Source organism: Chiloscyllium plagiosum, unplaced genomic scaffold (assembly GCF_037043375.1).
Source record: "Chiloscyllium plagiosum isolate Xiang-an unplaced genomic scaffold, Cpla_swu_hap1 HiC_scaffold_24, whole genome shotgun sequence".
NCBI classification, from domain to species: domain Eukaryota; kingdom Metazoa; phylum Chordata; class Chondrichthyes; order Orectolobiformes; family Hemiscylliidae; genus Chiloscyllium; species Chiloscyllium plagiosum.
Window position 1 is genome coordinate 70940076 of NW_028270162.1, and position 72089 is coordinate 71012164.

Sequence of the window (72089 nt, forward strand, 5' to 3'; positions counted from 1 at the left end):
CAGCCAGAGAGCGGTGTATCTATGGAATTCACTGCCACAGAGGACTATCGAGTCCAGATCATTGATTATATTTAAGTGTGAGACAGATAGGTTCTTGACTGTAAAGGGAATCAAGGGTTACAGGTAGAAAGCGGGAGAATGGGGTCGAGAAGCTTAACAGCCATCATTGAATGGTGGAGCAGGCTCAATGGGCTGAAGGCCAAATTTCTGCCCCAATGTCTTCTTGTTGTATGGTTAATATTGGCTCTCCTCATTCCTCATTGGAGTTGTATCCTTGAATTTGATCTTCAAATGATTTACAAAGAGTAACGTTTCACTTCTGATGACTGGGAAATATAATGTTCCCTCACTCCAGTCTCAGCAGCCATGTCGCCAACATCATAATCACACTGCAATTGAAACACAATGGTACTTAATCACAGTTGATTGACATCGATAACATTAACAGCATGGCACTCACCTGCCCTCTCTGATTCTCGAATAACTATCTGAATTGTGCGTCACGTCATATTCTCTGTTAACATATCCATGTCATTTGTCCGTTATCACTAATGTTGTCGTAGGCACATTTTCCTGTCAGATTCTGGATGAGAAACGTTCTCTCACTGAAATCATAATGACTGATCAGTAGTTACAGACTGTTTGTTTCCATTTATAAACGGAAAAACTTGTTTATGTTCTGACAATCCTTTGTCATTCCTTCCATATCCAAGGCAGATTGAATGATTACACGCATTCAACCTACCATCTCCAATATTCCGTCCCTCAGTCACTCCCACATATCCCATGCCAAATGTATAAATTTTAAACGTTCTTTTGAATTTTAATAAAATCAATACTAAATTGAAAGGGGTTAACTGGAGCTATTTGTTCAGTGACTGTGATTAATGTCAATCTCCGTGGACCCTAGTTATCCCAGTGGAGATTTTCCATGATTGAATGATAAATGGGCTCTTTTCAGTGTGTTAGCCCATAGTATGAGTACGAGCATCGCTGACAGTACTAACAGGGATCATCAGCTCGAGAGAGAGAGGGGGAGTGGAGATCAGAATCTGAGAACATTAGACTGGAACGTTACAATAATGGTTCAGAATGTGAGGACCTTGGATGGAATGTTCTAACAGTGACTCAGAATCTAAGATCAGGAAACTGGAATGGTACAACAATGGATCAGAATCTGAGATCATGAGACTGGAATGGTTCAACAATCGATCAGAATCTGAGAGTATTAGACTGGAATATTACAATAACAGTCAGGAGATTATCCTGGGGTCTTTACTATCATTCTCAGCCTTGGATAGCATTAGCATCACGGATCCAGGATATCCTTTGGATTATTCAAGGTGGTTACTATCCTATACTCGCTATATTTGGTGCTCCTAGTAAGTTATTTTATTTGACTACTCAACTGGGTTGAACTGAATTTCTGCTCATGATATATAAAATTTGGAAAGGCAAGACAATGTCTTCAGTTACAAACAAAATCTCCTTTCCTTATATTAATCAGTATCAAACTTCTATTTCTAAATTACTCAGTCATGTGCAAGAAGGAACCAGACTGTTCTCAAATTCCATAATCCATTTTGTTCTTCACAGATTTACATCTCCATCTCGTCCCCACTCACCAGTCCTGTCCAAAACCAACGTCGTGATATCCCAGTCTCGTCTCAGTCTCATTGCAACTTCTGAATAAACCATAATTTGTGCCTTTGTTTAATCCGGATGCAACAGTTTCAAGTTCCTTCTAACCACATGTCCGTCACTAAAAAATTGCTCTTGAGGATGTTTAACTTGTTCTCTGTACAAACGGGACGACAGTTTATGTTGGTCAATACTCATACTCTAGAGCCACAGAATAATAGTCTGTTGATTGCTCTTGAGGGAAATTAAAAGCAACTATTTTCATTTGCCATAAAACCCATCTGCTTGCCCCAAGTCCTAAAGCGACGTCAATCTGTCATTCTTCCCTAGTCAGGTTTCAGTGTGACTTCTGTAATGAACATGTGGGTGTTCTGCACCTTTAACAGAATTAAAAGCCAGCAATAACTGCCTGACAGCACCAAGTCTTCTGAAAAATAGATTTCATGTAACATTTGGTTGAACGTCTCGATTAGCTTATTTTCTCAAGACAAAAACAAATTCAGCCAAACAGTTTAAATTATAACCCAAAATGCCCACCTCCAATCAAGTTTGAATTTATTGCATTGATAATCTTTAAAAGGGAATGATACAATCCAATGGTTGGGGAGTGGGGGGGGGGGGGGTACAAGACCGCGGGAAATTGACAGTTGAGAGGAGAACTGCCAGGTTACCAGCATGCAAAGACTGCCTGAAAAATAGCTCTCCTCTCAGTACTTTTATTGATTAGTAACTGGTAAAGCAGAATCCCCAAGAAGAAAAGAAGACAGGAATATGGAGAAGAACCGAACGCTTCTTGGTTTTGAGATAAGGAGTTTTGTTTTGTAAATCTCAATTAGGAGTCTAATCGGACTAGTATAGTTGGGGGGGGGGGGGCGGGGGGGAGATAAAATATAGCTTAGAGGAAGAAGCTGTAAATATTCGTTCGTCTATTATTCCCTGTTATACTTTAAGAAATAAAGTTGTTAATTTTTACTTCAAATACTTTTGGACTCTAGAATTATCATGGATTACTGCAGTGGATAAATCTTTTCCCTGTTGCTGTTTTTACATTAAGCAGGAGAATGTATCTTGTGTTGTAACACTACAATCCCACAGGAATGTGCTTTTCTCTTTACTGTCCTGTGGAACAGCTGAACCAAATACTCAGTTCAAGATCGGCATAACATGCTGCCCTGACCAGGGCTGCATACATCCTGTGAGAGAAGAACAGAAGTAATGATAGCTCCCTTCCTCTGCCTGTTTCCCGTATTCCTATAGCTCATTTCTATTCAGGTAGGTGATCATCCCCTATTTTCAATCTCATTGAAATTCTCCCCAAGAGTGATGCACATCTCCATAAGCATCTCTGGTGTTGGCTTTATTAATGCTGACGTACAGATGTAAGGAACTTATAAATTCCATGTCAGTCGTAATGCATAGAGAAGGAATGGCTTTTTGAGACACAGGAAAAAAAGGCGATGTCTAAGTGAGAGAAAAGGATTATTGCAATCATTCCTGAGAGTGTTATTGAGGCAGTATTTGGGGTACTGTGGATAGACTTTCTCTCAAGTTTCACCAGACTAATCCCTGGGATGATGGCACCATGAGCAGTGAGTGAATGTCTGTTAGAGAATAAGAGATGATTGTATTGAACCTTAAGGGGGATGGACAGTCACTCGTGATGTTCAAAACAGCCACTGATACGATGATAAATTCCATGGTTTTGATTAACTCGGGTTAAATGATTCTCAATAGGTTAACAGCCTCCGAGGACGTTCCCCTCAGCCCACCCCCACTCCATATGTTGATTGAGAGAGACAGGGGATCAGTCGTTGAATAAATTCTCCAACATTAATACAGTCCATTTAGTGTGTTATCCTGCATTAAACGTCATGCTATTCACAATCCCGATATCAGCCACAATACCTTCATTATAAAACAGTTAACTATCCCCACCAGCTTCTGACGTCCATTGAGGACATGGGTCTGTCTTCTCAGAGATGGATGATGCTTCTCGGAGGCTTAAGACAAAGCATCTGGCTACCTTCCTCACTGCCAGCAAACCACGTTAAAGTGTCATGTGTCCCACAGGTAATGGAGCCATGAAGAATATCGTGGATGTGTCTCTGAGTGCATTCTCTGCTCCATTGATTTGTCAGGTTGGAGCATCAATGACACCCTCCTGTTCCCGTATAAGTGTCTCGACGTGCTGAATGGCCACCCCCAGGTCCCATGGAACAGGTTCATGGGCCTGACTTGGCCCTGCCTGTTTCTGTTTAACAGCTTGATGTGATAATCAGACCCCTTCTCTTCCTGTGGAACAGGCAGGAGTATTGAATCGGCTACTCCTCTCTTTGTTCAGTACTTTCGATGGGCTGAATGGCTTCCACATATCCGTTTCAAATGTGCCTGAGATGCTGAATGAGCTCTTCATTTAACTGTGGAAATGTAGAGTGTCTGGCCTTGCTGTTACATGAATGTTACCGACATTCAACAGGACAAACCTGAATGCTGCCCAGGACGTACTGCACATGGACACAGACTAGTCAAGGAGCTGAGGTGCGACACATTGTTCTGAACATTGCGTGATCTTCAGTGACCATCCCCGTTTCTGATCCTATGATGAGGAAAGACAATGATGAACCAGCTGAAGATGTTTGTTTTGAGGGAGCTACCCTGAGGTTCTCCTGCAGAGATGTCCCAGGACTGAGAGGATTGTCGGTAACCGACCACAAACATATTCCTTTGTGCTGTAAAAGACCCCAATCAGTGGGGTGGGTACACTTGATTGCCATTAAGCTCAAATAAGTAGGTGGTCCTGATGCCATCCACAGTCAAATGCTACCTTGTTATCAAGGCCATTCACTCTTTCCTGAGCCACTGTGTTCACCTCTTGTTCATTTCAATAGATGATGGTGTATGTGTAGGGAGTGTTTTCCTCTCATAGAGGGTAATCAATGCCAGGAAGTATCTGGACTAGATAGTGAGGGGAGGTACATCACTGAAAGTATTCAAAGAGGTGGCACATGAATTTTTGGCCTGTCAGAGCTAAAGGGATGAATTGGACATTAAAGACCACTTATTGCTAACAGTAGGTCATTCATGATGGTATACAATGGGTTGATCGTCCGATCACCTAATCTTGCTTCTTATGTTCTCATATTCTGTAATTACAAAGTTAATAATTGTAATTTTCCTGAACGTTCTGTTATTGAATGTTGCAGTCACAGAGAATAAAGTATTTTGTGAGTCATCTCAGGGTGAGGTATGGGGGCTGTATTCATAGTGAATCTGAGTCTCCAACATGACCAACAAATGAAACACAAGTTGCAGAGAGGAGACACTCTGTAAAGAGACCAGATGTGTATTTCGAAACCAACCTGGTTTTCCAAATAACATTTTCCAACCCACACCAAACCGTGTGTGACCGTCTTGAGGGATTGAATGATATCCTGTGTTACAGTGGGCCAGGTATTTGGAGCAGGTGGCCTCCATCTGCTCATATCAGGAGCTGTGAGGAGCTGAATAGAACATGGGGACATAGGACTGAGCAGCAGGAGTGGGCTATTAGACACTTTGTCACCGCTACACCACTCACAAATTCCATGGGTGATGTGATTGTGGTCTCAGCAGCACTTTTCTGTCTGTATACGATTTTCCTAAATTTACTTGTCTGTCAAATGTCACCAAATATAATTTTGAATAAATGCAAGCATCCAGGCACCACAACCTTCTGGGAAAGGGAATTTCCTCTTGAACAGCCCTTTGAAAATTTCTCATTTGTGTTTCAACCAATGTTGGAAGGTTACTACGTCCTTTTACAGTCCCACTCCTCCACTGGTTACACCAATCTTTAATGCAACCAGTTTTTGATGTGACCAATGATCTAGGTCTCGGAATATGCCATTTTCTAGAAAGGTGTGAGAAACAGAAAGTTGAACTCATAACAAATGGTAAAATGATAGAGTGCCCCAAACGTTATTCTGTCTTTGAAGTTATTCTGCTCACACAAGCTACTGGTGGTGGGATTTCACTCTGGAACAGTTGAATTTGGTTGAAGTCCCTTTGTTTCAGGCAATGGAGAGATTCCAGTGAATTCTCACCAGAAATCCTTCACAAGTGGTAAAGATAACACAGGGATTTTCTGGTCTCACACTTTGCTATCGATGGAACAACATAAGAGAGAGAGATCAATAGGCTGCTCCTTCTCAGGCAGGGGACATTTTCCTCCCTCTCTGTGTTGAAACATATGATAATGTCAACTGAACACCAAACTGGACCATGTGTGCTCTTCTGGAACATTCTTTGGAAAACCCGATTATAGATTATACGCAAGTGCATTCGTTTCAATCCCCAAAAAATGTTCCCACTTTATAATTTGATGACATGCTTACATGTGTCTGTGTAGGTTGTAAATATTGGTAGGTGTCTTCATAGTATGTGTGTTAATATCAATACATCTTTTTCTTAAAATTTATTCTCTAGCTTTAGTCTCCCTGACAAGAGATAATTTGCATCCAGTTGGTAGACTCTTCAGAAAGTCATGGATAGTTCAATACTATTTCTCAGCTAAGATCGAAACTGATAATCCCCCATAACAAAAGGCCGGAATTCCAGGGATAAGTAAAGGGAAACCTCTTTGAAAATCTTTTCATTTTAATTTCGAGGATCAAAACTGCACAAAGTGCATCAGGTGTGGTCTCATGAATGCCCTGTACAGATGCAGTTAAACATTCCTGCAATTAAACCTGATACCTTTTGCCAAAAACAACATCATTCCATTTACCTTCTAAATCACTTGCTGCATCTGCAGACTGACTTCATATAATTCATGTCCCAGGAACATGGAAACCGTCTGTATCACAGAGTTCTGCAATCTCTCTGCATTTACATTGTTTATCATTGTTTTATTCTTCATGCCAAAATAGACAACCTACCTTATGTTATTTCTGCTGAAGGTTTGCTCACTAACCTTCCTTGCCTGTATCATATTGCAGACTCACTACCTTCATTTGATGACACATTAAATGATCATCTTGGTGTGCGCGCTAATTGAGCACCAAGCAATTCCCTCCCCTTCTTTTAGATCTTGGATACAAATTGTTGATCATTGATGACCCCACAGTGATCTCTGAGGCACTTCATCAGTTACAGCTTTGCAGCCTGAAAATAAACATTTGTCTCTACTCTCGATTTCCTATTAGCGACTGATCTTTGCTGGACAGTGAGTCAATGTTCCCTGCTCCTGGGTAGCCGTTCAGGCGGGTTGAATGGCCTGCTACTGGGCTGTGTAATATACTCAACGAGCTGAATTACTTCAATCTATATTGCTGTGCCAATCCTTAGAGGGATAGAATGGTATCCTCCTGTCTCATTGTATCGATCCTGTCGGATTGAATGGGGTGGTTCCCTACCATGTAATAGCCTCGATGGTGGATTGAGGAAACAATATACGGGGTAGGGGCAACAGTTGGTCATTTGGCTGCATCATTCAGAATGCTCATGTCTGATCCGAGTGTGTCTGTTCATCCGTCTCCTGTCTGTTCCCAATAAACCTTGACTCTCCAGTCCAACAAAGGTCAGTCAAGTGCAGATTTATACACTTAATGGCAAGGTCCTAGGGAGTGTAACTGAATAAAGAGACCTTGGAGTGTAGGTTCACAGCTCTTTGAAAGTTGAGTCGCAGGTAGATAGGATAGTGAAGAAGACGTTTGGTATGCTTTTCTTTATTGGTCAGAGTATTGAGTACAGGAGTTGGGAGGTCATGTTGCTGCTGTACAGGACATTGGTTAGGCCATTGTTGGAACATTGCGTACAATTCTGGTCTCGCTCCTATCGGAAAGATGTTGTGAGGCTTGAACGAGTTCAAAATAGATTTACAAAGATTTTACCAGGGTTAGAGGATTTGAGCAACAGGGAGAGGCTGAACAGGCTAGGACTGTTTTACCTGGAGCATCGGAGGCTGAGGGGTGACCTTATAGAGGTTTACAAAATTATGAGGGGCATGGATAGTGTAAATATGCAAAATCATTTCCCTGGTGCCGGGAGCCCAGAACTAGAGGGTGTAGGTTTAAGGTGAGAGGGCAAAGATACAAAAGAGATGTAAGGGACAATGTTTTTTACCCAGATGGTGTACTTGTATGGAATAAGCTGTCAGACGAAGTGGTGGAGGCTGGTACAATTGCAACATTTGAGCGGCATTCGGGATGGGTATATGAATTGGAAGGGTTTGGAGGTATATGGGCTAGTGGCCAGCGGGCGGGACTAGATTGGGTTGAGATATCTGGTCGGCATGGACGGGTTGGACTGAAAGGTCTGTTTCCATGCTGTACATCTCTATGACTTTATAAACGAGTCTTCACTGCTCCCTGCGGATGAGGACACCACAGGTAGTTCAACACTAAAGTGAAAGGTACGCCCTTATTTCTTTGTAGCACCTGTTATTTTAAAACTTTGTTAACTGAACATCAAATCACCACCTCTTTGTAGATATAAGGACAGAATAATTCGGAATAAACATAAACCATTCCGGACTCCGAACCTGTCCAACATTCCCACTGAACCTTTCCAATCGAATATGTAACAAACTCAGCCTCTGCTTCTGTCTCAGGAAGGGAATCCCTGTTAGCATAGCACTACATGAAAAAAGGAGTAGAATGAGGCCATTCGGCCCATCGAGTCTGATATGCCATTCAATAATTTCTTATATGTTCCTCAACCTCATTATCCTGCCTTCCCCCAAGAATCCTTGATCCCGTTATAAAACAAAAAAACAACTATCAATTTGTATCTATGTCTACTGTGCGAATGTTTGTCCATCTGCTTGTCATCTGTGTATTTGTGCATCTACGTTTGTCTTTCTGTGTATCAGCCTATGTGTTTCTATCTATGCTTGTGTCTATTTGTGTGTGACTCTATGTCTGCATGTGTATGCCTATTTCCTTATATGTATTGTGTTTGTTCGTATTTTGGGGTAGTTACCAATAATTCTGTGTATTTCTGTGTCTGCATCTCTGTGCAGTGAGGTAACTGTATTTGGGGGTTGGAGGTGGGGAGTTAAAGGAGTGTCGTTCGAAATGCTAGTGTGTTTACAGTGAGAATTGTCTTTCACTCAGCACTGCTCCTTAATCGGTCAGTGGGGCATGGATGTTTCAGAAATTTCACGCGAGGCTTCCCAGTCCTCTTCATCTTGTACTAGGTTCCTCCCCACATGGCTGGTGTAGGGAGGAAGGTGAAGGAATGGGTATTGGGCACTCCTCCACCCGGCTTGGCCATTTCTGTCCTATTCCAGACTGTTTATCTTGGAATAGGAGAAAGGGATGGAAGGAGTGAGGGCAGGAGTGGATGGCCTTGCTCTTAGTGCTGGGGGAGGTGGATCTGGGAGGAATTGTGAGGTATCCAGAATGAGGCAGTCGATAGTTCTGAATCCATGTAGTTTTATTAGTTGTGGCCGTATTGCGTAGGTGACAGAGAAAGTCTGGGAAGGAAGTTGCTGAATTCAATAGTGAGAGTGGTAGTGCCTGAGCCTTATTTGGAGTTAGAGCATGAGGATTTTCTGGGGGTAGGTGCTATAACAGATATGCAGAGAGGGTGAAGTAGCAGAGAGAATTCGGTGACCATTATCCTGACAGAGCGGGGAGGATATTGATCCTTTCCTGTATTGATGGAGATATCTTCAGATCATCTCAGCATCGAGGTGAGCCTCCCCAAATGTCCTGTCCATGGCTAGCACTAATAATGACACAGACCTGTCCCTCAGATTCTACAGAATCAGTTTATGTAGAACTTAGAAATAGCAAGGCGCAGCAAATATTGGTGTGTTATATATTGGTTGCAGAAAATCTGAGCATCATATGCTCTGGAAATTAGATACTGCAGTTTTATTGGATGTTCTCAAGTTGCATCTAAACTGCATTAACTAAGTGTCTGCTTATGCTGTGCAAAATAAATTGTGTACGTGTATGTGAGGTGGGTTGAAGAGTATGTTGTGAAGCAAACTAGAGAGCAATATATTTTGGGTTTGGTGTTGTGTGATCGGAAGGAAGAATTAATAACCTTGATCTGAATCAGCTTTTAAGGAATAGAGACATTAATACGGAGCACTTTACACGGTGTCGGTGTCTGCATGAATATAGAATGCTTGAACGTTCTGGTTAAACATCATGGTAGCCTGGAGGCTAGAGGGTCAAGTTCCCTCCAGTGAATTGGGAAAGTACAATATAACATTCAGTGGGAGGCAAGCAATGTTTGTTGGAGTCATAGAGTCAGACAACACGGAGACAGGCCCTTCAGCCCAAACACGTCCATTCCGACCAAAATGTCCATGCATGCTGACCCCATTTCCCTGGCATTGCACTGTATCTTTATAATCCTTTCCTGTCCATGTATTTGTACAAATGCCTTTTAAATGTTGCGAATGTTCCTGCCTCAACCTCTTCCGCTGGCACATCATTCCATATGCGTATCACCCCTGTGTGAAAAGCAGTTGGTCCTCAGGATCCCTTTTATTGTTTCCCCTCTGACCTTAAACTGATGCCCTCTTGTCCGTGATTACTTAAACCTGGAAAAAAAACTGAGTGCATTCACTCTGTCCGTCCTTCCCATGATCTTATACACTTCTCTCAGATTCCACCTCAGCCTCATACATCTAAAGTAAAAAGTCCTAACTTGTCCAACCTCTCCCAATAACTCAGACCATTGAGTCCTTTGCAACATTCTTGTGAATTTCTTCTGCACTCTTTCCAGTTTAATACCATCCTTCCCATAGCAATATGAATACAACTGAACATAACGCTCCCAGTCTGGCCTCACCAGCATCCTGTATAATTGTAACGTAACTCCCTAATTTACATACTCAGTGATATACACTGATGAAAGCCAGTGTGCCAAAAGCTTTCTTCACTGCCCTGTTTACCTCGGAAACAAATATCAGAGAAGCATGCACCTGAATTCCAAGGTCCCTCTGCTCCACTACACTCCTTAGGACCCAACCATTGACCGTGAAAACCCAACTTTGACTCGACTTTCTAAAATGCAAGAACTTACACTGATCTATATTAAAATCCATTTGCCATTTCTCAGCCACTCTCCAGGTGATCAAGGTGCTGCTGTATTTTCTGAAATTTCTGATAACCTTCCCCATTCTCCATGATGCTGCCTATTTGAGTGTTGTCTTCAAACTTACAAATCATGCCTATTCATTCTCATCTAAATTATAGATATATGTAATATGTAGTGGACCCAGCACTAACCTGTGAGGCTTTCCATTAATCACAGGCCTCCAGTCTGACAAGCATCCTTCCACTATTACCCTCTGCTTCCCACCATCAAGACAATTTTGTATTTAATTTGGCAGCTCCTCCTCAACTTCATGCGATCTAACCTTCCAGAGCAGAGTACTATATGGAACCTTATTGAAGGCCTTACTGGAATCCATAAAGACTACATACACCATCCTGCCCTCGTTAACATTGCTCGTCACTTAATCAAAGAATTCGAACAAATTTGTGAGCCATGATCTCCCATGCACAAAGCTGTGCCGAGTTTGATGATGGGCTTTTTCCCAAAACGTTGATTTTCCTGTTCCTCGGATGCTGCTTGACCTGCTGTGCTTTTCTAGCACCACCCTAATCTTGTTCCTAATCACACCCTGTCTTTCCAAATGCATATATATCTTATCTCTCAGAATCTGTTCAAGTAAGTTACCTACAACAGATTTTACTTTTACTGGTCTATAGTTCCCAGGTTTTTCTTTGTAGCCCTTCTTGATTAAGGACACATCATTCGCTGTCCTCCAGTCCTTCGTGATTTCGCCCGTTAGCCAGCGATGATGCAAAAATATCAGCTCGGGCTGCGGCAATTCCTTCTATGTCCTCCTGCAGTGCTCCTGAAAATATCTGGTCAGGACCAGGAAATTTATAGAAATATTGCAAAGTCTTTTTTTATTTCAGGTACAAACACCAAAGAAAAGCAAAGTGACACAATGGTGTTTAACATAACAAATTCGAAAATGTATTAATCCTAGAAAATGGCTTCAGAAGAATTTCAGTCATTGTGGAAACCTGAGAATTCTCAGAAATTCGCGATCCAGAAACAAGGGCCATGAAACTGATCAGGAAATCAAAAACAGAACATAAATGCTAACAAACAGGAAGAAAAACACTGCATAAATCTACATTGTGTATTTCAAAGGAAGCAGAGAAAAAAAACAAGGTCAAATATGGAAATTGCTAATTGGGAGAGGTGATTTTATTGTGAAGAACAGGGAAATGGCCAAGAAAATAATCAGTTGCTTTGCATCTGTCTTCATGAAGGAAGAACCATAAAATCACCCAGTAATACCAAGTGATCATGTAGCGCTTGTGTAAGTGAAGACAAAAAGTCAATTTATATCAGTAACAAGGTAATATTTGAAAGTGTAACTGGATTGAGCATTGCTAAGTCTGACAAACCTGACGTACTTCATACTAAAATGTCAGACATAAATCAGCAATAGAAGCATTAATTGCACTGCCGATGACAGTGTTTTATTTTCCTGTGTATTCTGCAGAGGCCGGAAGCCATTCCGGATAAATGGAAGTTAGAAAATGTGGTCCAAGGACTATAGATTAATGGAAGGGATCCAAACATCTATAAAAGGAAGAAGACATAGTTTGAAGAACTGCCGACCAATTAACTTGACATCTGCAGGGAAACTGTTGGAATCTATTATGCAGCATGTGATATTGGATATTTAGAAATTAATAGGATCAATGGAGGGAATTCACATGTATTTGTGGCAGATGTCTAACTCGATGTGCTATTAGTTGTTAGACCCCATCTACCACCCCCTGAGAAAAGGAACAGAAAGTGACTTCGCCACAGGAAATGACATCAACAACCCAAAGAAACCCTTAAAAAGAAAGCAGGAATGTGTAGCATCGCTTCGCCAGAGGTCCACTGAAGATATTACCTAGTAAGGTAAGGAAACGTCGGGAAATGAACCTGCCACCTCAGCGAGCAAACCTGCATCCATTGTGTACAGTGTTGGTGACCCAATCTGAGAAAGAATATACTGACCACAATGAAAGTGCAATGGACGTTCTCCAAAGTAATCCCACAGATGGCGAGATTGTCTGATGCGGAACCTCACCTAAGTTCTCTAGAATTTCAAAGAATGAGAGGTGGGTCACACTGAAATTTAAAAAATTTACAAAAAATATGACAAATTGGAAATTTCCCTGGTTGCCCAATCAAAATTCAAGGCAAATATTGGCAAGATAAGGGATTAGCCAATTAAGTCCGTAATTTTGAGAAAATACATCACTCGGTGAGAACTGCCAAAAACAGGGTCATAGAAACCTGCTAGCAGGGTAAGATTAAGGAAAATCTTCAGATTTTCTGCAAGTGTGTCAAGCAGAAATGAATAGCAAGGGAACAGTACGAGTCATTAATGACTTGCCAAGTTGCATCCAAATCAACTTAATATTAGGAGACAGAGGGTAGTGGTTGAAGGCTGTTATTCTGACTCGAGACCGATGTCCAATCGTGTATCACAGGGATCAGTGCTGTGATTCGGAGGTGCTGGTGTTGGACTCGGGCAGGAGCTTTTAACGCGCACAACCACCTAATGAAGAAACAGCGCTTCGAAGTTAGTGCCTCCGAATAAATCGGATGGAATGGTCAGATGGGCAGAGCAATGGCAGATGTATTGTTACCTTGATAAATATGATGTGATACACTTTGGATGAAGGAACTGGACAGGGACTACTCAATGAATGGCAGCACACGAGGAAGCTCATAGGGTGTTTCTCCACACTTCCCTGAATGTGACTAAATATGTTAATGCACAATTTTGAGAAAGCATAAGGGACTGTAAACATAATCTTTATTCATCAAGGCAAAGATTATAAGAGCAATGCGGAACTTTGGTTTTGCCAAGGTGGAATACTGTGTGTACTTCTGGGAACCACATTACAGGAAAGATCTGATTGTAGTGAAGGGGGCTCAGAGGAGATTCACCAGGATGTTCCCAGGGATGGAGCATATCAGCTATGGAGAAAGGCTGAATAAGCTCGGGTTGTTTAGTTTGGAGCAGGGAAGGCTGAGGGGGCCGTGATTCAGATGGATAGGATTCCGAGGGACATGGACAGGGTAGATAGACAACAGCTGTTCTTATTAGTCAAAGGGCCTTTAGAACAATGCAACACATTTTAAAGTGAAGAGTTTGACATTTGGAGGGAATTGAGGTTTGTTTTTCACCCAGAGGGTGTTGTGGTCAGAAATGCCCGTCCTGAAAGAGGGGTTGTCATGGTAATTTCAAAACCATTAGAAAATACACATCTGTGCACTTGAAATGCCATAAGGTTCACTGCTATGGGTCTTGTGTCGGAAAGCGGGACTAATGTAGACCGTGCTGTATTGTTGATGGGACAAAGTCTGTATTTCTGTGTTTGTATGGTTGTGGAAGGTCAATCATTGAGCAGCTGAAGATAGGAATTGTTAGGTTTCGGAAGAGTATATTAACAAGGGTTTTAAGATTGCACTTGTAATATCTTCTGAAAATATGTCAATGGCAAAATTAAGGGGAAAAAAGGTGCAGCTTTCTTACAGTCTGATACCAGAGAATTCAGGACAGGGTAAAAGAGCAAATACTTTAGTCATGTCTTCACAGATGAAAACAAAACAAAAAAGAAAACTTCCCAACAATACTAGTTAACATTAGTCTGTTGAGAAAAAGGGAATAGAATGAAATTATCAACCAAACAGTTTTAGAGGAAGTATTTGAACTGAAAGTAATAGGCACAGACAATTTCAACAGAGATTGATCAAATGGGAATCATATTTGAGAAAGTGACGTTTAGCATAATTATGGAGAAGCAATTACGCAAAATAAATGCATTTTCAGAAAGATTTTTGACAAAGCCCTAAGACTATTATGCAAATTGAAATCCTCTGGGACTGGGACTAATATGGTTTTAGAATGGGACAGCTGGCTGGAAGCAGTGAGTAGGGATAAAACAAAATGTTTTTTGAAAGGAAGGTTTGGAGGATATAGCAGGAATCGGGGTTTGGGCCCCAGCTATTCCCAATACACATCATATATTTGATTGAGTGGATCAAATTCAAAATCTCCAAGTTTGCTGATGGCACTGAACAATATCGGATTGTGAGTGGGTGAGCCGGATGTCAAAAGCTCCAATGTGATTGAGACAAGTGGAGTGTCTGGGAAAATACATGGCAGATGGAGAGCAATGGGGAGGGGAGGTGTGGGATATGTGATGTTCTGACCTTTGATGGGAAAAACAGAACGGGAGCCTATCATTTGAAAATGGAATTTTTTTGAAAAATGTTGATCTATAAATGAACTTAAGCGGCATTTTTGTTTCCTTCTGTGCAGCCCTCCGAGGTCAGTGTAGGGCAGTGAGATCTGAATCCAAAAGACAATACTGGGAATGGCATTGGGACGCTGACCATTGTACACAGATCCAACAAGTGGGGAGCTGTAACATTGAAAAGGATCTGGATCTCCCTGTGCACCGGTCACTAAAAGCAATTTTGCAGGAGCAGAAAACAGAAAAGCAGACAGATCGTGTATTCACCTCCATTTCAGGGGGATTTGAATCCAGGAGTAAGGGTGTTTTACTGCAGCTGAGCAGGGCCTTGGTGAGACCTCATCTCGAATATTGCGCAGTATTGTGTGTAGTTTTGGTCTCCTTAACTAATAAAGGAGAAACCTGACATTGAGGGATAGCAGTAAAGGATAACCAGACTAATCTCTGGGATGACAGGCTTGTTGTGGGAGCAGAGTTTGGGGCGGTTGTGCCTGTATTCCATGGGCTTTAGGAAAATGAGTGGAGATCTCAGTGAAATATATAAAACTCTGCTAGGGCAGGACAGATTGGAAACAGGGGTGACAATTCCCCTGGCTGGGACATCAAAACAAGGGGCCACAGTATTAGGTACATACAGGCCACTCTGCATTGAGATGAGAATAAATGTCTGCACTCAGAGACTGGTGAACCTAGAGTATTTTCTCCCAGATCAGGCTGTGGAAACCAAGGCACTGAATGCAAGTAAGGATTTCTGGAAACTAAAGGGATAGGGAGAGGCAGGGTATGGTATAAAGATAGAGGATCAGATATCATTACTGAATGTTCTCCAATAACGTGATAGCTGTGTTCCTGTGCAACACTGTGTTGCAGAAAATCATGCAATATTAATGATGTGCTCTATCGGGAAAAGAGGATAATGGGCGAACCGCAAAATATCAGTAAAAAACAAAAAATAAAGTTAGTCTAACACACACTAGCACAGTCTAATTAAATATTTAAATCATATATTGTAATGAAATAGTGCTCATAATGACAATTCAGTCACTGTTTACATCCCTGTAACTTTCACCAAGCTCTTCACCAGAAAGCGCGCAGGGCTGACTAATCACGTGATGCCAACATGGAATTTCAGTTCTCCTGAAGATTCTGCCCCAGTTTGAAATAACGTTCCTTCTAATTGGAGAGAACAATTCCCCGTTTCAGGTCCAGGTTCAATGCTTGCAGAGCGGATTGCATTCCTATTTTAGCTGAACACTCAGAGGGTGCATTTTGCAGGCAGAGGATCCTGAAGCTGGGTTTTGTTGTTCAGCGTCACAGTAAACGGGAGTTCACTTCATAGAAAAAAGGTGTGCAATTCACGAATCGCATTGCAGTCAAATCACGTTTAATAAACACGCGTTATCAGAGAACTGCCTGTATATTGAATCGAGGAGCAAGATTGATGGACTGTAGGGACTACAACAGTTCTTATTTTATATTTCACAATGTTTAAACATGTTTGGCATGTTCACCCACTCTCGTCACTGAGCCATCACTCGGCTTGTTGGTAATGGTAGACTGATGGAATATCCTGGAGAAAATTTTACAGATTATGTTTGAATACAATCCTGCTTCTGTTGCTGCTGTAGTCTACAACATCACGTGAAAGCCCAGTTTGAGCTCCAATATCTGCAATTCAATTCTACTGACTCTCCCCAGTTCACATCGAGACCCAGTCACCGATAAGCCACGTATTCAGTGACCTCACCTGGTTTCTGATGCCTTGATACTTCCATTTTAATATTCTCATTCTGCTGAGGGTTCTCCTTGGTGTCATGCTTCCAATTTGTTACGTTATTCAAACCCTTTATCATATTAATCTGAATCTTCTCCTTGCTCGTCGTGCTATCTGCGTTTGAATTAAATGGGTTTCCCTCTGGTTTTCCCCCTGACCATGATTAAGAGCTCTGTGAGGTCAGTGATGCCAGCCTTATGCAGTTTCTGAGCCAATGAATGTGTGCACTTCAGTTCCACACTCCGTGTTGGACAGTGCGTTTGAGCAGCTTTCAAACACGTCATTGGAACTTGTTCAAAAACACAAATTGCTGAAGAAACAAAGCAGTTCTGGCGGCATCTTCTGCAGTGAATGTAGAGTTAATCCTTCGAGTCCAATTGCCCTCTACAAAGCCCGCAGTTTCTTCAGTAGTTTTTGTATTTATTTTGTATTTATTTCCAGTATCCATAGTTATTTGTTTCATTGAAAATTTGTGCTGTGCATATTTGTTTCTGAAGAGCCTCAGCAGGTCTGGCATAATCTGCAGAGACAGAGAAACAGAGTTAGCGTAGCAAGTCCAATGTGACTTGTTCTGAACTGAAACTGGTTGGACACTGGGCTTTTTAATCCCTTGCCGGAGATTGGGGATGGGTGACTTGGAAAAGAGGGTGTGACAAAAGATAAACGGGCTATTAGCACTTGTGAACGAGAAGATGATGCAAAATGGGTTTAAATTAAGGTGTGAATGGGGGAAAGGGGTTCTCTCTAACTGAGTCAAAAGATAAAGAAGACACAACCACACAGGGCCATAGGGAGAACAGGAGAGAGAATGTTGACAATGTGGTATTATATCGATCCAGATCTATACGTTTTCACAGTATACATCATCACTGCCTTCACATTATGGAATTCAGATGCTTGACCTCTTATTGGCACTAGTAAGAGTTTCATGCTGCCTTAGTTTTGTAACATAGAACAAAACTAATAGCATGAAGTTTGGGCTGTTTTCTACACCTGTCATTTTTAATATTCTTTCAAATTTGCAGTGTTTATCGTTAAAAGTTTGATCTTGAAGTTAGTATCAGATGGAGTGTGCGAGGTTGAGGGGTGGCATTCTAAAAGTTTATAACATCATAGGAGGCATGGATAGAGTGAATATCGAAGGTCTTTTCTGCAGGATCGGGGACTTCAAGCACAGATGCATAGTTTTAAGGTGAAAGTGGGGAAACTTGAAACGGACGAAGGGGCAACGTTTTTTGCACAAGAGCGTGATGTATGTATGGAATGAGCTGCCAGAGGAACAGTGGGAGATGCAAGGACAGCTACAATATTTCAAAGACATTTGGACCAACATATGAATAGGAAAACGTTTAGAGGCAGATGGGCCAATTGCAAGCAGATAAGATTAGTTTAATTTTAAAAACCTGGTCAGCATGGACAAGTTGAACCAAAGGGTCTGTTTGTGCACGATATGACTGCATGAATGTCGAAATTGAGGAAGATGTACGAAAAGATATGTTGTAATAAATTGGTAAGAAATATAAAAACAAGCATCATGAGCTTTTCTTTCAACATAAAAAAAGCTTGAAGATGTGTGTGTGAGCTGAGGCAGAAGTGAAGTGAGGAAAGTACATTGAGGCCATTAGGAGGGTGTGACTGGAGAACTGGCCACAGGGAACAGGCAGATAATTTACACTAGTATTTTAAATTACTCCTCATGGGGAAAGTAGTGTAAGCATGTCAACGGTATAAACAAAGTGGTAACAGGAAGGAAGTTATTGAACTGTCTCGAACAAAAGGAACAAGGTTTTTACCGAACAGATAAGAATAAGTGTAGGCAGGTCAGCAGTAATTTATAGTTAATTTTAAAGGAAGTGGTCACAGAGTGACTAGGGGCATTGTGTGAAATATTCCATAGCTCTGGATTACAGGAGTGTTCCAGTGAAACTGGAAAACCTCCAATGTGGCGCCTGTCTTCAAGAAAGGAATGAGACAGAACGCAGGAACAATTTAGCCTAACCATTATTGCTGACGAATCTGCTAGAGCCTCTTATTAAGGAAGGAGTTGCACGGCACTTAGAAAAGCTTAATGCAGAGTTGACATTGTTTTGTGAAGGGGAATCTATTTTTGCTCTGAAAATCATAGAAATTATTTTTTGGAGATCCTTGAGAATTTTAAGAATAGAATCATGCTGGAAAAGCACAGCATGTCAGGCAGCATCCAAGGAGAAGGGAAATCAATGTTTCGGGCAGGAGCCGTTCATCAGGAATTCCTGAGAAAGTGACAAGCAGATTTGATAAAGGAAACTGGTCAACATGAGGCTTTCCAGAAAGTTTTCACAAGGTATCACAAAATAAATGTTCTGACACAAGACAGAGGCTTGTAGTATGATGAATAATATATTTGCAAGGGATAATCGTTGCTTAACACATAGAAATCGGAGAGTCAGGATTAATGGATCTTTATGATAAAGACAGATCGACTGGATTACCACACATATCAGGCCGATGGCATCAGTTATTTACAATCTATACTGATAGCCTGACGGCGGGAGCTGTGTACAATATACATTGGAGTTAGTGGATCACTTTGAGAACCAAAATGCAGACTGCTATTTAATGAAGAGGATTCCCAAAAAAGGAGTAGTACAAAGGGATTGGATTGTTCCTGAGTATGAAGCGTAACGTCAGCATGCTGATGCAGCAAGTAATTGGTTGGTTCATGAGGCGGTTTCCTGGGATGGAAGGGTAAAATTATTGAATACATTTAAAATGGTGAGGAGATTATTTATCATGGTTGAAATGAATGAGGGTGATATTACTGAAATGTACAAGATACAGAGGGGGTTTGACAAGGTAAATGCTGAGAAGGTGTTTCCCCTGAGTCTCGAACTCGAGGTGGCAGATACCGAATAAGAAACATCGATTTCAATCTGAGGTGAAAAATGATGCATTCTCTCAGAAGGTCGTGAATGTCTGGAATTCCCTAACCCAGAGAGTTGTGGAGAGATGCAGGAAATTGGGTAGGAAAGTGGAGTTGAGCCTGGAAGTAGATCGGCCATGTTCTTATTGAATAAAAGTTCAGTCTTGAGGGGCCGAATAGCCGTCTCGTGTTCCTACTTCTTAGTTCTTTGTGTCTTGCTTTTGGAAAGTAATTGGTTAATTTCCTGGAAGTCGTGTTGTACAATGTTGCATTCTGGAGAGGAGAAAATTTGCCTGAGTTAACCCTGGATGGGATTCAAAGCAATTCCAGAAGCAGAAGTTAGAGAATGGGGAAGCATGGAAAAAGGGATAGTGGCTGGAATCCCGAGCCTGGAATTTCCAAGTACATTTCCGAAACTACACCTGACCATCGCCGTGGCTTCGTTGTGCCTGTTTGTAGCAGGTCCAAAGGCCTGAATAGAACATTAGAACACAGGGCTGAGGGACACGAGTGGGCTAAACGGCCCTTTGACACTACTCCACCAGTAAATAAGATCATGGCTCATCTCATTGTGGTCCCAGCTGCACTTTTCTCTCCATGCACCATTATCCCTGATTCACCTGTCTATGGAAAATCAATCAAAGCCAGTCTCTATACAATAAAAAATTCAGCCAAACTTCTTCCCCCGGTACAACAAAGTGTTACAAGGGGACATAAATTTAAGGTGAAGGGTGGAAGGTATAGGGGAGGTGTCAGGGGTGGGTTCTTTACCCAGAGAGTGGTGGGAGCATGGAATGGGCTGCCTGTGGGAGTGGTAGAGTCAGGATCTTTGGTGCCCTTTAAGCGGCAATTGGATAGGTACATGGATGAGTGCTTAAGCTAGGACAAATGTTCGGCACAACGTCGTGGGTTGAAGGGCCTGTTCTGTGCTGTATTGTTCTATGTTCTATGTTCTATCCCAAACTTCTGGGGAAGGGAATTCCCACTTGAGTGAAATCCGACTTTGTGAATTTTTCCTACTCCGGTTCTTACTGAGGTTGGAGGGTGTCCCTGTTTCCTTTTCTAGTCCCACTCCTTCACTACTCACAACAAATTTTAATTGTAACTGGGTTGTTGGTATGACCGATGACAAAAGTCTCAGACGGGTTCAGGTTCAGTGATAGGAACAAGTCAGGCAGATTTCTTTCGTCGGCCGCAGGTAACTAATAGGGCTAATGGAGCAGCATGGTAGATTTTTGGTTAACACTGCTACCTCATGTCAACAAGGAGCTGAGCTCAATTCCAACCTCGTCCAATACTCTATGTAGAGTTTGAACATTCTTCAAGTGTCTGTGTGAGTTTATTCCCAGTGCTCCAGTCTCCTCCCACAGTTCAAAGATGTGCAGCTTTGTTTGATTGGCCATGCTAAATTACCCAGAGTGACCAGGGATGTGAAGGTTAAGTGGAAATGCAGAGTTACATGGATAGGGTAGGGGGACAGGACAGGTCTACTGTTCGGTAGGTTGGTATGGACTCGATGGGTCGAATGTCCTGCTTCCACATTGTAGGGGTTCAATGACAACAGCATTAAGTTTGGGTTCTACAAACACCCATTCAGTATATATCTGGTTCATTCACCTCAAGGCTTTGTATATTTCAATACGATCAGCTCTCACTCCAAGGATAACCTGTTAAAGTCCCCATGATATCAACCCTTCATGCATGGAATAAATTAAATGAAACACCTCTGAATTGCTTCCAGTGTTATTATATCCTTTCTCAGATAAGAATGCAAAACTAAAACTAATCTCACACACCGATGAGTCTGTTTAGTTTTGTTTTCTTAGGGTGTTTTCTTTGGAACACTTCCCTGCAGACCATTCGAGGCAGAGATATTGAATATTTTTTAGGCAAGGTTCACGAATAACAGATGAGTAAATGATTATCGAGGAGTGGCCAGCAATGTACAGTGTTGGGGAAACTGTAGACAGTGATACAGAATGACACGGCTCCAGAATATCCATGAATTAAACGAAATGATAACATCGATAAAGGTTTAAAGGGAACCAAGATGGCAGCGATCGGAAAGGTCAGCTTTGCTGATCTCTGCATCACAGTAATGCTCTATCCCACCCCACCACAGTCATTTACTTACAAATGAACACTAAAAGAGATATAGAATCCTTATTAATGCCATTTTGTCAAGTGGAAATGACAAAACAAGGGAAAGGATCGAGTAAGTCCCAACACGCAGCGCACCCGTCAGAAGCTGTCAGTATGCCTGTGGCTGCACCTGTAACACCCTCTGCTCGTTCTATGGATCGAGTTACTGACCAGGCCTTGGGCACCGAGTTCACCAACTTACGGAAATGATTGAAACCATGATTGAAGAAAAAATCAGCAGGAGGATAGAACAACTCTCAGCCGTGCTCCAAAAACACGAACAGCAACTTGAAAGCCTTGGAAACAGAACGGATGAGGTCGAGAGTCAAACTGTAGGGGCAGAGACTGTGATCGATTCCTGTAAGTAACGGATCCTCACCCTTGAAAAATAGATCCATATCTTAACTGAACAACGTGACGACCTCGAGAACAGGGGCAGGATGAAGAATGTTCATATCATCGGTCTGCTGGACCGGACATAAGGTGATCAGTCAGTGAGTTTTTTTGCGAGAACTGGCTGCAGATATTCCTTCACTTTGAAGCTGAAGAGTGAAGAGTGAGACAGTTCATCGGATTACGGTGCGCAGGTCAGGCTCAGACCAACGCCCTCACCCTGTCCTTGTGCGATTACATTGTTGCAGGGACAAACAAAGACTTAGGGAAGCTTCCAGAACACAGGGAAGAGACCCGAAGAGGGCTCCATGATTATGTTCTTCCAGGTCTTATCAGCGGCAGTGATTCAGAAAAGAAAATCTTTTGATGATATCAAGAGAAGATTAAGGGAACTTGAGATTCAGTATTCCTCAATGAACCAGCGGTGCTTCGTATGCACTAGTGGATCTTTCAATAGATCCAGTGACTCTCCAGAGGATGCGAAAACTTTGTGGACACTTTAAAGTAGGCTGGATGCGTTAATGGAAAGCGATAACCTTGTTTCTCTTTTTTAAAAGAAAGTTTGTTGAACGTTTCTGGTATTAAGCAGTGTTAAATTACAGTCGGGGATGGGTAGAGTACATACTTTTAACTTCTTCATTAGTATTACTACTCGTTTTTCTCTTGCTTAGTTTGTGTTCGGGTTCGGCTCACGTTGGAGGGAGTTATGAAGGTGATCGTGATGACTGAATGCCTACCGAAGGGCAGTTCAATCCCGATGTTTGTGATTAATTGCCGTAGATGCAGTATTGATAATGCAGCAAGATAGAGATTTGTGACGTGCAAATGCCGACAGACGACGGGGGTGAATGCCCCTCCTGAGTGCAATTGGCACTTTGTATCTTTTTTTATTTGTATGTAGTTAGTTTTGGAACGTTTCGAGAGCTTGTTAGTTGTAGTAGCTTTAGTTTGTATGATTTTAAGCTCTATGATTCTTTTTTCATTGGTGCTCAGCGATTTATAATTCGAGTTCTTCCTCTCTGGATTTCAAATATTGTTTCAGTGTGTAATGGCTAATGTCGTGCTTAAATGGTGTATCTGGAACATTAAGGGGAGCCATTCGCCAGTTAAGAAAAAGGAGAGGGTGGATATTGTCGTATTGTAGAGATGCACTTTGATGACAAGGAACATTTGACATTACAGCAAGGTGGGTTTGATCAGGTTTATTTCTCGTCTTTTTACACTAGGAATAGGAGAGAAACCATACTGGTGAGGAAGAATCTTTCATTTAAATTAGCAGATTGTATTACACACCCATGGGAGGATCATAACTCTTAAAGATATATGGTGAAGAAAGCAGTAGTTTGAATGTACATTGCCCCCAGCTCACTGCCTTAAATTCCATTTAGATGCATTTTTCAAATTAAGTAATCTTTATTCGTAGCACTTTATTGTTGGAGGAGATTTCAATTGTCTTTTGCACCCACGGTGAACAGAATGCCCAAAGGCTCCCAGCACCATCTTTCCAATATAAGCAATTCGTAAATTTCTGTGTGGAACTGGGGCTGGTGGATGTATGGAGGCAGATCTACCTCATAAATAGGGATTTTACTTTCTTCTTTAACCCGCAGAAATATAACACTAGTGTTGATCTCTTCCTCCCCTTGCAGCAATCTTCGATTCAGTGGTTTCTGTACAATTAGGAATATTGCCAATTCTGGCCATGCAGCAGCACACTTACTGGTTAAGATTAAGGGCAATATAGCAGATTCGAGACACTTGCGAATCCCTTTATTCTTAAGGATAGTAAATACATTGAGTATTTCTGTAATGAATTCAGATCTTCTTTGCCATTAATTCAGATTCAACCAGTAACACATCCATTCTATGGAAAATTGCTGAGGCTTATGCCAAAGGAATAATTCCTTAGGATGTGGCAGAAGCTGGAACAGGAACTCTTGTTCCAGACATGGTTGAAGGCACACGAGAGGGCATACTGCAGTAGGCTGCAGAGGATACAACGCTTCGGTCTGCAGTGAATTCCATGCTTACACAGACAGCCAAGGAGGAACTTACTTTTGTACTTTTGCAAAACAAAGGCTGTTTGAGCATGGTGATAAACCGGGCAAGTAGTTAACCTATCTTGCGATGAAAGAAAGAGCCCCAAAGCCATTACCTCAATTAGGGAAGGTACTGGGACCCTTTCCTGCGATCCCATTAAGATTAAAGCAGCATTTCGGAGATTTTACTCTGAATTATGTCAGACTGAGCATTATGAGGATCGATGGATTAAGATGGAATCTTTCTTCAAGAACTTGTACCTTCCAGGGATAAGCCCCAAATAAGTGTCTTGCTTTAATGCACCATTGTCAGTGCTGGAGGGTGTAAAGCAGCTTCCAGGTGGAAAGGCGCCCTGTCCTGACGGATGTTCACGTGAGTTTTATGAGGAATTTATAAACCTGTTGTTAGAGCCGATGCTTACTATGTTCGTCACTCACACAGTCACGACTGCATCCCACCATCCTTAAGAGAGGCTCATATCTCTCCTTATCGTAAGAAAAGGAAGACACCGAAATATTGGGTTTCCTATCGGCCCATCTCACTTCTAAATGTTGATTTCAAAATTCTGTCTGAGTCCCTTACATTAAGGATGGAAACTATTTATCCTTCAATTGTCAAAGTATACCAAACCGGCTTATAAAGGGCTGCAGATATTCAAACAATGTTAGGAGATTACTCAATATGATCCAAGCGCTGCCAGCAACAAATTATACATGTATTAATAATCGCTTTAGATGCAGAGAAAGCATTTGCTTCGGTTGAGTAGCTGTATCTCTTCTATACGTTAGAATGGTTTGACATTGGCAAAGTTTTCATCAAGTGACCCTCTGTGTACGATCCTGTAAAATTAATATTTCTAGAGGCAATAGACAAGGTTGTTGACGCCAGTGTTGTTTACGATGGTGATTGAGCCACTGGCTAAGGCCATCTGCAGAGACCCCAAAATATCTGCCCCAGAAGTGGGATAGAAGTCACGTAAGATTACATTGTCTGCAGATGATGGTCTTAAATTTTTGTTAAATCCCACAGTTTTGGTACCTCACCTCATGCAATGCATCAGTTTGTTTGGTGCCTTTTCCGACTAAACCATTGATTTAACAAAGTCGGAGGCCATGCCTCTGGGCAAACTCAGGGAAATACCTGATGCAGTGGGAAAATCCTAATTTCCTTTTCAATGGTCCCAGGGGGAAATGGGGATGTTCCCTATTTATGTATATTCATTAATCCTATCTTTGAACTTATATTTAACGTGGGAATTGTCCATTTGTTTGACAAAATTATACATGACCTTCGAAGATGGGAGACACTTCCAATATCCTGGCTGGGTCAGATAGCTCTTATTAACATGAATTCCCTCCCTTGTTCGCTATACCCCGTGTGAATGCTTTCTTTGATGTTTCCTAGACAGACATTTAGAAGACAGTCTGTGGGGAGTAGATGTCCTGGATATTAAAAGCTATCAATTAAGCTCTTCTTCACCCGATGTTAGTGAGGCCTCGGCGTCAATATGGTTAGATATTGAATCTTCTCGGGGAAAGTGCTCCCTTATTAGTCTGTTATTCATAGACAAAATGAGGACAGTTACGAAGTATTACCATTTCCCAATAAATATCAATAATTTTAAAGTAGGGAGGGCAATGTGTCCAATCGAGGGCAACATAGCCAAACCTCATTTCTTACCCCAAAACGTGGTGTACCATGTTTCCGTCGGGGAATACTGGATTCCATATTTAAACTATGGACAACTCGTGGGTTTATCTTGGTTTGATGATTTATCTGAGGGAGAAACAAGGATGTCCTTTGATCAAATAAGTCGTAACTATATACTACCGAGTATAGATCATTCTGTTTTATTTTTGTCAGATCAGAGATGTTATTCAGAAAAGAACCACGCTTTTAACAGACCCGAACACATCCGATACAGAGAAGAGGGTGCTTATGGCTAAGAACACACTCTCTGTCAGTACTCTTTATCATTTGTTGCAGAGTTGACCGTTAGACAAGACTTTATGCCTTTCTGAGGTCTGCAAAGAGTTTTGGGGATCCAAATCTCTTCAGACAAAGGGGAGGATATTTGTGAAAAAGCAAGAAGTATTTCGATTTGTAAGAAGACTCTTGCCCTGAAGTTGAAGATTCTCCATAGAGTCCATCAAAACCAATATTCAAGGTGGGAGTATGTCTTAAATACAAAATGACTATAGACACGCTTACTCATTGCTTGTTGACCTTCCACAGGCCCTATTGGAGCGGTGTGTTCGCTGGGAGAGAGAGGATCTTGTAGACAGAATTGGAGATGGGTCAGGTTTCCCTTTTCCTGGGGCTGCCCACTCTACCTTACTTAGATGTGCATAGGGAAAAAAACTTCAATACCCTCACTCTCTGAGTTCAGAAAAAAAACAAAAGTTCTGTTGTGTTGGGTGTCTGTGAACCCCCTGGGTCTATTGGTTTGTCGTAACCTCGTCATGGAGCATAGATCTTTGGACTTTTTTAAAGGTATGTTGCACCATAAAATAGAGGATTTTTATTAGACATGGCAGCCCTTTTTGAATTACCAAGGTACAGGATGATCTGCCACTTTAAAAAGGACATTTATATAGGTATGACGAACTTGACTAATGAATCTAAAGCCCAGAGAGGAAGAATTATGAACAAATGAACGTGTATTAGTTAATGCTCTTGAAGTTTGAGAGCTACGTTTTGTTACACTGAGTTCTAGTATTCGTTTTTTATTTTTTTCTATTTTTCTTTGGTCTGTTGATTTACCTTGTTTATTTATGTACATGCACATGGGTGTAATTGTGTTCAATTTGAATTGTTTTTTGAGTTGGGTACTTATTGATTCATTGAAGCATTAAAAAGATTTTCTCTGGAAAAAGTATTTTTGAAAACATTAAAATATTAACATGGATAGAATAGAATCCCAAAGGACCACTTTCTCATTAGCGAGACCACAAATTATGCCTTATATTGAGGGTCATCACACCACGGGTGACAGGACGATGTTGAGAGGGTGTGCCCTTCGTGGCAACCTCTGTCTGTGTGGAGAATTGAACATGCGCTGTTGGCTTTCCTCTGCATCACAAGCCAGGCATCCAGCCAACAGACTGCGAGACTGTGTAACTACTATAAATAGAAATAGCCAAAGTCAAAGTAAAATATAAACTTTGATAAGAAGGAAAAAAAGGTACAATTCAGATAATGGTCAAGATAATGGCTGAGGAGAAAAAAATCTCGGCTGGAAATTGTAGGTTATAACGAGAGAGTTGATTGGATGCTATCTTTGGTTGAATAAATTGACCCAAGCGAAATAAGCAGAATTACTAATTGTGATTAGCTGTCGATAACTATACAATGTGACTACATTTTTGATTGGTCTGTGTGAAGCATGCTAACCATTGTATGAAAGTAAAAAGCTGATGGAACATATTTTTTGGTGGGTTGGTCCCCATGGAAATGCCTCCCAAACATAATGCTTGAAGAATCCCAGGGTAGAAAGTGCGTGAGTGTCGTCTGGTTTGTGACATGAAACCTGGGGGCTGAATGGTTAAAAGTTCCTGCAACGTGAAGCTCAGGAGAGAGTCAGATCACCCCGATCTTATTAAACAATACAGCACATTTGAAGGGCTAAATTGACTCATTATGGATTTTAATTGCATATGATTTAAAAAAAAACGCTCTGTTCCTTCACCTAATGTTTTACACACTGGGGTACTGTCATTTTCTTGAAACTGGGAATTATTTGGAATATTATCTGGAACATACCATAATCAACATTCTCCGGAGCATTCTACAATTTGTGGAGATATTACAAAGGCAAGAGACCCAGAGAGAGAGAGAGGGGTGGGTACTGCATGCAGGATTGAGAGTGGTGGAGCATGAGCCTTGTTCGGGTCTCGATGCTGGAACAGACTTACATTCAGTGTGAGGGACCAGACAACATAGGATGACCCTTATCCTCACAGAGTTGGGAATGTTATCGATGTTATTGCTGGACATTGCTACTGATCGCAGATACTGCACTGAGCTGGGTGGTGAGCTCAGATCATGCTCGGTGGGTCTGGTGGTGTGGCCCACTCTGGGAAGAGATGTATTAACCCATCCGCCAAGATATCTGTGACCCTGTTGACAAACCATGACGTGATTGAACATTATCTGCTATGCCTTGGGTAAAACGTACATGGCAGCTCCAAACTGAGGAAAGCTCAATCGAGTGTCCATTGTCCTTCTAAAGATGGCACCAGTGCCATGGATAATGGAATGACCAGCGGCATCTGGGCGATGGTGGGTACCTCCTGCCAAAGTGGGTGGGAGAATTGGTTTAATATTGAATGAGAGTAACACCATGGGATAGTGTGGGTAGTTAATGAGGTGAGTTCGATATGATAGCACCAGGAAACTAGCTCGGCCTCGTGCAGAGAATCCCCCGTCACACTCAATGAAAATCACTCAAAGATAAATTATTGTTAGAACCAGACGGATGAGTTGAAGACTCCGCTAACCCTATTCACAGTTACAGAGCTGCAGAACAAATCCTCATCCGCAACTCTCCATCATCTGAACTCACACTTATATTCTGTTCACCATCATTCCTGGTAATACTGGCTTATTTTGCCTGATGCTATCGAAATGTCTATATCTCAGCATTCTGAAACCTGTGAGCACATCCTTTCATGATATTGTTGCTCAATCTCACCCTCTCTGTCTAGACCCAAAACCACTTTCATTTACAGTCATGCACGGCGTCCGTCCGTCCACATTAACCCCAATTCCCTGCACTTTGCCGAAATCATTCTCTGCCTTTCCAATTCATATATTGTTCCAACAAAGTGCAGAGAGGTTTTGTGACAACAAGGAAGGCCTCAGGAAAGATCTCTCTGAATGTACCATCCATCTCATCCTAGCAATCAGATTACACAGAAACAATTTGACTGGAGGTTATAAACAAGAAGTACAAGCAAACACTGGTGGGAGATGTGTATGGAAGTCAATACTGCAGGGAAAAATGTGTACGTTCTAAAGAGGAAATTAGATATACAAACGTTTGCAGGCAAAACCCGACGGGTCTGGTACCATTTGAAGGAAGAAAGTCGAAAGTTTGGCCCTCGAATAGCACAGCAGGTTAAGATGCATCCAAGGAGCAGGAAAGTCTATGTTTCGGTCATAAGCCCTTCATCAGGAATTCACTTCAGAATTCACTTTTTGCTAATCCTCTGTAGGAAGAGAGTGGGTCAACATTTTTAATTTGGGATTTCTTCATCAGAACAGCTTTTGTTTTCGATCTTCAGTATATGCAGCTCTTTGTTTTATTTTAGATCAGCAATTATCTTGCATGCTGCAGTATTAATGGACAACTTGATCTGGGAAGAGGGAAAGGGGTGAGGGAAAAGAGCAGGCAATGTGTCATTCACAGCTTAAAGCCCTGTGGAGGTAAAGAAAGGCTTGTTGGAAGCACCACATTGGAATTCGGCATCATTTGAACAGATGTGACAGATCCAGAGAAAGTGGGAGGATGCAGTTTCTCGCGCAGCTTTTCATTGAGTGTCACAGTGGCTAGCAATACTGCCTTACAGCACCAATAACCTGGGTTCGATTCCACCCTTTGGTGATATTCTGTGCGGTGTTTGCACACTTTCCTTGTATTTGCGTGAGTTTCCTCTGATAGTTTGGTTTTCCTCTCACAGCCAAAAATGTCCAGGATAGGTTCAGTGTTAGAAACGAAAATCGCTTCTCAATAATCGCTCTAGACAAATTCAGGAAAACAAAGTTTTATTAACAAGTCAAGTCTGCAGAGTCGGGCACCCTTAAAGAAAAGGCGCGCCGAGGCTTACAAAGTTCTCGTTTAAATACAGTATAAGCTCCTCCCCTCTATAGCTCCAAAGAGCCACGAGGTTCACATTTTAAAAGAAATCATTATTTTAAAGTCTGTAACAAATGTCTCCAGACCCTCCCCTCCCTGGCTCTAATGAGCTATAAGGTTCACATTCCTAAACTGTCACGATACTCCAATTTTCACCCTTATCTCAAAGTCCGCAACAAATGTCTTCAGAGTCTCTAGAGTTGTTGTTTTTCTCACCCCGTAGTCTCATTAGTCAAAGACCTATTCTTCTTTGTCTGTCTAGGGTCTTATCAGCAGATGTTTTCTGCATTAATTTGTAACTGATGTCTTCTCGAGTCGTTTCGCTATCCTCAGTCTTATCAGCCAAGGTCTCATTCTTCCCTGTCTGTGTTCATCAATCAAGGGCCTGTTTGTTCTTACTTTGCAGCTTGAATTGTTAGACACTATTCTACTTTTAAATATATAAAATGTTAAAATGTTCTAAAGGAAACACAAGCTTTGCACATCTACTTTTGAGTATATAAAATGTTCTAAAGGAAAGACAAGCTTTGTCTTTTCTGTGGTTTCGAAAGGAAACACAAGCTTTGTCTTTTCTGTGGTTTCTAAAGGAAACACAAGCTTTGTCTTCTCTGTGGTTCAGGCACATCTTAAAGTTCAAACCAAAATCACTTCTCACAATTCCACCCTTTTCTTTCTTTAAGATGTGCCTGACCAAGATAAACCCCCCTTTTCAAGGGCCCGGGAAATCCTAGGTCTTTCGCAGTAACATCACTTTAAGTTCCCGCGTCCCATGTTGTGGAACCACCACTGCCTGGAGTCGGGAAATATTTTTCTGAATTAAAAACTGAATACAGGGAGTTAGGCAGGGTAATACGAGAAGAAGAATCATGCCTCCCCCAACCACCAGCAACGCCGTGCGCCACCAGCTACCACCTAGGAGACCATCCCACCATCCGATGCCACTAAGAGGACGCCAAGATTGTACTGGCACATGGGCCAATCTCCGGATTTCATCGGAAATTTTCAGAACCGCTTTACCATTATCGTCAATTTCTAGACAGCAGTTTGTCAGGTTAAATTTCCCGCACACACCCCCCTCCGAGGCCAACAGATAATCCAAGGCAAGTCGGTTTTGATATATAGCAGCCCTCATCTGATCCTGCTGCTGAGCCAACAGCTCTAGGGCCAGGGCAGTCCGGTTAGTAATGACCTCTACGACTGCTTGGAGCCTGATAATTCGATTTAGCATATAGATAGGAGTACGATATCCCCATGATCGGTCCTGTGCCCAAGTAGCCGGCCCATAGTATTCAATAATCCGGGCCGGTGGCCACTCATCCCCCCAATCACCGACTTGGATATCCCTTGGCGACCTACGCAGGGAGTCAAAGAGTTTAACTCCCAAATCATCGCCTTCCTCCCGGGGTAATAGGAAGAACGCAGGTCGTATTAGACCCAGGAAGCATACCCCAGCCCATCCCATGGGCAGTTTGGAGTATGCCTGATTACCGCATATCCAAAATAGGCCATCTGGAGCAGGCCCTCCCTGCCTCACAACGTCATCCCACAACTCCTTTACCCCAGGGACGCCCTCATAAGGACCAGGACCACTGCAATTCCAGTATTCGGATTGTTGACCCCGTGGCTGAGTCTGGACAGGATTATTCCAGCATTGATTCCCCTGACAACCACCGCTCCACACTCTTTTCATGCCATCGGAAGGGTCAGCACTGAGCTCGTAAGAGGAGGAATCAGAACGTAACCGAATGCAATTTTGATGATCTCGGTTTGCAATGTACCAAGCAATATTCTCAGGCCACCATATTCGCGTGGTTGCATCCAATATATTCTGACAGGGGCTAATCCCTACCTTCACGGTCCCCTTGCCTTCAATACAGAACTGGCCCTCAGGGCTGTTTGTCAGTCTCCACCCCTGGCTTTTTCTGTCGTTGTCACGAGTCCAAGTGGTTTGCAGCAATTCCCCTATGTCTAAGCTTTGACCAGTCCACGGCCATTGTTCCGACATATGCGGCCCCCCACAGACCCAGCAATTGCTAACATTTAAAACAGTGGCTATTCTAGAGGTGAGATCAATAAACAGGTTTTGTGTAACATCAGGGAGTTTAATCTGTCCTTCTACCTCTTCGTATACAGATGGCACTTTAGGGAGCACGACCGTTCCCTGTCGGTCTTGCTCTTTCCCCAACCCCCGATCAGGGATCTGTATCTTGGTCTCCTTGACTCTGTCAACCTGCTCCCTGAGCAACACGGAGGATAGGTCCCGCCTCCCAGTTTTGCTAATACACACCCAGCGGTCATTTATAGGGCATCCATGGATTTTGCCACCGTATCCTTTATTATATACCTGATAATAGGGTCTCCCATCCTCCCAACATTCATGGCGTGCACTCACATCGTAACACCTATCGTCCACATAGGAATGGGACACAAATGATCCCGAATAGATTCGAATCCCAAGTCTTACTGTAGTTCGACATTTGTCACATCTCCCCTCACCCTCCCCCACATACAGGAGTAAACTGATCAATATCACCACCAATACAGTCCAAGTAGAGTTCATTATTGCTGTCTTTTCAGTTTTACCACCAACGGCTTGTCCCCTTGCTCGCATGTCCAGGTGCTTTCTTCTTCAGGCGGAACGGGCCCCTTTATCCTTGATGCGTGGACCCACCCTTTTTCTTTCGTTCGAACAGCTGCCTCAGTTGTTAACAGAACCAGGAACGGTCCTTCCCACCGTGGCTGGAGCTTTTCGGCCTTCCAGGTCTTAACAAGAATCCAATCTCCGGGCTCCACCTTATGCAGGAGGAAGTCGAGCGGCGGAGTCTGAGCCAGGAGACCTTTCCTTCGGAGTTCTGCAAAAGAACGGGATAAGGCCAGTAAATAGGTTCAGATAAATACATCCCCCCCTTGTAGAGTGGGACATCCATCAACCTTACTCCAATACGGTAATCCGAAGAGCATTTCATAGGAGGAAACCCCGACATCTCGGCGAGGTGCCGTACGTATCCTCATTAGGGCAATGGGCAGACAATTTGGCCAGGGTAACTTAGTTTCTAACATCAGCTTAGTCAATTGGGTCTTGAGCGTGCCATTCATTCTCTCAACTCGACCCGAACTCTGAGGATGCCAGGGTGTGTGGAATTTCCATTGGATGCCCAGGGCATTACAGATCAAATGGTGTAGCTTAGAAATAAAATGCGTCCCGCAATCGGAGTCAATAGATTCCATTATGCCATATCTCGGGATTATGTTCTCTAACAACAGTCGGGCCACGGTTGGTGCATCGTCTTTGGCAGTTGGGAAAGCCTCTACCCAGTGAGTGAAATGGTCTACTATTACTAGCAGATATTTCCATCTCTGTACTGGGGGTAATTCTGTAAAGTCAACTTGGATCCTCTGAAATGGCCTAATCGCTAGGGGCTGACCACCAGCTGGCATAGAACGCATGGTTTTCTGATTAATACGCCGGCAAGTGGGGCATCCGACTACCTCTTGTTGGGCTAATGTGTATATCCCCCTGCATACATAGTCTCTCAGGATTGTGTCACACATGGCTTGCACCCCCCAGTGGGTCTGATGGTGTAATCGGTGCAGAATACCCCGGGTGATCTGTTTGTTCAGTACTTGTCTCCCATCAGGAACCGTCCACTTCCCGTTAGTATCTAGCCGGGCACCCAATTGATCCATTTTATCAATCTCCCCCTGGGTGAAGACGGGTTGTTTAGCGAGGCCCTCCCTCAACGGTATTAACGTTAACAATTGGACGGATTTTTCGACCGCTGCCCGCTTGGCTTCCTCGTCTGCCAGCCGGTTTCCCACCGCTTCCGGTGTCGACCCCTTCTGGTGACCGGGTACATGGACTACTGCAAGTTCCGTAGGTAACGCCAGGGCTTCCAACGTTAGGCTGATCATTTGTTCGTGAGCTAATTCCTTTCCCCGGGAAGTTATCAATCCTCGCTCTTTCCAGATTTTCCCGAAAGTATGAACGACTCCGTATGCATACTTTGAGTCAGTATATATGGTCCCCACTTTCCCTTCCAACAGCTTCAGGGCCCTCTGGAGGGCGTACAACTCACAGGATTGGGCTGACCACTTCCCGGGCAGTCGTCCAGACTCAATCGTCCGTTTCGTTGCACCATCTATAACAGCATAGCCACTGTATCGTACTCCACTGATGCACCGGGAGGACCCGTCGATATACAGTTCCTGTCCCTCACCCAGCGGGGCTTCTTGCAGGTCCTCTCGGCTTTTGGTCTGCAAGTCCACAAATTCCACACAATCATGCTCCTGTTCCCCGTCTGCAGGACGTCCGTACAGAAACTGGGCTGGGTTGCAACTGAGATCTTTTGCAAAATTGAGATCGTTCCCGGTCATCAAAATCGTCTCATACTTTAGGATGCGAGAGTCTGTTAACCAGCGGTGAGCCTTCTGAGCCAGTATGGCACTAACCGAATGTGGGGAGTATACTGTGATCCTTCCTCCTAAGGTAAGTTTTCGGGCCTCTTCTACTAACATTGCCGTAGCTGCCACTGCCTGTATACAGGTCGGCCATCCACGTGACACAGGGTCTAACATTTTTGACAAAAATGCAACCAGCTGACGTTTCCCTGCCCGCAGCTGAGTGAGCACACCCTGGGCAATTCCGCCGGCGCTATTAACATATAACTGGAACGGTTCCTTCAGGGTGGGTAAAGCCAATACTGGAGCTCGAATCAGTTTATTTTTAATAATATTAAATCGCTGCTCCTCCTCATCTGACCAGTCCACCTTTTGTCCTTCTTGTCCCAGTTTGTCGTACAAAAATTTTACTAAAGTGGTGTAACTTTCAATCCATATCCGGCAATACCCTACTAGTCCCAGGAATTGCCTGACTTCCTTCTTCGTCCTGGGTATTGGCATACCCGTAATTCCTGATATTCGTTCTGGCGTGATACGGCGGTGCCCCTTACTGACTTGATGGCCCAGATATCTTACTTCTCGCTCCACAAACTGGAGTTTTGTCCTGGAGACGCGTAGACCCTGTTTCCCCAGGAAGTTCAACAGGGCAACGGTGTCTGCTCGTACCTCCTCGTCTCTTGGTCCTGAGAGTAAGAGATCATCGACATATTGGAGCAATTGATTCTCCGCGTTACACTGAAATCCTTCTAAGATCTGCTCCAGTATTTGTCCAAACAAATTGGGTGACTCCGTGAATCCCTGCGGCAAGACCGTCCATCTTAACTGTCGCTTTCGTCCTGTGAAGGGATTCTCCCATTCAAAGGCAAAAAGGTTCCGACTTTCTTCGTCAAGGGGGCAACTCCAAAAAGCATCCTTCAGATCTATTACGCTGAACCATTCATGTTCGGGGGGAATTTTACTCATTAACGTGTAGGGATTATGTACCACCGGGTATCTAGCCTGGACTACTTCATTCAACCCCCGCAGGTCTTGCACCAGCCTATATGTCCCGTCCGGCTTCCTCACAGGGAGTATTGGAGTATTGAAAGGGGACATGCATTCCTCCAGTAGTCCATCTGTGATTAATCTTTCTATCACAGGTTGTAACCCCTCCCGTCCTTCCATAGCAATCGGGTATTGTTTCCTTCTTACCGGGCCTCTTCCTGGTAACATGGTGATTTGGAGAGGTTTGATGTTTAGACCCCCTCTATTCCCCTCTCGGTACCAAACTTCCGGGTCTATTTGTTGATCATCATCTTCGGTGAGGGCGAACAACCTTACCACCATTTCCCCGTTACTTGGTACCGTTCCGATCCCTAGTTTGACCTGCAAGTCTCTTCCTAACAAATTAAATCCCGCCGATGGCAGTAGAAGGAGGTCTCGTTTAGTAGTTCTGTTTTCATATCCAATTTCCACGTCCTCTACCACTGGGACTTGTAATTTCTGTCCTCCAATTCCAGATACCCCCATAACTTTTCCTCCTGCTCGGGTGCCGGGGGGTATTTGGATTATACTTGATCTTTCGGCTCCCGAGTCCACCATAAATGTGATCTCCGATCCTTGGGGCCCTACTTTCAAGTTTACCAGGGGTTCCTGTCGATAGTCCTTTTGCCCCAAGAGTAGGAACCCCTGACCTCCCTAATCTTCCTCCATCAGGGCGTACGACCTCACCTCCCGCTTGTAGCGGGAGCACTCCCGTTTAAAATGTCCCTCTTCATTACAATAGTAACATCTGAGTGTCCTCTTCGTTTCCCTGTCGCGGTCTCGCGTTCCTCCACTCTTCCTTTGTTCCGGCCATGGTTCTCTTTTCCTCTGCTCTTGCCACGACTCTCCCCTTTCCTGTTTCTGCCACGGCTCTCCCATTTCCTTTCTTCCAGCTGTCATTTGTTGCACCGTTTGCATCATTATCTTTGTCGCCTTCCTTTGCTTCTCATCGTCCCTTCTCATAAACACCTTTTGCGCCTCTCGTAGTAATTCACTTAAAGATTTACTATCCCAATCATCCATTTTCTCTAACTTCTTTCGTATGTCCGGCCAGGCCTTTGATACAAACTCTACCCGTATGAGTTGTTGCCCCACGTCCGTCTCAGGGTCCACCCCAGCAAACTGCTGCACATTCTTCCTAATCCTGTCTAGGAAGTCCGTAGGGGTTTCCTCCGGGTTTTGATGACTACCAAAGGCCTTGGTAAAATTGTGCCCCTTTGGGGCTGCGTGTCTTATTCCTTTTATCCAATATTCCCGCATGTCTCTCATGTTGCGCCGTCCTCCCTCCGTGTTCTTATCCCACTCGGGGTCGGTGAGGGGAAACTTCTGCTCCCCTCCTTCTCCCCCCTCTCTCTCCCAGACCAAGAGCGCAGCTTGTCGTATCATCTGACGCTCCTGGCTAGAGAACAATGTTTTCATGATGGAACACATCTCTTCCCACGTGTAAGTATTCGGACCCAGGAACTGATCCAATTGTTCAGCAAGTCCCATGGGGTCCTCTAGTAGACCCTTCATCTCCCTCCTGAAATTCCGTACTTCAGTACTCGTCAAGGGAACGTTCACATATCCCGTCCTTCCTTCCTCGCCCCCCATGGGCACTTCCCGGAGTGGATTCATTCTTGCAATCGAGACAGGGTTTTGTCTGTGACCCTTTTCAGCTTGAGATCTGGTCTGTACCCCTGAGGTAGTTTGTGATTCCTCCCCATCTTCTTCCCCTTCCCCTGAATCGTCGTCACCCGAAGGAACATTCTGTGGGGCAGACGGGGTCACGTAGGGCGGCGGTAAGTGATCTAAAGGGTCCCATTCTTTCTGCCCTTTCGAGTCTTTATTAGTTACCTGCATTTGACAAGATATCGTAACCGGCAGCCAACAAAGGGCATAATCACTTTCTTCCAGATTAACATCAGGTTTTGAATTGACATATAAAATGAGGGCTTGCCGGACCCAGTCTTCGTCAGTACCGAATCTAGGCCACCACACTGAGTCGCCCTGAATAGGTTTCTGGGACCACTTTTGACAGTATTTTACCATCTTCCTTTTAGATTTTCCCTTTCTTCCAGCCTGATCCCAATTATTTAGCATTCTCCCTAACGGACTATCGTCAGGTACCCCGGGGTATGTGTCATTGTCCCTGTTTAAGCCTACCTTTCCCTTAATCACCTTAGATCCCTTATTTCCCATTTCCGAGGACTTCGTATTTTTCCCGTGATAATCTATCACAATGTAGCCAATTCCCGGACCTTCAGTCCCGTGATCGCCCAGGTTCCTTTGCAGGCACCCCCGGTCTTTGGATTCCTGTGTCCTACGTCTCTGTGACACAAATCACAGGCACCCCGTAGGTACACGTTCCTCCTCAAACACGGTCTCTGCAAAATCCCTCACAGGCGAGCCCCGGCCTCCAGATTCCTGAGTCCCACGTCTCTGTAGAAAAAAAAAAATCCACAGGTACCCAGTCCTCCGGAAACACGGTCCCCGCAAGTTTTGTCTTACCTGGGTTCGGTGCACCGAAATTACTCGATCGTTAACCGTCCCCACTGCCTCGGGTACACCCCTCCTTTGTTTTCCTGAGCCTCCCGGATATCACTCGCTCAAGCCGCGCGGGGCGACAAGCAAGGAATCAGGGACTGCTGAACTCAGCAGGGTGCACCTTCTCCGATATCCTTCCTCAACTCCCCTTGCGGCCGGAGTGTTGATCCCGGATGACGAGCGCCCAAGTTGTTCGAAACGAAAATCGCTTCTCAATAATCGCTCTAGACAAATTCAGGAAAACAAAGTTTTATTAACAAGTCAAGTCTGCAGAGTCGGGCACCCTTAAAGAAAAGGCGCGCCGAGGCTTACAAAGTTCTCGTTTAAATACAGTATAAGCTCCTCCCCTCTATAGCTCCAAAGAGCCACGAGGTTCACATTTTAAAAGAAATCATTATTTTAAAGTCTGTAACAAATGTCTCCAGACCCTCCCCTCCCTGGCTCTAATGAGCTATAAGGTTCACATTCCTAAACTGTCACGATACTCCAATTTTCACCCTTATCTCAAAGTCCGCAACAAATGTCTTCAGAGTCTCTAGAGTTGTTGTTTTTCTCACCCCGTAGTCTCATTAGTCAAAGACCTATTCTTCTTTGTCTGTCTAGGGTCTTATCAGCAGATGTTTTCTGCATTAATTTGTAACTGATGTCTTCTCGAGTCGTTTCGCTATCCTCAGTCTTATCAGCCAAGGTCTCATTCTTCCCTGTCTGTGTTCATCAATCAAGGGCCTGTTTGTTCTTACTTTGCAGCTTGAATTGTTAGACACTATTCTACTTTTAAATATATAAAATGTTAAAATGTTCTAAAGGAAACACAAGCTTTGCACATCTACTTTTGAGTATATAAAATGTTCTAAAGGAAACACAAGCTTTGTCTTTTCTGTGGTTTATAAAGGAAACACAAGCTTTGTCTTTTCTGTGGTTCAGGCACATCTTAAAGTTCAAACCAAAATCACTTCTCACATTCAGTGACCTCGCTAAATTGTTCCACAGTATCCAGGTATGTGCAGGTTCATTGGATTGTCTATGGGAAATGTAGAGTTACAGGGGTAACGTTTGAGTTTGGTGGTCGGGATGTTATCTGGAGGGTCGGTGTGGACTCGGTTGCCCAAATGGCCTGGTTCCACACTGCAGGGCTTCATTAATTTCTATGTGGCTGCCTGTATTTGAGAACACTTCCCAGGATCCTACCTTCAAGTGCTAACACAAATTGCATCAACAAAATGTTACACCTTCCGTTTGTCTAAGATGAATTCCATCAGCCACTCCTCGGCCCTTTAGCATATCTGATCAGCGTCCCGTTTTACTCTGAGTAAACCATCTTCACTGTCCACTACCTCACACATTTTGGTGTTATCTGCGAACTCACTAACCATTTTTATTGTATTCACATCCAAATCATTTATATGAAATGTCAAAATCCTTTCGATCCTTTTGGTGCACTGCTGGTCACAGGCCTCCAGTCCAAAAAGAATAACAGTTCACAAACATTTACTTCGTCTATTTCCTTCGAGCCAATTACCTCCAATTCTCCCTGTATTCCATGTGAACTCACCAGTTTACCATACGGATCCTTTTTGAATGCTTTACTAAAGTCTATATTCTATTCCACAGGTCTATTTCTGTGCCTTCGTCAATCTCATTCGACACTTTTTTAAAACGCTAAATCAAATTAATGGGACACGATTTCCCACACACAGATTCATGTTGACTATCGCGAATCGATATTTGCATTTCTAAACAAAAGTAAATGCTGTCCTTCAGAATCCCCTCTAACTACTGACCCACCTATGACATCAGTTCCTCTTGTCTACAGTTTCCTGGCTTTTCCTTACCAACTGTTCTTAAACAATGGCACAACCTTACCTGTGACTTGGGTACATCTGATTAGTTCATGATTCAAAGAACAGTGCAGCACGTACAGGCCATTGAACTGTTGATGTTATGCCGGCAGTTTATCCTACTCAAAGGTCAGAGTAACCTTCATGTCCTTCATTGCACTAAAATCCATGTGCCTAACCAAGAGTCACTTAAAAGGTCAGAGGGGATTATCCATCTTAATGTATTTTAAAATATCCAGATCCTCATCTTCTGTAATATGGACAAGTTTCAAGATATCACTATTCATTTCCCCAAGTTCTCCACCTTCCATAGCCTACTCCACAGTAAATACTGATGCAAAATATTTATTATCTCACCGATCTCGTGTAGTTCCTGATCTCTAAGGGGTCCTGATCTCTCTCTAGTTACTCTTTTGACCTTAATGTAGTTGTAGAATCACTTTGCAATGTCCCTTTACAGCTCCCCACGCTGGGCAGATAGTCCAGTGTACTGAGCAATACATTGGCATAGTCTGCACAACTCTCCATGCTGGGCAGATAGTCCAGTGTACTGAGCAATACATTGGCATAGTCTGCACAACTCTCCATGCTGGGCAGATAGTCCGGTTTACTGAACAAAATACTGGCATGCGCTGCGCTGCTCTCCATGCTGGGTTGTCTACTTGTCCGAATGTATAATTTCTGCGTTTGTTCTGTGAGGCAAATTCAGAATTTAGTGGAACAAATTTGGTCAGCTTATCTGGCAATGCCTTTATTCAATGTTCTCATTCCTGTGACCTGAACCGTCAAGGTCTCACCGCTCCATATAGACCCACTCCCTTGTTTTCTTTTATCTCAAATTTCAACAACATGCTCTGTTTCTGTATAAATTGTCTGTTTCAACTTTAATGTGAATATCTCTGTCCATTTCTATCAATCTCTGGCCTTTGGCTTTGGTTGTGTATCGAATACTGGAATTATCAAGTTCAAAATAATGTAATGGTGTGTGACGGGCTGTTGTTCACTTCCTGGTGTGTCCCTTGAAGGACTTCATGAAGAGGTGTGTGTGTGTGCAGGGCAGTTGTTAACTTCCCGGTGTGTCCCACGTCGTGCTCCATGTTGGACAGCGGTGTGTGTGCTGGACTGTTGCTGGTGCATCCCATGTTGTGCTCCATGGACAGGGGATTGTGTTTCGGGCTGTTGTTCAGTTCCCGGTGTGCCCCAAGTGATGTTCCATGTTGGACAGGGAGTTTCAGCATCTTTGACACCTGTCTTTAAAACCTGGTCTGTAGCTGTCCACTGAACGCCTGTGTTTGTCCCTCACAGCTTATCGCGTGGTCAGAAACACGAGGAGGACTATGAAGTATAATTATAATGGAGTAGATATCTTACTTTTAGTGGAGGGAAGTCTGATTGTCTCCTGTTATTGAAAAGTTAGTGGAGGGGCTGGGGATGGTTTGCTGGAGGTTGTGCCGTGAGCAACCTCAGACATTCAGGGAGTCCAGAGGAATTGGTGGCCCAACTCTGGATGGAGCATGGGGACTGTAGTTACAGCATCAGTGTCTGTAACATGAACAACAAATGGAGCAGAGGGTGCAGAGCATGGAAACTCTGAAACCACAGACTGGGTGTGTGTGGGCAAAGGGATCTGCAAAATCTGTCTGTGTATTAACGTGAGCACAGTCTCTCACTCTCATCCTTAAACATACACACACCCTCTTTTGCGCACACACATGGAAACAAACATATACATCCTATCTCTCTCACTCGCACGCCACCCCTCCCCCCCACCCCAAACACACACACACACACACACACACACACACACACACACACACACACACACACACTCCGCATCTCTCGCTCAGACACACCTATAAATCTGGGGGGATAATTTGCGTTTGCAGATTTATGTTTGTGGATAGATTGTATATTGTTCAAAACAACATTAAATTTGTACGCAGCCAATCATTGTGGCATTTTATAAAATATGGCTTTGGAAATAAAACAGTATGACTCCAGGGTAAAACAAGTCGGACTCCACAGAAGACCTTCCATGATTTGTGCAGAGAAGGTCACATCTTAGCAAACATAGTAGAATTATTTAGTGAATGACAAAGTTGATAGTGGAGAAAGGTCTGTAGATGTCATATACATGGACTTCAGTCAGGTGTTTGATGAGATAGACGGATGGAGAAGGTGAAGTCGCAGGGGTCCATGGTGTACTAGCTAGATGGATTAGAGAACTGGTTGGGCAACAGGAGGCAGAGAGTAGTAATGGAAGGGAGTTTCACAAAATGGACAACCGTTCTGTGTGGTGTTAGAGAACACAGCTGAATGTAGATAGATTGGAGAGTTGGGTGGAGAACGGGCAGATGTGAGGTAATGGAGTTTGGAAGATCCAATTCGAGAGGGAATTATACAGTAACTAGAAAAAGCCCTGGGGAAAATTGATATACAGAGAGATCTGGGTGTTCAGGTCCATTGTACGCTGAAAGTGGCAGGTATTAGAATGATCAAGAAGGCATGAAGCATACTTTCCTTCCTGCATTCCAACAATTTAAGAAGTGGAGAACCACAGACCAGTTAATTCGTCAACCACAGGAGGGAATCTGTTGGAATGTATTGCGTACAAGAGTAGGCAGGCCATATTACAGTTGTACAGGACTTTGGTTCGGCTTCATCCTGAATATTCCGGACAGTTCTGGTTGCCCAATTGCTGAAAGGATCTGGATGCTTTGGAAGGAGGGCAGAGGTATTTCACCAGGAGGTTGTCTAGCGTGGAGGGAACGATGTATAAAGAGAGGTTTGATAGATTAGGATTATTTTCATTAGAAAGACGGAGGTTGAGCGTGGCCTTGATTGAGGTTCACAAAATCATGAGAGGTGAAAAAAGGATGGATAGCAAGAAGCTTATTCCCATAGTGGGAAAGTCAGTTACTAGGGCTAAAGAATTCATGATGAAAGGGGAACAATTTATTGGGGATATGCTCGAAAAGTTATTTGCACAGAGGGTTATTGGTGCTGGGATGCGTTGCCAGTGGAGGTGGTAGAGATGGGGACGAAAGCGTATTTTAATACGTATCCAGATAGATACGTGAATGGGCAGGGAGCAGAGAGATACAGAACCTTAGAAAATACGCGACAGGTAAAGATAGAGGATCTAGGCTTGGAGGTCTGACGGGCCTGTTCCTGTGCTGTGATTTTCTTTGTTATCTGTAACGACTAGCGAAAAGCGTGTGTTGATACTTGAAAGGAAAATGAAACCCAAGATCAAATGTGGCACAGCGAATGTGTGGATACGGGAATTTATTGTCGAGAACAAATAAATGACAAGGAGACGAAACAGTTAAATTGCATCTGTCTTCAAAGAGGAAGATCCAGAAAATCTCCCAGAAATACCAAGTCACCACGGGACCTTTGTAACTAAAGACTAAAAGCATTCATATACAGTTACGAGGTAGTATTTGGAAACAGAACTGGGATGAGGATTGATACGTCTGATAGACCAGATGTAATTCAAACTGAAATTTCAGAGAAAACAGCAATATACATGTTGATTGCAATAGGGGCCACTGTATTTCTTTGTATTCACTTCGGAAGGTTATAAATGCATTAAGGAGAAGAAAGTGAGGTCTGCAGATGCTGGAGATCAAAGCTGAAACTTTATTGCTGGAGCAGCACAGCAGGTCAGTCAGCATCCAGGGAACAGGAGATTCGACGTTTCGGGCACAGGCCCTTCTTCAGGAATGGCCTGTGCCCGAAACGTCGAATCTTCTGTTCCCTGGATGCTGCCTGACCTGCTGTGCTGTTCCAGCAATAAAGGTTCAGCTATAAATGCATTAAAATGATTTACGAAGGGAAGAAGTGGGAGAGTGGAGGACTACAGGCCAGTTAGTTGTTATCCACAGTAGGGAATCTGTTGTACCCTATTGTAAGGAATATCTTATTGGACACTGAGTAAGTAATAGCAAATTTAAAGAGAGTTTTTCTGCATTAATGAAAGGGAAGTTAAAAAATACTATTTTTTTCTTGAAGATATCTCTTGTAGATATAAACAATGGCGAATCAGTGAATGTGGTACAGTCAGGTATTCAGGAGGAGGTTTTATCAGCGCACACAGTAAATTATCAGAAAACATTAAAGCAAAGTGTATTGGGAGGAACATATACAAACAGGGGAAGGTCAGCATTAGAGAAACTATTGGAGAACATAGGTGGTGGTAGAAGGTTGTTTGTGTGACTGCAGACCGGTGTACGCTGGTGTGCCACAGGTTTCAGTGCTGTGTCCTTTTAAACGCCTTCCTTTAAAGGGAATCCGAATACAGACGATGAAGAATCAGTTAGACTCAAAGAGTCAGTTGCTCTCTCTTTACGGTGCTGTCTGACTAACTGTGATCTCTAGCATGTGTTGGGTTCAGTACTGATTCAGATTCGGCTGTGATTTGCTCCTACTAGAAGTAAAGACATTCTGCACTAGTAACACAGAGAGTTGGGGAGACTGTACCTGGACTGTACCTGTACAATTTTTGATGTCTTGATCTAAGTAAAATATAATGATCACATATAATGAATGGGCATTCTCCTGATTAATCTCTCACATGGTACAATGGTCTGCCGAGGAGACTTGGTCTGGGATCAAGGCGGGAATCTGTGATTGAAACTGGAGAAAGCTGATTGATTGTTGTATGAGAACTTCACGTCTATTTACTTGGGAAAAGGATGAGGTAGGTTAAGAATTCAAGAAGATGGACTGGGAAGCTCTTGAACACATTGATGTAAGATGTGAGCAGGGATTGATGATTTTGGCTGGTATAAAACGGGACCAATCCCCAGGTCGAGATCAGTTGCATCTGAGGCTGTTGTTGGAGTCAAGGGATGAAAGGCGCTGATGATAATGTTTAAATAAAATCTGGTCACAGGTGAGGTGCCGGAAGACTGGAGAACATCCTTTATAGGAAGGGTTGTAGAGCAAGAGCAGGGAACTATAGACCAGGGTTTTTCAGATCAGTGTTAGAGAAAATTTTGCAAAACATAGGTGGTGGTAGAAGGCTGTTTGTGTGACTGGAGAACCGTGTCACCTGATGTACCACAATGATCAGCACTGTCTCCCTTATTATTTGTGGTATTTTTAAATGATGTAGGTGTGAATGTGGAGGGGGAGTGGCAGCGTGATAAGTAAGTCTGTGTTTGACACAAATATTGACTGCGTGTTTGGCAGTGAGGAGGAAGTTCTTATGTTTCAAGAAGATACAGATGGAATGATCAGATGGGTGGATCAATGGCAGATAGGATATAATCCTGATAAATATGAGGTGATGCACATTGGAGGAAGGAACCAGACAGGAGAGTACACAATGAATGGCAGCACACCAGAAAGCTCAGAGGTGCTTCTCCACACATTCGTGAATGTAACAGGGAAGAATAAAAGGTTACGTCAGAAATCATTGGAAACAGTCGGCATAGAGATTACTCATCGAGGCAGAGATTACAAGAGCTATGTAGCACTTTGGTTAGGCCAAGTTGGAATAAAGTTTGGGGGATCTGGGAGCTACATTAAAGGAAGTATGTGATTATTCTGAAGGGGTACAAAGATTCACCAGGATGTCCCCAAGGATGGAGCATATCAGCTATGGGGAGAGGTTTCATAAGCTCCATTTGTTTATTTTGGAGCAGAGAAGGCTGAGAGGGACGTGATTCAGAAGGAAAAGATTACGACGGGCATGGACAGGTTGGATAGATAGCAGCTGTTCCTTTTAGTCAAAGGGCTAAGAAGAGGGGAGCACACGTTTCAAAGGAAGGATTTGAGGTTTAGAGAGGATTCATGGATTGTTTTTCACCCAGAGGATGATGGGGTCCGGATTGCACCTCCTGCGGGGGTGGGGGTGTGGGGAGCTATCACGGGTTATCTCACAGTCATTAAAAAGTATCTGGGCGAGCAGTTGAAGTGTCAAACCATTCATGGTTATGGGACTGATATAGTAAAGTTGGAATAATATAGATCGTGCTGTTATTTTGATGCTACACAGACTATGCTTCTGTGATTGTATGGCTGTGGAAGGTCAATCGTTGAACAGCTTAAGACAGGAAGTAATAGGTTTCGGAAGAGCACATTAAACAAGCGTGAAATGTAAAAGCTTCTCAAAATGCAATATATCAAGATAAAATGTTGGAGAAGATAATTGTAGCTTCCTTACAGTCCACATCCAGTGAATGGAGAACAGGAAAATGGCAGACTATGAAGTAACTGCTTCAGTTCGGCCTTCATGAAGGAAAAAAATTAAAATCTTCCAAGCAATTCTTGGTCTACTGAGAAAAAAACAGGAAATACAGTCAAATCAATAAATAAACAGTTTTGGAGAAAATATTTGGACTGAAATCTGATAAATCCCCATGGCCTGATAATCTTTATCTCTGATTCCTAAAGGAGGTGGCCATGGGAAAAATGGAAATTTAGCGTGCTGTCTTCCAAATTCCTGATGAATCTGACAAGTTTGAGAGCAGCAAATATAACCCCAATATTTCGAGAGGAGGCATGGATAAAGCAGGGATTTACAGTCTGCTTAGCACCAAAGAAGCAATAAGGACAATACAACAGTGTATTAGAATGAATGCTTTGCCAGGGAACTTTGAAAAGTAAATTAATTTGAAAGTAATGGACATGGAAAAAGGCAATGGCAAATAATTAAATGTGAATCATATTTGAGAAATCGATTGGGAAATAAATTATGGCGAAGCAATAGATGCAGTGAATTTGGATTGTCAGAAACTTTTTGATGATGTCCCAAGTCTAATGTTGTGAAAATGTTACACCTTCAACAAGGCCATGCTGTCCTTGTTTTTTTTTTTCAAACGTGTCCTAAAAGCAGTGAATCCGAAATGTCTGGGTTTGACTGCTCTAAAATAAAAGCACGTACAATAAGGAGCAAGCTACGCTAGATCTGGTCCTGTGTAATGAGACAGGAATAATTAATGACCTCATAGTTAGAAATCAACTTGAAAGGAATGATCACAGGTTGAATTTAAAATACAGATGGAGAGTGTGAAGATAAAATTCAATACCAGGATCCTGTACTTAAACGAGGGAGACTACAACAGAATGAGTGAGGACTAGGCTAAAGTTGACTAGTAACAAATATTTTATGGTGAGAGTTTACGAGCAGTGGAGGATTTCAATGGAATTTTTCAGAGTCCTTAGAAAAGGTACATTCAGTGGAAAGGAAAGACTCTAAGAAAAGGGATAATCTGCATCGAGTGTCTAAGCAATAAGCGAGGCTACCACGTTTAATGAGAAGGCATGCAAAGTGACCAAGAAAAGCAGGAACCGAGAAGATTGGAAAATCATTAATACTCAACAGAAAGCCACGAAAAGAGCTGTAAAGAAATGTAGGATATAACACAAGACAAAAATAGCACAGAATATGAAAAGAGGTAGCAGATGATTCCCTAAATACATAAAATGAAAATGAGTGGCTAACGTAAATGTTGGTCCTTTGGAGGATGAGATAGAGAATTTAGTTATAAAATAGGATGAAATGGCCGAGGCGTTGAGCAGGTAATTTGTATCGATTATCCTAATGGAGGACACTAATAACATGCCATTAATTGACAAAGAGATGAGGGTAGGTAAGGACATGTATACAATCATTATTACGGTGGAGGTATGTTGGGTAAGCTAATGAATCTAAAGGCAGACAAAACCCTGATGAAATGCATTCCAGGGTACTAAAAAGATAGCGGAGGTAATATCAAGTTCAATTGTGGTAATTTTCTAAATATTTGCTGAATTTTGGGGCAGTTCCAGCTGATTGGAAAACAGCAAATGAGACGCCACTGTTTAAAAAGGCTGGTAGATAAAAGATGGGGGACTACAGACCAGTTAGTTTAATTTGTACAGTGGGTAAGATGCTTGAGTGTTTTATCAAGGGAGAAATAGCAAGACATGTTGATAGAAATCGGCCCATTGCGCAGACACAGCATGAGTCCCTGAAGGGCAGGTCATGCTTAACAAGTCTTTTGGAAATTTATGAAGACATTGTGAGCAAGGTAGACAGTGAGGCTTCAGTGGATGTGATACATCTAGATTTCGAAAAGGTGTTCGACACGTGCCACACAATAGGCTGCTGCATAAGATAAAGGCGTTATGAGTAAAGTAATAGTATGGATAGAAGATTGGTTGACTAACAGGAAGCAAAGGGTGGACCTAAATGAGTGCTATTCATATCTGGAAATCAGTGACTAGTGGCGTGCTTCAGGGATCAATGTTGGGGCTGCAATTATTCACAATTAATAGAGATGATATGGTGTTGGGAGCTCCAGAGTTTGTCAAAGTTTGCAGATGACACGAAGATGAGTGGCAGAGTGAAGTGTGCAAAGATCTGTGAAACCTTTTAGAGGAACACAGATATTTTGTGTGAGTAGGCAAACGTCTGGCAGATGGAATACAATGTAAATAAATGTGATTTCATCTATTTGTTAGGAGTACCAGTAAAAAGGATTATTACTTGAATGGTAAAACGTTGCAGTATGCTGCTCTGCAGAGGGACATGCGAATCCATGTTCATGAAACACACAAGTTTGGTCTGCAGATACAGCAAGTACTGAGGAAGGCAAATGGTATGTTGTCCTTCATTGCTGAAGGAATTTGATTTAAAAGCAGGTAAGATATTTTGTAGCTGTACAGGGTGATGGTGAGGCGATACCTGGAGTATTGTATGAAGATTAGATTAGATTAGATTAGATTACTTACAGTGTGGGAACAGGCCCTTCGGCGCAACAAGTCCACACTGCACCGCCGAAGCGCAACCAACCCATACCCCTACATTTATCCCTTACCTAACACTACGGGCAATTTAGCATGGCCAATTCACCTGACATGCACATCTTTGGACTGTGGGAGGAAACCAGAGAATCCAGAATAAGCTCATGCAGACACTGGAGATTATGCACCGGGAAATTATTCGGTTCAAAGTTCGCATATGGTAGTTGTTAGTGTCTTTTGTTTCGGATGTTGGATTTGGCTGGTTTAAACAGTGTTTTGTGTATGAAGATTCTTTCAGTCACTAAGAGTTCTCTGGGTGTGGAAGAAGTAAACTTGGTGTTTTTACAAAAGCTAATGAAGGCAAAGCTGTAGGAATCGACAGACAAGCTTGAGTTTGGTTTGCTTTTGTCTGTGCGAAAATGAGAGATAATTATAGATATAGTTCCGGAATTACATTGGACGGAACCGCCAGCAGACGCTTTCGAAATGGCTAGCATTCAATTTCAAATGAGGCACTTTGAACATGAGAAGGAATTGAACCAGTTTGAATTATGATGAAAAGTAGAAATAAAAGAAAAGGAAACGAAGAAGGAAAAGAGAAAGGGAGAGAAGAAAAGCAGAGTTTCAACTTAAACAGTTAGCAATTAGAGAGGAAAGTTGACAAAGAAGGTGGAGATCAAGGTAGATGGTAGGCTGGATGACGAGGATTGTGAGGTTGAGCAACCCTGTAGTAGCCAATGGCCTACTGAGGTTCTGTTTAAATGCACCCAGGCATTATCTAAATTTGATGAGAAGGATGGGGAAGCCTTTTGAATTTCATTTGAGAAAGTGGCTAAACTAATGCAGTGGCCAGTGACAATGTGGATTTAGTTGATCCAAACAACTAAAGTGCATATGAGCTTGTGCTAGAAGCCGACAGTCAGCGTTTCAGGAACCTAAAAAACGGTCCCTGTTTAAACTCACATTGAGTTTGAAAGAATAAAACAAAGTAATTTTAAATAGTGGATAAGGGTATTAAAAACAGAGCAAAGCTATGACACTGTTATGTTGGAGCAGTTCAACAATTCACTTCCTGCAGTCGTGAGAACTCGTGTGGAAGAGCAGTTTAGAAGCTGAAATGGCTGCTGATGATGATTTAGTTCAGAAATCAAAGTTTGATTTCTGTGAGGCATGGGGAAGAATGTGCGACATCTTAAAATATATACCTGTGAAAGTTAGCTTTACTGGCATACGACAGAAGTAGCAGGGAAAGAGGTTACAGCATTAAGAGGTACAGAAGCATGTAACTCTTTTATGCTGAGACATGAGGAGCTATGTCATTCAGAAGGACTGTTGGAGAGATGAGAAGTGCTCCATTATGTAACGTGTGGTTGGAGTGTCCGTTGGAAACATCAATAGATTTATTCCACAATGGGGAAGGAGGTCTTGAGCTTTTTGTTGGCGTTACAACGTTTCAGCATTTAAATTGCGAATAACATACATGAGCCAAATCTTTAAAACTGATCGTGAACCCTTAAATTTTTGGAGAAGTTTAGGGAAGGAAAGACCAGTCTGTTTCGATTGAGCTTATTATTGCTGCCATTCAATTTGAAATTATACAGGTGACAGGGCGAGGAAACCTAACTTTTGACATGTTGTGGAGACTTGGATGAAGAAAGACAAAGGCATTCTGTTGCAGGAGTAAATAGATTGAAATCTAATCTAGTTGTGGACATTTATATGGTCAGAGTCAATTATATATATATATATATATATATATATATATATATATATATATATATATAAGGAAGTCTAGCAGGTCTAAAATGAATCCATACTTGTATATTGATCGATTATTTTATTAAAGTTGGTGTTGTGAGGATACTATCACTGTAAAAAGGTTATTTTCTCTTGGATTTTTTAAAATAGAGGCTTTAAATGCACAGGTGCAGAACTGCTGTCTGAAAACAGTTAAAGCAAATAACTGAGAAAGCCTTCGGGTTTCATGAAAGCGGTGGTAACAATGGAAGGGCAGTGGCCAGCACTCCCAGACCAGCTTTCCTCATTTTGTTTTTAGCTGCAGCATTCAGAAGCTGTTGGGGATTCTAGAAGGGTTGGAAGTTTCAATACGTGATCCCCGCTGCTTTTCATTCTGAGATCTCTGTTGATGCTGTTTCCTCCTGGATTGGAAAACTGCTGTAAGGATCTGTATTTGAATATATCTTTTTGCCAAGCGGTGTAAACCAAGTAGGTATGGTATCTATTGTTTGTGCAAGTGTTCTAACATGTAAGCTATCCAGAAATTTTCTTTTCTTTGATTGTATTTTAACTAAAGCATTTGAATAGATTATATTTTGCTTAATGTCGAGTGGTTTGACCAGTTGCAACATATCTGTAAGGCACACTTCACATCTATATTCAAAATAAGGAAAGGTTTGGGTCTAAGCGGCCTTCTTTCAATATTTTGCGGGGATATGGACTGGTCCACAACACTTGTACCAAGTGGTTTCTGACTAGCTCCTGAAATTGAAAAGTTAGTCCAGCAGCTGGGGATGGTTTGCTGGAGGTTGTGCTGTGAGCTGTTTCTGACATTCAGGGAGACCTGAGGATTTGGCGACCCAACTCTGGATGGAGCATGGGGACTGTAGTTACAGCATCTGGGTCTGCAACATGAACAACAAATGGAGCAGAGGCTGCAGAGAGGGGAAGCTCTGAAACCACGGCGTCAGTGTATGTGCGGGGAAAGCGATCTGCTATATTCACCCCGGGTTTTCCAGGAACAGCTTCCCAAACTGCACTTGACTCAGGAGCAGAGTGTGAGGGAACACTGACTGAACAAGGAGCTGGTCACAGAATGGTGTCCCCTCCTTCAACACGACCTGCAGCTTCACACCAGGGGGAGGCTGTTGCTGCCAGTGGCTATTAGGGTCACTGTTTCATTCAGCTTCTATAATCCAGAACTTTCCAGGCAGGACGAGGTGGCATATCCATCAACTCCCAGTATCTCAACATCAATGTCACCATTCGGTGAAGGAGCATATATATGGTGGATGAGGTATATAGAATGTTTCTCCCTCAGCAGGGAGCTGCCAAGTGTATTCAGTATATTGGGTTTGCCGATGGAGTAAATTGCATCTGCAGGGTATCCATGTCAATGGGGAGAGGTAGAGGAACTGAAGGAGTTCTCTTTCTATTAATGTTACAGTGTGCCCATCACAGTGCATTATATTGGTGAATACCCACTGTCGTGGCAGCAGTCATGGCCTCTTCATTCAGAAGCAGTCAGCCATTCCCATCGCCATTGGGTCTTCACGTAGAAAGAAATGAATATATCTTGGATAAAGGCCGTCCCCTTGATGCACGTTTCAAAACACCATCACCACCATCAATCAACCACATCAAAGTATTCCATGTGTTCGGAGAGCAATGGTGTCACTTGGAGTGTCTGGGAGCTGACGATTACGGATGGAGCAAAACCTCCCTTGTCTGAACGGATCTGAGTGGACCCCCCAGGACGCAGTATCATTAAGTCCTGTAATCTCTCTCCATTTTAGTAACATATTGCTTTCCATTATTCCTGTAAATGAAATGACAGGTTATATCATGTTAAATTCCACCTGCCACACTATTATCTATTATCTTTACCCCTCTGAATCTACTTGCAGACTTTCCACCCTCTCTTGGTAATTTCATCTCTTGCTTACCACAGCGACATCACCAAACTCAGCACCTGTATCTCTGTTCAATTTCTCTTCATAAGACAAACACTTCAAATATGGAATCAATCTAATGAAGCTCCTCCGAATTGCCTCCAATGGAAATAGCTCATTCTGCAGGACACCCAAACTGTACTCCGTTGCAGCCTCACTAATGCCTTGCGTAGCTACACCAACACTCCCTACCTTTCTACTGTATCCTTTCTCTCCATTTAGATAATAATTTGTCTTTCTATTATACTGGCCAACTTGAATAGCGCCATATTTATTCACTTTAATTTTCCTTGCCAAATGTTGGCCCGTTCACCCAACCTATCCATATAGTTTTAAAATCTCTTGCATCATCATTCTGAAGTAATTTCCCATGTTAGTGTCATCTGAAAATGTGGCATTGTATCTTCTATCCCATCAACCGACTACAGTAATAACATCAATCGCAAATGGTTGAGGCATGAGAACTGAAATCAATGGCACCCCACAAATTGCATTTGCCAAAAGAATATGACACATTTATTCCCATCTGACTCCATTTTGTTGGATAACCAATCCTCCATCCAAGCTAATACATTACTCCTAGACCCATGTTGTCTCATCTTACCACTTACTCTTTGGAGAAGCGACATATCCGATGCCTTCAGCAAGCCGAGATATGTTCCATCTCCAGAATTCACACAATCCTGGAGATGTTTGTGACATCTTCAAATAACTCAACCAAATAATCGAAACACGATTTAGCCTTCATAAAACCATGTTGACTCTGATGGATTGTGGTTTAAGTTTGCAAATGTTTTGAACAATGGATTCCAATAATTTGCCTTAAATTGCAACAGTTAATTGTTACTCTTTAGTCCCTAATGTATGCCATTATTACAAGTTCTTCCCTTTCGAAAACCTTTACATTTTCTTTGAATTCCTGTTTAATGTGCACAAGGCTTTAAGAGATCTGCCCCAATTGCTGTGTAAGATACATGTGTGACTGAATGGCGTCATCATCCTACTGGTGTACAATATCGATGGGCTGACGTCTTTCTGGTGTTCCCATGTTGCCATCCCCAAGGCCATAATACCTCCTCCTATTGATGCTTTAGAGGATTGGGAGATTATGGAATCTTCCTGTTGCTGTGTAACATTTTAAAGGGCTGATGGGTCTTCTCATATTTCGCCATCACAGGTGGATATACTGAACGGTCTCCTCATGTATCCTGAAGATGGGACCGAGGGATTGATTGGTCTTCTCTTCTTCCCATACAACAATCACGTGTCTAAATTACCGCTTCCTTTCTCATGAAAGAAGTCTCAGATAGTTTTTATCCTTATCCAATTCCCTTGCAATAGGCTCGGTGGGTCTGAATGGCCTCCTGTTATCCCAGTGTAACAATCTCCAGTCCATGTGTGACCTCTTCCAGTTCCTATGTTACAGACATGAGGAGGCTGAATGGACTGATCCTGTTGCTGTTTAACAGGATACTGGTGCAGCATAGGCTCGAGTGGCTGATTGGCCTCCTTCGGTAAGTGTATATCAGGCTCCAGGAGCTGAATAGCCTCGTCCTGTTTTGGTGTAACAGGTTTGAAGGCCTGAATATCCTTCTGTTGTTCTTGTGTAACAGGCTGGAGAACGGAATGGATTACTCCACTATCTGTGTAATTCACTTCACATGTTGAATCCTTCTATCATCTATGTTCAAATAAGATCATCTTCATTTTTTGTTAACTCCAATGGCTACTGGGTCAACCTGATCATCCTTTCATTAAAAGCTAGCACCTTCATTGCAGGAATCAGTTGAGGGAACCATCTCTGAGCTGCGTCCAATTTAAAACAACCTTTCTTCATTGAAGAGATTAAATCTGTACACACCACTCCAGATGTGATCTCACTAAGAACTTGTACAGCAGCAGCAATACTTTACCAGCCTGCTTTAAGGTTCCCACCCAGCTCAGAGATGTCTCAGCTCTCTGGGGGAATACAGAGCATTGTTGGAAGATCATTGTCCAAAGGGGGTGCGACGGGGGAGGTAGCTGGGATTACGATAGGTAGATGAAGGTCAGGTTGAAAGTGATAGGTGATTAAGGGAGACAGAACGCCTCATCTGCTGCAACCATTAAACTCAATGTGGTCTTCTCTACATTGGCGACGCAGGAGATCAACTTGTGGATCATTTCAGCGAACATCTCTGGGACAGCCAGACTGAACAGCTCCATCGCCTTTTGGCTGAGCACTTTAAATCCCCTTCCCACTCTGCCAAGGACATAAGGGCACTGGGCCGGCTCTATCGCCAAACCCAAGCCACCAGAAGCCTGGAGGAAGAAAGCCTCATCTTCTGTCTTGGGACCATCCAAACACAAGGGCTCATAGTGGATTTCTCCGTTTCCTCTAATCCCACTTTATCCTACTCCAAACTTCCAAGTTAGCACCGCTCTTTTGAATGTTCCTATGTGTCCACCTTCCTCCCTATCAATCTGGTTCACCCTCCTCTCCGACTATCACTTTCAACCCCACCTTCATCTTCCGATTAGATAAAAGGAGGCAGCTTAGAAAAATGCCAAGTGTTGCAGTGAGCCAGTGGATTCAGAGAAATGTAGGACCCAGCAAAGGATGACCAAAAATCTGAGAAAAAATCAAAATGAGAAAAAGCGTGCAAACGAAAGAAAAACATAAAGACTGCTAAAAAGCGTCTACAATGCTTGAAAAAAAATAAAAACAAGGTCAAATGTGGAACAGTTGGTGTGCGTTCAGGATAATTTATTGCAGAGAACAGAGAAATCGCAGGGAAAAGAAACAGTTTCTTTGCGTCTATCTTCATGGAAGAATGTCCACAAAATCTTCCAGAAATACCACGTGACCACAGGACTTGTGTAAGTAAAGTCTAAGATCATTCTTATCTTTGTAAAGAAAGCTGGATCGAATATTTCTAAATCTGACAGACTAGCGAATTTCAGAGGAAGCAGCAATAGATATATTGATTGCATCGAGGATTTACACTTTATTTTCCGACACATTCCCGAAAGGCATTTAGCCAATCTGGATAAGGCAAAGGTTATAAATATTATCCAACGGTTTAAGAAATGTTGAATTTGGAGAGTGGTGACCTACAGACCAGTTATCTTGTCATCCACAGTCAAGTATCTGTTGGACTCGATAACAAAGAACATGCTACTAGATATTTAGAAGGGAATAACATAACTGGGGAGAGTGAGAATGTACCGATGAAAGGAAAACCAGAACTGGCAAACATATTTTTGGAATGGTTTGAAGATGATTCTTGTGGACATAGGCAATGATGAACCATTGGATAATGTATAGTTGGATATTCATGAGCTTTTTCTAAAGAACTCATACTGTAAGTTCATAAGAAACATTAAAGCGAGAGGTATTGGAAAGAACATATGCCACTGGGAAAGTAAAAATTCAGTTTACATTCATGTGAATGTAACTGGAAGATAGAGGATGTCGTGCACCAGTTGCATCGAGCGTTGGTGAGACAAAACATAGAATATTGTGTATCGTTCGGACTCCCAATATCAAAAAGAATATATTGACTACAGAGGAATTGCAAAAGGTATTATCCAGATTAATCCGTAAAATGGCAAGATTGTCTGCTGGGGAACCTCAGCCTGTGATCTCGAGTTTCAAAACATGAGAGTTGATTGTAGTGTCTCTGAGAAACATCGAAAGGACTGAATAACAGAGGGACATGGAGAAGTACAAGTAGGCGAGATCAGGAAGAATCCCACGATATTCTACACGGACAAGTAGAACAGAATAATCAGCAAACAGCTAGTATCCGTTAGAAACCAAAGGGGCAATCTGTGTGTCAAGCTGGAGAACATTGATGGATTGTTCCATGAGACCTTCTCATCTATTTTACTTGGGAGAAGAAGGAGGCAGGTATAGAATTCAAGAAGATGGATTAGGAAGCTCTTGAACAGATTGATATAAAATACGATCAGGGATTTGAGGTTTTGTTCTGTACAAATTTGGACCAATCTCCATGTCTGAATGAGTTGTATTACAGGCGGTTGTTGGGGTCAAAGGAGGAAAGATACTGACTGAATATTTTAATTAGAATCTGACCATAGGTGAGGTACCAGAGAACGAGAGAACTGCTAATACAATTCCACTTCACTGTAAGGGTGGGAGAGATAGACCAGGGAACTGTAGACGAGCGAGTATTAGATCACTGTTAAGGAAACTACTGGATAAAATAGGTAAGGAGAAAATCGAACTCCAATCAGAGACGCAAGGTTTGATCAGGGATAATCATCATGACTTTATCAGAAGGAAGTCACATCCAATGGATTTGATTGAATTAGTTTGAGGAGGTAGATTATTTAGTTTTGTAGGAAGGCCTTTGACACATTTCCACCTGGGAAACTGAAAAATAAAGTAAAATCTCACAGTATGAAGGATAACTTGGCAAGTTACAACGAAAATTGTCTTAGTAGCAGGCGACAGAGGGTGGTGGGAGAAGGCTGTTTGTGTGACTGGAGACCAGTGTCCCTTGGTGTACCACAGAGATCAGTGCTGTGTCCCTTATTGTTTATGTTATTCATAACAAAATATAGATCCGAATGTGGAGGGGGCTAGGTGGAGAGTGGGGAAGGTGTAATAAGTAAGTGTATGTTTGACATAAACATTAGCTTGGTGGTTAGCAGTGAGGGGGAACGCCTTAAGTTTACAGGAAAATGCACATGGAATGATCAGATGGGCAGATCAATGGCAGATGGAATGTAATCCTGATAAATATTAGGTGATGCACTTTGGGAGATGGAACCAGGCAGGGGAGGACTCAATGAATGGCAGCACACTGGGAAGCTCAGATTGTGCTTCTCCACACATCCCTGAATGTGACTGGACAGGTTAATGCTTACAAAATGTGTTGCTGGAAAAGCGCAGTAGGTCAGGCAGCATAAAAAAAACATAAAAATCGATGTTTCGGGCAGATTCCTGAAGAAGGCTTATGCCGGAAACGTTGATTCTGCTGCTCCTTTGATGCTGCCTGACCTGCTGCGCTTTTCCAGCAACACATTTTTTAAGCTCTGATCTCCAGCATCTGCATTCCTCACTTTCTCCTGGACAGGTTTAAGGGCTAGTTATGAATTGGAACTTGGGTGTAGCGTTTCCTAATCAGGGTGTAGATTACAAGAGCAATACAGGGCTTTGGTTCGGCAAAAATGGAGTACTGCATGGAGCTCCGGGAACCACATTCCAGGAAGGATGTGATTGTACTGGAGAGGGTGCAGAGGTGATTCACCAGGATGTTCCCTTGAATGGATCATATCAGCTATGGGGAGAGGCTCGATAAGCTCTGGTTGTTTACTCTGGAGCAGCGAAAACTGAGGAGTCAGTGATTCAGAGGGATAAGTTTATAAGCGACATGGACAGGGTGGATAGGCAGCAACTGTTCATTTTAGTCAGAGGGCCAAGTACAAAGGAGCACACTTTTACAGTGGGGGCGACACGGTGGCACAGTGGTTAGCACTGCAGCCTCACAGCGCCAGTGACCCGGGTTCAATTCCCGCCTCAGGCGACTAACTGTGTGGAGTTTGCACATTCTCCCCGTGAAGAGTTTGATATTCAGAGATGATTTGAACATTTTTCCACCTCGAGGTCTGGGGTTCGGGGATTACTTCCGGAGAGGGGAATGATCACCTCACAATCGTTAAAAAGTACTTGGACGAACACTTGGAAGTGTCATAACATTCCAGGCTGTGGGCCTGGTGTAGGAAAGTGGGACTAGTATAGATCGTGCTGTATTTCTGTTGGCACAGAATCTATGCCCCTGTGAGTAGATAATGTGTCAATTATTGAGCAGTTTAAGGCAGGAATTGATGGATTTCATAAGGGTTATCAGAATGAACTGTATTAGCCTGTTAAATTATATCAATGTGAGAAATATGAGGAAACAAGTGCAGTTTCCTTACAGCTTGAAACCAGAGAATGGAGAATGGGGAACAGGGAAGTAGCAGAACTATGAAGCCACTACTTCAGTTCTGTCTTCACGGAACTTTCTAACAATACAAGGAAAATCGAGTCTGGTGTGGGAAAATGATAGAGTACATGGAACAATAAACATAGTAAGTAAATGGTTTAGCAGAAATTATTGTTGCTGAAAGTAATGGTCATAGACATCGCCAACATAGATTTAGGAATTGGGAATGAGAAACAAACTGGGAGACAAATGAAAGAGAAGCAATGGGTGTAAAACATTTTGATTTTTAGAAAAATGTTGGTAAAGCTCAAAGCCCAATTTGCAAAATCAAATCTAAGTGGATTGGGGCTAATATATGGACATGTTACTAGAATGGGACAGCTGGCAGGAAACAGTGAATTGAAAGAAACAGACTCAACAAGTAATCGCCTGACATTTTCTGAAAGCTGTGATTCGGTGAGTATGACTATGTCCCAGACTCCCCATTACCTTCCCCAGATATCTCCTGTCTCATCAGCAGGGCGCACACAGCAGGAATGGCAGTACAGTTGGATACAGTTCGAAGGGAATTGCTCTTGGAGTCCTCAACAGTGACTCCGTATCCCATGAAGTCTCATGGCATCAGTTTGTACATGGGAAAGGAAACGTCCTGCTGATTTCCATGTACCAGCCTCTCTCAACTGATGACTCAGTACTCCTCCATGCTGACCAACACTTGGAGGAAGTACTGAGGGTAGCACGTACGCAAGATGTACTCTGGGTGGGGGATTTCAATGTTCACCACCAACAGTATCTCAGCTACAGCATTACAGATCGAGCTAGCCGGTTCCTAAAGGATATAACTGGCTGCAGGTGGTGAAGGAATAAACAAGAGGAAAATACATACTTGACCACAGCCTTACTAATCTGCCAGTTGCAGAAGTGTCTGTCCATGACAGTATCGGTAAGAGTGACTGCCGCATAGTCATTGTGGAGACAAAGTCACACCTGCATATTGAGAATACCCTCCATCATTTTGGGTGGTACTATCACGGTGCTAAATAGAACAGACTTCGAACAGATCTCGCAGCTCAAATCTGGGTGTCCATAAGGTGTTGTCGGTCATCAATAGCAGCGGAATTGTACTCCTGCATAACCTCGGGGCCTGGCATATCCCCCTCGCAACAATTGCCATCAATCCAGAGGATCAACATTGGTTCAATGGAGTGTGCAGGCGGGCCGGAGTAGCACCAGGCATACCTGGCAATGCGGTCTCAGCCTGGTGAAGCCAACAAAATAGACTACTTGTGCGCCAAACAGCATAAGCAGGAAGAGCTAACTGATCCCACAAGCAACGGTTCTGATCTAAGCTCTGCACTTCCTTCCACATCTAGTCGAGAAATGTTGGGGATAATTAAACAACTCAGTGGAGGAAGATATTCCACAAATGACCCCTTCCTTCATGATGGAAGAGCCCAGCACTTCAATGTATAAGAAAAGGCTGATGCATTTGCAACAATCTTCAGTCAGAAGTGCTGAGTGGGTGATCCATCTCAGCCTCCTCCAGTGGTCCCCAGCAATTGAGTTACCAGTCATCAACCAATTTGATTCAGTCCACGCGATATCCCTAAACGGTTGGAGATACTGGATACTCCATAGCGTCCATAATCTGACAATATTCTGGCAATAGTACTGAAAACTTGTGCTCCATAACTTGCCACTCCCCGAGCCAAACTGGTTCAATACAGTTGCAACAATGGCTTTTCCTGATTATGTGGAAAATTACCCCAAGTATCTCCTGTATATAAAAAGCAGAACAACTCCAATCTGGCCAATTACCATCCCATCAGTCTACTGTCGATCATTAGTAAAGTGATGGAAGGTCTCGGTGCTCTTAAGCAGCAACCTGCTCAGCAATAACCTGGTCAATGACGCACAGTTTGGGCTCCAGCACGGCCACTCGGCTCCTGACCTCAGTACCGTGGTTCAAACATGGACAAAAGAGCTGAATTCCAGAGGTATGGTGAGAGTGACAGCCCTTTAAAACGAGGCTGCCTTCTAGCAAGTGTGGTATCAAGGGACCTTAACAAAACTGGAATCAATGTGAATCAGAGGCAAACTCCCCGCTGGTTAGATTCATACCTGACACGGAGGAAGATGGTCATGGTTGATGAAGATCAGTCAACTCACCTCCAAGTCTGTAGGAGTCCCTCGAGCAGTGCCCGAAAAATTCTTCAGGGCTGCTTCATCAATGACCTTCCCTCCATTTTAAGGTCAGAAGTGGGGATGTTCGCCAATGATTGTACAATGTTCTGAAACATTTGTGGCTCCTCAGATACTGAAGTAGTCCATGTTCAAATATCACAAGATCTGGACAGTATCCAGGCTGACAAATGGCAAGTAATATTCAGGCCACACAAATGCTAGACCATGATCTTCACCAATAAAATACAATCTAACCTGCCCCTTGGTATTCAATGGTGTTACTATCAGTGAATCCCCCAGTATCAAAGTCCTGGTGGGTAATCATTGCTCAGAAACCCACTGGTCTCGCCACATAAACACAGTAACTATAAGAACAGGTCCGAAGCTAGGAATATTGCGGCGAGTAACTCACATCCTGACTTCCAAACGTCAGTCCATCATCTCCAATTCATAAATCAGAAGTGTAATAGGAGACTCCCAATTTGCTTTGATGAGTGCAGCCCCAACAACACTCAAGAAGCTTTATACCGTCAGGACAAAGCAGCCAGTTTGACTGTCCCTTCATCCACAATGCTCCACCTTCAACGCTCAGCAGCAGCAGTGTTTTACTATCTACATGCTGCAATGAAATGATTCACCAGAGAACCTTAGATACCATCTTCCCAACTCACGACCATGTCTATCTAGAAGGACAAGGACTACAGATGTATGGGAATACCATCATCTTCAGGTTCCCTCCAAGCCATTCACCATTCTGACTTGGACATTTATCACCGCTCCTTCACAATCGCTGGGTCAGAATCCTAGGATTCCCTACCTCATGGCATTGGAGGTCAACCACTGCAGGTGGACTGCAATGTTCAACAAGGCAGCTGGCCACCACCTTCTCAAGGGCAACTAGGGACAAGCAATAAATGCTGGCCCAACCAGTGACTCCGAGATTCACGGAATAAATAAATATAAATTAACAGAGGAGGGTTGCTGTGGTGTCGCAGGGATCGGTGCTTGGGGCCCAGCTGCTCAAAATGCCCTTTAAACATTCGGTTGCTGGAATCAGACACAATATATCCCAGCCTGCTGATAGCACTAACGGATGTGGGAGGGTGAGTGGGTGAGGAGGATGTAAAAAGCACCGAGAAGATTAAGACAAGTGGAGTGAATGGGTAAATACGTGACAGGTGGAGGACAATGTAGGTAGAGGTGACGGTGTGCTCTTTGGTGGAAACGATAAATTGGCAGCCTACCATTTGAAAGGGATTGGTTGAAACATGTTGATCTACAAAGGGACGTATGCTCCTTTTTGTTCTTTCCTTCTGCATAAACCATCATTAGTTTGAATTGGTTAGCAAACTCGATGGACCAAACGTACGACTGCACTGTCTATTTTAAAGGTTCCTAAGGTTACTAACATTAACGGATATGTATATCTGTGGGGTAAGTGTATTCAGAAGATTTTTTCCATGAACTAGAATGGGGAGACTAAATGTGTTTTCCATTCCCGATGTTTCTGTGCAGTCTGTGGGAAAGCTCTGTAAATGTTGTCACAAGCTCTCAGATGTTAGGAATGAGGCTTCTGCAGGGTCGACAGGATTGTGTTCCCATTCCCTTTTCCGAAATTGATTCTTTAGGCCAGGTGTTCTGTCCAGTTTCATCCATTCAGACCTCGGAGTAGATTGATACAAATGGGTGCCCTTGCTTGAGACCATTGAAATGTTTATCACATGTCAGGGTCTTTAGAGTCACTATTAGGCCAGCCCAGGAAATCACGGGAGATTCACTTCCTAAAAGTACATTATAGAAGGAAATTCTGTTTATAATCCATATTGGCTTCAAGGTCTCTGTTACTGACCCCAGATTTTAGATCTCGATATTTTATTAATTGTGTTTAACTTCCTGCCGCTGCCAGAGCATTAGCCTGGTGTGGATCAGTAATCCAGTGGCATTTCCACAGCACCATCTCCACATGGGGACCTGTCAAAAATCACACTGAGCAGGTTATTTCTGTGTTGCTTGCCAGCTCTGTCAAAAAGAACTCCCACCAATTTGACTGTCATGATGGGAATGAGGAGGTGGTAATTGGTCAGATTGTAATTATTCCCATCTTAAGGAACGGGACATAGCTGAGTAATTTTTCACATTGGCAGGGAGATGTCAGAGTTCGAGCTGGAATGGAACTGCTTCCCCAGGGACACGGCTTGTTGTGCAGCACACGTCTGCAGTCCTATTGCAGGAATAGAGTCAGGACCCATTGTCTGTGTCGTATCTACTGTGTTCAGCTGTTTCTTCATGTCACGGGCAGCGAATTAAATTGGTTGAAGACTGGCATCTGTGATTTTGTGGGCATCATGATGAGGGTGAGGTGTATCATCGACTCAACACTTCTGGCAGAAGATGGTGCAGATAAAACATCCTTCTCTTTTACACTGATGTGCAGGTCTGTTCTATTATTTAGGATGGGGATGTTTGTGGAGCCCTCTCCTCCAGTCATTTGTTTAATCGTCCATCACCATTTATGACTGAATGTGGCAGAACTGCAGGGCTTCGATCAGATCTGTTGGTCATGTCTGGTAGCTTTAATGAGTTAGCATCAGTTGTTGTGGTTCTGTTCGCCGAGCTGGAAGTTTTTGTTGCATACGTTTCGTCCCCTGTCTTGGTGACATCCTCAGTGCTCGGGAGCCTCCTGTGAACCGCTTCTGTGGTGTTTCCTCCGGCATTTATAGTGGCCTGCTCCTGCCGCTTCTGGTTGTCAGTTTCAGCTGTCCGCTGTAGTGGCCGGTATATTGGGTCCAGGTCGATGTGTTTGTTGATGGAGTTTGTGGATGAGTGCCATGCTTCTAGGAATTCCCTGGCTGTTCTTTGTTTGGCTTGCCCTATAATGGTAGTGTTGTCCCAGTAGAATTCATGTTGCTTGTCGTCTGCGTGTGTGGCTTCTAAGGATAGCTGGTCGTGTCGTTTCATGGCTAGTTGATGTTCATGGAGGCGGATCATTAGCAGTCTTCCTGTTTGTCCTATATAGTGTTTTGTGCAGTCCTTGCCTAGGATTTTGTACAAATCTTCACTCAAACATTGAATTAGCATCAAATTAAGGTTCATGTGATTCTGACTCTGACATGTTCACCCACACTCGTCACTGAGCCATAGATGGTGTTGATGGTAATGACAGACTGAGGTGTTATCCTGGGCAAAAGGTTACAGGTTGTGGTTGAATGCAGGTCTGCCTCTCCTGCTGCTGTGGTCTACAGCACTACATGAATACGCAGTTTCGAGCTGCAATACCTGCGTTGCAATTCTGCTGTCGGTTCCCCAATTCTCATGACACAGATTCACCCATCAGCCCTGCAGTCAGTGACCTAACCTGGTTTCTGATTTGGAAATAGTTCCATTTTCATACTCTCATTCTGCTGAGGATCTGTCTCCCCGGGTCATGCTTCCAAAGTGACACAATCTAAAGCATTTAACTGATCTTAATTCAAATGTTTAATTCACCTGAATCTTTTTCCTTAAGAAATACCATCTTCTGTGTTTAAAGTCAATGTTTATCCTCTGTTTCTTTCCCTGACCATGATTAAGAGCTTTGTAGTGTCAGTGATGCCAGCATTATTTAGTTGCAGAGCCAATAAATTCTCTGGATTCCCAATCATCTTCACCACATTGTATATTTTCTCGTTTGGTTTGATGCCTTATCACTCATCGCTGCCTTGTTCTCCCATGAGTATGTTTCAATTTCTTGGGGTTGTATTTCTTGTATTATCTTCCGAATTATCCCCCGAACCTCCTCTCATTGCTGCTCCATGGTCTTTCCTGCTCAGCTCCCCTTCCAATTAACTCTGGCCAGCTCCACCCGCATGTCTTTGTAGTTACATTGCTTAATTATAACCACATTACATCTTGAAGAGAGCATTAGATATAAACTGAAAGAAGGAGTTTTGGGAGATGGGACACGAAGAATAAATCGTGGATTTCTTAACTAGATACAAAGGGACAACGAGAGAGAGGATATAGATATGGAGATGTGGAAAATGAGAAAACGACATTATCGAAAGAAGTAGATGAACATCCCCCAATGCTTTGGCGATGCCTGTGTGTTGTGGTTCTTTGTACAGTGCATGTACAACAGAATAATATGTTTAAATGCTGGGTCTGATGCCAGAATATTTATCTCCAATAATATGATAGACACTAGCTTTGGAAAGAACACAGCAGGCCAACATATTGAAATCCCAGAAGAAAGGGGATTAACTGAAATAAGTTGGGACACCAGAATCAAGAATTTGGAGCACATTTCCTGGAAAGAATGAGAGACTAGAATTGGGAATCCCAGAAAAGGAGGGAACGTTGAGAGGATCAAATCATGTTTTAATATTTTATCAATTTTATACATCATATGCATCATTTTTCGTTAACTGTGCCTCTGTTGTTCATTGCCAATGTGTTGTGCACATATGAAAAATGCGACTTACCTGCACAAACACTGATTAAACACTGTATATAAAATCATTTTTCCACCATTGAAACTGTCCTGTTATCGTGTTACGATGATATATGAACACCAACAAGCCACCAAAAGACATAACGCACTATCACTATGTTCCATAAATACAGACAAAGAAAGGTCACCACTTTGACTGGGACAAAGCACACACACATACTAAGACACGCAAGGACCGTCTTAGAGGAATGGTATTCTAACCAGAAGTCCATCAATAAACGCATCAATTTAGATCCTGTCTGCATTCTCTTGTTCAAGTAACCGGAAATGACATCACCCACTTTAAGAAACCAAGACCTATAAATAGAAAGGCGGCACATACCACCAGAGATTCAGCAGATACTCTCACTGATGATGTTACCTAGTCATGTGTACGAAGCTTCTGAAAACAAACCTTGAAGCTCAGCAAGCTAACGTGCACACATATAAATTGTTATTTTTTGTTTATTAGTGGAATTTATGAGTTCTCTGTCTCTCACGTTTTGACAGATTATGATGTGAGCTTTTCTAGGCGTGTGGTTTTAATTTACAGAGGGGTTCGACATTGATGTCATAACTGTTTGGGGCCTTGCCATTTGGCACTTGGACCAACGTGAACAGATTTGAGATACAACAGGCCCCAGATAATTCCAACTCATTGCAATTAGTGACTTTGATCTTCAAATAAAACCAGTGGGAAAATTTGTTTTATTTTGTTACTTGTGGTTGGTTAAATGAAAAGTGAGGGAAATGGCTTTAAACATTACTAAAGAGGTTCCCAAATTTTCCAAGGAAGTTTAGAGAGACAGAAGGAGGACATTTTTTAGAATTAGCAAATAGGTTGGAATTGTTTTTAAGCAGAGATGAAAGAGAAGTTGAAATTTTAATGGAGTTGGTCAAGCACTTTGATGTATCAGAGAAATAGGCAACTGCGGTAGAGTTATAAAAACTTAAATTGCAAATGTGGCAACTGGAGTTAGAAGGTAAATAAAGGGACGGAAACAGAGAGAGACGAAAGTGAAAGAGAGGGAAAAAAAAGAGAGAGGGGATTTAAAATTCAGAAGTTCGGAATTAGACAAGAAATTTAAATTAACAGGATGGAAGTGAAGGGAGAACGTAGGGATGAATACAACTAGGTTAGTAACTTGCCATATTTCGGTGAGGAAAATGTCAACAGCTTTTTTATTTCATTTGAAAAAATGGCTCGTCAGATGACGTGCCCAGTGAACTTGCGGGTAATGCTAGTTCAGACTAATCTGGTGGGCACAGCTGGTGAGATATGTGCAGCACTGTCAGATGAGGGATCAAGAGATTATCAAGATGTCAAACTGGCTATTTTGATTAGTTATGAATTGGTACAAGAAGCATATAGCAGAAGTTCAGAAAAATAGTGAAGGAACCAGGTCAGACTTATATTGACTTTGAAAGAATTAACCAGTCATTTTGACAGGTGGCTACTGGCCTTAAAAATGGATAAGACCTGTGAGGCTTGAAGGGAGATTATTCTGCTGGAGAAGTTAAAAGACTCACTTCTAGAGATAGTAAGAATTCATGTGAATGAATAGAAAGTTGACGAAGTGAGAAGCACGGCAGAAATGGCAGGTAAATATGTATTGTGGCATGTGATGAAATTTAGCTTCTGGCAGGAATTTCATCCTGTGAGGGACAGACATTGGGAGAATGGACGATCACACACTACAAAGCGAACAGTAGCTCACAATAGTTTACCACAGGTGAAGAAAGAAGCCCAAGAGGGTTGAAAGGTGGTGAAAGGCCTCTGCTGCTCTCACTATAAGGGAGTGGAACACATAAACTTACAGTGCTGGTGGTTTAAAAAGGGCACAGGGAAAAAGTTGTTTTCACTGCAGTAAGCTGGGACACACCGTGCTGGGCGTTAAAGGAAAATACTTTGGGGAAAGATGTGGTAGAAGAGGCTAAGCCCAGTGGCATTAGTGAAACTGGTAAAGGAGAAGCCAAGTGGAGCCGAGGAGCTGCAGGAAATTGCAGAGCCTTTGCAAGGGCTGGGTATGGAGGCAGTGCCTGATCTCTCTAAAGAATTCACCTCTGTAGATAAAGTTTACACAGAAAAATGGGGGAGTTGGACAAGAAGTTACAATTTTGTGAGATACGGGATATGCTCAGTCTCTAATAGTTGAGAAGTGAGGTGCCGGAAAAGCACAACAGACCAGGCAGCATCCGAACAGCAGGACAATCGAATATCAGGCAGAAACCCATCGTTAGGAACATGGTGGGGGGACAAGGGGGCTGAAAGATAAATACAAGGGTAGTAGCTGAGCTGGTGGAAGGGTCAGTGGGAAGGCAATAAGAAGATGTAGGTGGGAGTGATAGTGGTGTGTCAGAGGGTAGGGTGGAGTCGATAGATGGAAAGGAAGATGGCTAGTTAGGGTAGTCCAAGAGGGCAGTGCTAGTTTGAACAGTTGGATCTGGGAAAGGTTGGTGGAGGGGAGATTTGGAATTTGGTGAAGTCAACGTTGATGCTGTACAGTTTGAATATTCCAGCTGTCCTACCACCAATAGGAGTCCTATCACCCTCCTGTCCGACCTACCACCATCATACCCCGCTTGCATCTACCTATCGCCTTCCAAGCTCCCTTCCACCTATCTCCACCCCCACCCTCCTATTTATTTCTCAAACTCCTTCCCCCTCCATTACCTCCCACTTTCCTGATGAAAAGCATTTATGCCTAAAACGTCAACGCCCCTGCACCTGAGATGCTGCCGACGTGCTGTGCTTTTCCAGCCCTACACTTTTCAACTCTCATCTCCAGCATCTGCAGCCCTCACTTTCTCTCACCCTCTAATAGTAAGAAATGAAAGTTTTTTTCACTCTTTCCGACATGTTAATCAAGAGCATGTTAATTTGTGGAATGTGGACAGAAATTAAGCATTCCCTTGCATAAGAACAGGATGGGATGCCAAATCAAGATAAGGGAAGTAACAGTAAAGTGAGTAACAGAGTGTCAATTCCAGGAATACAGTTTAATCTTGGGAACGAGTTAGCAGGAGGCGAGGTGCGATAGGCACCCCTTGTGGTGGAGCAGCCAAAGGAAGACTAGAGAATTGGTGAGTTAAAAGAAAATTAACCAGGAATTTTTCCAGACTGCGCAGTGACAAGATCCCACTGTCATAAGTTACAGCAGGAAGGAAAAACGAACGAAAAAGACAAATGGGTTGATGCTCAATGAACTGACCCCCTGTTTGATGTAACGGTGCAGGAAAAACCTGAACAGGCACAGAAAAGGAATCAGAATATATTGTTGAACGTTATTAACGTAAAGATAGAATCATAAAATTAAAATGGAGCCCCCGATAGGTTACTGCAGAAGGGAAATGGGCCGATGTGCACCAGATTGTGTTCGCAGTAACGTACAGTGTTACGGGTAGCTCATAAACTAACTGCAGGCGGTCACTAAGGTGTACAGAAGACTCAGGCTAAGGTACAGAAGCATTTCTAGTGTCCTGGAATGCGCAAGGATGCTGTTAATTTTTGTTGTACGTGACATACATAAAAAATGGTAGGTAAGAAACAGGCAGTAATAAAACCAGCACCTTTCTTGCCAATTCCTGCATTCGAAGAACCTTGCACGTGGGTTATGATTAATTGTGTAGCTCCCTTTCTAAAGTAAAAGTGGAAACCAATATTTGCTGACCATAGTGGATGCGTCTACCAGATTTCCAGAGGCAATTCTATTATTGGAGTGTCAAGGCACAAAGGGAGGTGGAGGAGTTGGTACCTTTGTTTACTCACTGTGGACTGCCCAGAGAGATTCAGTCAGACCAAGGGTCTCATTTTACCACTCAACTGTTTAAGGAAGTCATGGATGGATTAGGCATACAGCACTTCAAATCATGAGCGTCCCATCCTGAATCCAAGGGAGCCTTGGAAAGTTAGCATCAGACGCTGAAGACTATGTTAACAGCCTACTGTCAGGGTTGGCCAAATGATTGGCTTAAAGGTGCCCAATTAAATTGTTTGCAATTAGAGATGCCCCAAAAAAATCTATTCACTTTACTTCCTTTGAGTTAATATTCGTACATGAAGTGAGAGCTCCTTTGAAATTAATTAAATAAAAATTGACAGGACCGAAGTCGGAAATCTCACACTTGGATTATGTGTATGAGGTGAAGGAGAGAGTAGATGGAGTAGGTGAGTTTGCTAAACAGTATCTGAAGAGCACAACATAGCGTGAAACAGGTGGCAGATAAAAACACAAACTTTCAAGATTTCCCGTGGGGATGACGTATTAGTATTGCCACCAGCGGTAAGAAATCTCTTCAAAGCCAGGTTTAGTGGCCCCTTTCAAATAAAAAAAAAATGTGGAGCCAGTTAAACTATCTAGTAAAGATACCAGAGATGACAAACAAACTTTCCCGGGTATTTCATATGAATGAATAATGCACCACCACATTTAAGACTCAGGAACAGAGCTGTGGCCAGATGAACAAATTGTGCAGGTTATCTCTATGATGTAGTGATCTTTAGCAAGTGATTGAAAGCTCTCATGTTACAGTTGACAGAGCATGTTGAACGATTACAAAAAGCAAACTTGGGAATAAACTTAAAGAAAACAGAATTCTTGAAAGCAGAGTGGTCGTTCCTGGGACATTACACTGGCCATGGAAGGTTGCCTCCATGGAACACAAAGACGAATGGCTTTGAGGAATTTCCACGACCATCCTCGAAGAAAGAGGTGCTTCGATGTTTGGAACTGAGTGGATTCTATCAGAAATTTGTTCCAAACTTCAGCAGTGTATGGGCACCACTGATGGTTTTATTAAAGAAGAACACAGTATTGTGGTGGACAGAACAATGCCAGGAGACATTTGATAATTTTAAAGCAGGATTAATCACCGCACCAGTATTTGCTGCACCAAATATTCTGAAACCCTTTGAAAATTGTGTTTGATTTTCGGGATATAGGGCTCGGAGATGTATTGATACAGAAAGATGATGATGGAACTGAATGGCTAATTGGCTACTTGTCGAAAAAACTCAATATCCACCAGAGAAAAAATACAAAATCTCCATTATTGAACAAGAATGATTAAGTTTCACCACTGGCCTGACAATATTTTAATGTGTATATGACAAACAAATTGTCGGAAATGGTTATGGACAATGACAAATCTCTCGCATTTTTTGGAATAGTTAAAGAGCAGAATATGAGACCGTTTCATTGGAGTCTTACCTTACCGACTTTAAATTCACAAAATGTACATGCTGCGGATCCTACAATGTGATAGCAGATGTGTTTTCGTGGATTTAAAGGAAAAAGTATAGGTAAGATTTGCCTTATTCCAGTGTTATAATGGCGTGCAGAATTAATATGAATGATATAACTGAGATCAATACTTTTGCATTTCATAAAATTGGGATTAAGAATTAGAGGAAAAGAAATGTAGCCATCTTTTCATTCTGCTGTTTCATTTTATTTCCTGAAGTGGGGAGATGTTATGAAGCCAAAAACATGCAGGGTACTTTAAAACTGAACGGGTTTTGCCGAATAGAAATTAAAGCCACAGATGCCAGCTAAATGTCACACTGTTCCACATGTCACCATTAGAAGAAAAATAGATACCTGAGTTTTGGTTGCTGTTTTGACAGCCATTCAAATGCAACCAAAGAGTTTAAATAACGCTCAGGAAACCAGAAGCCAATAGAAATTGAATATAATTGATTGGATAGCTGGACAGCAACCACATTATGAGAATTACCAAATCATGGGGAGTATACAAACCCAGCATTTTGAACACTTGTGGGAGAGCTATTGCCATCCAACAGCAGAGCCACTGCTGTAGAGCAGGAGTGCTAACTGGCCATCTCAAACACTCTCTATCAAAGATACATGTTCATGCAAACGTACTTGCAATAAACAAATGACCAGGGAGATCAGCAGCTGAAAGAGTGAACACAGTGGGGAAGATAGAGACTGTGTGGTCTTGAGATTGTAATGTTTAATATGTGGACCGTTGGAACAGCATATTTTTACAGAGTTGGAGTCAGATAGTAAGTAACTTGTATTTGTGAATAGTTGATGTTTAGTGTTCACTATTAAAGTTAAGAAACAAACTTGTTAATTTTTGTTCAAATCGTTGAATATAGGGGATCTGTGTGACTCATATTTTAACAGATTACGAGGTGAGGCGAGCTTTTCTGGGTGTTTGGTTTTAATTAACAGAATGGTTCATCTCCACCTTGTAAATGTCCATCCACGTTAGCCCCATTTCCCTGCAGTTGGCCCATATCCTTCCAGTCCTTTCCTATCGACATATTTATCCAAATGCATTGAAATGTTGTTAATGTTCACCCCCCAACCACATCTTCTGGCAGCTCATCCATGTGCCAGCCTCTGTGTAAAGAAGTGGCCCCTCAGGTTCCCTTTTATTCCTTCCCCTCGAACCTTAAACTGATCCCCTCTAATCCTCAATTCTGTACACCTGGGAAAAAGACTGAGATCATTAACCCTATCCATACCCCTCGTGATTTTATACAGCACTATAAGGACTCCCTCAGTCTCCTACACTTTAACGAAAACGTCCTAGCTTGTCCAACCTCTCCTTATAACGCAGACCATTGGGTCCTGGCAACGTCTTTGCAAATTTCTTCTGCATTCTTTCTAATTTAATAAAATCTTCCCTATAACAAGTTTACAAAAACTGAACACAATACTCCAAGTGCGGCCGTACCAAAGTCCTGTGTAACTGTAACTTAAGTTCCCCAATTCTATACTCAATATCCTGCCTTATGAAGGCCAATGTGCAAAAAGCCTTCTTCACTGCCCTGTCTACCTGTGACTCTACTCTTAGAGAACCGTGCCTGTGAAAACCAAGGCCTCTCTGCCCATTACACCCCTTAAGACCCTCCCATTCACCGTGAAACTCCTACCTTGATTTGAGTTTCCAAAATGCAAGACGTCACACATCTATATTAAATTTCATTAGCCATATCTCGACCCACTTCCCCACCTGATTAAGGTCCTGCTGCAATTTCTGATAAACTTCCTCACTGATCACGCTACCACTTATTTTAGTGTCATCTGCAAACCTACTAATCATGCCTTGCACATTCTCAACCAAATCATAGATAACAAACAGCAATGGACACAGCCTCCAGTCTGACTACCATCCTTCCACTAAACCCTCTGCTTCCGATCATCAACCCAACTGTGTATTCGACTGGCCAGTTCCCAAGCATTCCACGTGATGGAACTTTCCAGAGCAGCCTG